The sequence below is a fragment of the Elephantulus edwardii genome, unplaced genomic scaffold (genome assembly GCF_000299155.1).
Source record: "Elephantulus edwardii isolate Elephantulus edwardi_28Jun2011 unplaced genomic scaffold, EleEdw1.0 scaffold00103, whole genome shotgun sequence".
NCBI classification, from domain to species: Eukaryota; Metazoa; Chordata; class Mammalia; order Macroscelidea; family Macroscelididae; genus Elephantulus; species Elephantulus edwardii.
The window spans coordinates 4588680-4651113 of record NW_006399853.1 but is presented as its reverse complement, the minus strand read 5'-3'; the positions used below and the strand labels follow the sequence as shown (position 1 = coordinate 4651113).

Sequence of the window (62434 nt, the reverse complement as noted above, 5' to 3'; positions counted from 1 at the left end):
AAGGATTCTGGGGCTTTGTCTGACATACTTTGGACATGTTGTAAGGAGGGACAGGTCCTTGGAGAGGGACATCATGCTTGGGAGTGTGGAGGGACAGCGCAGGAGGGGAAGACCCTCTATGAGGTGGATTGATTCCGTGACTGGGGTAATTGGGATGGGTGTGACAGAGGCAGTGAGACTGGCACAGGATAGAGCACGGTTTAGGGCTGTTGTACATAGGGTCGTTATGAGTCGCATAGCAATTCGACGGCACATAAGAACATAGCAACAACAAAATACACAGAAAGTAGAAAATTCATTACCAAACTTTTAAAGCACAACAACCAATTTAAACATTTGCGTTCCCTTTTGTTTCGTTGTTGTAATTATTGTGGTTGTTTGTTTTCATTCATTTTTAAAAAAAATTATTTTTCACTTACATTTTATTTTATAACATGAATTGTGTTATAACATCTCATTAAGTCCTCACTGTATCATGCCTTTGTCTTCACTCTACCCATCTATCTGCTAATCTCTACTCCCCTTTCTTTCCCCTCCCATTCTTGTCAGTCCTCCATGTTTTTATATATATGGTTAAATCATAATTATAGATTTATTAGAAAGTTACACCCCCAAAGGGACTGGCCTGCCTGCCTCCCTGGAAAGTGATTCAGAGGGAAGGCCTCCACGTTTATTTTTGTGTATAAATCTTTCCTTAGCTTTCCCCCCTTCCAGTCAAAGGTTGACTTGTGCTATTCCTGAACCTCTCTTGCTTGTGATAGCTTCCCTTTCAAGACTATTAGGGTAGCTCGGGTAGGATTCTTAGGGCTGATCTTAGTGCCTCTCAGGGAACCCCTGTAGAACAGGCATAGCAAATAATTAGTCAATATTTTAAAAACTTATTTTACTTATTAATTTATTTTACTTCAGTGAAAGTTTACAATTTGTATTGATTTTTTCATATAATCATTCACAGACTTTTTTTATAGCATTGATTATGTGGGTAAGGAGTTGCACTACCAACCCAAAAGCACATGGTTCAAATCCACCATCTGCTTCATGGAAGAAAGATGGGAAATCTTCTCCCATGTGATTTAGTGCCTCCGAAAATACACTAAGGGTCAGCTATGGGTTGGTTCTGACTTGCCAACAATTAACAACAGCAGTTACTAATGATCAAGTTAATTGATTAATTTCAATGTGAATTCACCCTTTATTGTATATTCCCTTCTCCCAACTTAACTATTTATTTTTAACCCCTTCTCCCTCTTTTCCCATCCTTGTTAAACCTCTGAAATTCATTCTATCTGCATGTAAACCATTTTAGTTTTTTAGGATAGTGGACTCATATTTTTTGTGACTATGTCACTCTGTATAATTTGTTCTATATTCATCCATGTTGCATAGTGTTTCATGAATTCTTGTTGGTTTTTAGTGGTGTATAATATTTTATTGTGTATATATCAGAATTTCTCTAGCCATTTGTCTCTTAATGGAGGTAGCCATTTGCTTCTTTCTTTTTTAGATTTTATTTTAATAATTTTAATGAACACTTACAGAGATTTTGGATTTCCATTCATTCATTGTTACACTTTTCTCCCTGCCCAGCCCTCCCCCCTGCCCCCTCTGCCCCAGTTCGCTCCTCTCTTTGAAAAGTAAAAGAAAAAATCTTTCTTTGATATACAACCCCCCCCGCACCCCTCCCACCGCCCCAAGTACACTCCACTATGCAACCATAATTGTGGACTCTTGTGATAACCATAATAACCTATCATACATCGCTTTTAAATTATTCTTTCCCTCATCAATTTCAATGCAGTATATGCAATTTATCCAGTTTTTCTCAGTCTTACCCCAACCCTGATATCAGTCCCATTTTACAGCAGTGGCACCATGCAGTATTAATCCTTTTGTGACTGAGATACTTCACTTAGCATAATGTCCTCCAGGGTCACCCATTTCGAATAATATTGGATGAGTTCCTTGTTTTTCAATGCAGCATAGTATTCCATTGTGTGAATATACCACAGATTCTCTATCCATTCGTTTGTTGATGGGCACTTAGGTTGTTTGCAACTCCTTGCTATTGTGAACAAAGCCGCAATAAACATGGGTGTGCATTTATCTGCTTGCATGTTACGGTCTCTTTGGGATATATTTTCAGTAGTGGAATTGCTGGGTCAAATGGTATCTCTATTTACAACTCTTTGAGAAAGGGCTATACTGCCTTCCATAGTGGTTGCACCATTTTATACTCCCACCACCAGTGAATAAGAGTTCCAGTTTCTCCACAACCTCTCCAGCATATGTTGCTGGTTGTTTTGTTAAATTTTGCTATTCTGACTGGGGTGAGATGATATTTCATAGTTGTTTTGATTTGCATCTCTCTTAGAGCTAGGGATTTTGGACATTTCTTCATGTGCTTGTTGGACATCTGAATATCTTCTTTGGTGAAGTGTCTGTTCATATCCTGTGCCCCTTTTTCAAATGGATTATTTACCTTTATCTTGTTGTGGTGCTCAAGTATTTTATAAATTCTAGATTTAAGTCTCTTATCTGACATATCATTCCCAATCCCTTTTTCCCAGTCTGTGGCTTCCCTTTTTACCCTGTTGGAGAAGTTTTTGGATGTGCATAGGGATTTGATTCTTAGAAGATCCCATTCATCTATTTTATCTTCTCCTGGTTGTAGAAGCCATTTGTTTCTTAATGGACAGTTTGTTGTTTCTGACTTTTTATAGTGTGGATAACATGGATGTTTGTTTGTATGTTTGTTTGTGTTGTAGACCTCATTTCTTTGAGATATATTTGAGAAGGCTTGCTGACAATTTATCAAATGCTATTTCCATTCCTAACTTTCTAACTGCTTTGCATAGTGATTGAACCCTTTTTCATTCCTATTAGATGTATACGAGATTTCTAGTTAGTCAATATTTTGATGATATAAACTGAAAAGTTTACAATTGTTGCTATACATTGTTTAATAGAAAGCTTAGAGTAGTTGTTATTGCTACCATGTAACTCTTGAATTTTTTCCTGGTAGGTGCAGGACTATTTCTTTGGAAACTGGTGCTCAGAATATTCAGATGTGTGTCTCCATGCTCCAGTTGTCTTTCAGGGATGAGCAACTGATGCAGATGTTTTACTTTCCATTGGCTTATGGACTCTTCCAGCTGGTTTATGGATTTCTCATCATTGCAGGTGGGTGGAGCCCCCATTCAGAAGACATGACTTAAAATGGTCAACCCAACTGACTGGCTCCTTTTTCCATTCAAACGTGTATGTGCTGCCAATGTAATCATTTTAGCTTGACATTTATGGGGAAAATAAGTACATAAACAGTATCTTTTGCCACAAGTAGAAGTTTGAAAGACAAATATAAAAAACCATCTGAACTGGAGCTCTGGTGGCCCAGTGGCAAGAAACTGTGCTGCAATCCTGAAGGTGTGTGGTTCTAATCCACCAGATGCTCCACTGGAAAAGGAGGGGCAATCTCTTCCTGTGCCAGTCAGATCTGATTTGATAGCACCCAACAATAACAACAAAAAAAAAGAGAGAGAGAAAGGCCAAGCCACAAAAGAACCCCAAAACCATCTGACCTTATAAAACAAATATAATTCACAAAAATCAGTGCATCATCAGAACTAGAACTTGGAAAAACAAAGTCTCCATGAATAACCACTGATCTAAAAAAAAAAGTAGCAAAATGGAGCACTTGCTATTTTGGAGTGTTTCATCAAGAACTAATTTTGTCCAAAGGCCAAATTCTTTCATAATTATTTCAAAAGCCAAACTATTTTCTCAAATGTGAATTACAAGTTGGATATGTGTTTTAGAGTTCAATATTGATGCGAATACATGAAGGCAAATTATTTCTCTGGAGCCAGTGCAAATTGTTATCTCAGAAAGGCTAGATGGCTACTGATAGAACAATTGATAAATGAGATGCTGCAGCATAATTAGTTCAGGGTCTTATTGTCCTACAACCTAAGAGAAATTCTTTCAGGGGAACTCATGGTCTTAGATTGCAGTTTTGAATTTTTCTCATGGTGAAACTGGGAAGGAAGGGACACTACACAGTAGCACTGGGGATACTCGAGCAGCAGACACTCTAAAAGCATTTGCTGATTGAGTGAACAAATAAATGAGCTGTCAGCAACCTGGTGAATGAGTCCCAATCGTGGGTGCTCCATTTCAGATAGAAAAAGCCATTCTGAAACACCAACTCATTTATGTCTTAGTTTTATATTCACCGCCCCTTTCTTGTCTGTGTGTTTTTATATATGTGCATTGCTTAAGCCCTGAATATGAACAACTACAAAATAAAATGATAGTCTTTGCTGTAGTGATTTTTAATACTTGTCTTTTTAATGTCTAGCATATCAGACATACAAAAGAAGACTGAAGAACAAGCACAGAAATGACCCTGACTGTGTGGCAGAAGCCTGCCTTGAGAGTAAAACCACTTTTTCCAAAGAGCGTGGAGCTTTCCTGGAGGTGAAGGAAGAAACCACTGCAGTCCTTGAGCCACAGTGCTCCGGAGTCGACTGTGACTAGCAGGGATTCACTAGCCTGATTGGTGCCCTGTCTTCTTTGGCGACCAGGGAAGATGGCAGAAAGCTGAAGCATGAATCGCATTACCAAGACTTGTGTGAATGTTTAAATGTCAGACACTAAGCCATTGCACTTTTGTTCTGATGTGAGTTGTGACAAGATCCCTTCTTGAAAATTTACCCAAGCCCTTTCCAGAGAAATTTATGGAGATGTTTGCACAAGAAATTCATGAGCTGTTGTGTATGTTCTTGTCTTTCTATGCAATAAAGCATGCCTGGCAATGTGTAATCCCCAGGATTGTGTAACGTCATCCTCATATTACTAGTTATTTTTTGACAAGACTTTCTGTGCAGAGGAGTGGCCTCTTGGTGAGGAGCTGCACTACCAGCCTGAAGACATGTGGTTCATATCTACCACCAGATGTTCCACAAAAGGAAGGTGGACAAACTCCTGTGCAATTTACTGCCTCCTAAAATCCTGTGGAGGGTCAGTTATGGATGGGTTTGGACTTGACGATATGTAACTGTTGCAGACCGAGGGTAAAGTATATTAATAAATATTAATAATGAGACAGAACACCAAGAATGTAGGAGAAAACAGGTAAAGCAGGAGGCGAACAGTTCTCAAACAACTGAAGTGAACAGAAGTATCCTAGCTTCCCTGTGTCTTTATTGAAAATTGCCAGGGAGCAAATCACCAAGAGAATTCAATGCAAATGAAGCTAAGCTCTTTCTATTGAAAACTTGCTTGATCCAGGAGGGAGGGGTTAGCAACTACAATGCAAGAATCCTGTAAACCCTTAAGGATTGCCTTCGTGTCTAACCCTATAAACATTTAAGGATTTCCTTAGTACTTTGGGATGAATTCCAGCTTGTATCAGCCTTCCTCATAACCTGATGTAGCATTTGGTTTATTACAAATATTTAGTATGAAATTTGGCTTCCTATATGTAGCAACAACAACAGCAAGTCAAGGACACAGTCTGGGTCTACATGATTGTTGGCCTCCACAGGTCCTTTGGAGCCCTGAGAAGGGAACACATGGCTTTGATCTTATATGGATATTTTTGCCTGAATAATTGTACATACACATGTATACACATAGTACAAGCACAATAGCACTTTTCCATATAATTTTGTAAAGTTTTGAAATTACCGTTGTCTGAAAACTGAGATTATTTCCTATATTTATTGTTTTTTTGTAAGTCACTTCATCACATGGCACATTTTTCCTTGTTGGTCTGCATTTACCTAAGTACATTCTCTGTCTCATGGCTATTATGTCAGAAGCAACTCATAGTTGACTCTACTGAGTTTCCAAGGCTTTGAATTGAACCAAAGGATGGGAAGAGATTGTTCATCTTTGTTTCATGGAGCCACTGGTGGAGCTGAATTACCAGTGAGGTGCCACTTTAGAGCTAAAAATGCAACTCCTACCAGAATTACCATATTTTCTTTTGTTAAAAAATTTTCTACTAGTTTATTTGTGGTTCCAGCAGCCAAGAAATTAAAAGACAAATTGCATTGGGAAAGCCGCTGTCAGAGACCTCTTCAAAGTACTAAAGAGCAACGATGTCAGTCTGGAGACTAAGGTGAACCTGATACATGACATGACCGTTGCAATTACTTGCTATGCATCAGAGAGCTAGCTGGACAATGACTAGGGATGATAGAAGGAGATTTGATGCCTTTGAGCTGTGGTGCTGGAGAAAAGTATTGAATATACCATGGACTGCCAGGAAAACAAGTTCATCCTGGAGAGGGTGAAGCCAGTCTGCTTCTTGGAGGCAAGGATTCTGAAGCTTTGTCTGACATACTTTAGACATGTTGCAAGGCGGGATCAGTCCTTGGAGAGGGACATCATGCTTGGGAGGGTGGAGGGACAGCACAAAAGAGGAAGACCTTTGATGAGAAGGATTGATTCAGTCACTGGGGTAATAGGGATAGGTGTGTCAAAGACAATAAGATTGGCAAGGATTAGAGCAGGGTTTAGGGCTGTTGTATGTAGGGTTGCTATGTGTCATAGGTGACTTGACAGCAAATAACAACAACAATAACAAGTTTATTTATAAAATTCGAATACATCACCCCTCCATCAAATTGTACAACTCTGTAATTAATCCTCCCTCTCCCTGAACATCCTCACCTTTCTGCTTCCACCCTCCCACCCCTCTTGGATTCTTATACTCATTCCACAATAATGGTTTTATATGATATTTATCCTTGTGGGACTGAGTTAGTTCACTCAACATAATGCTCTCCAGTCCCTCCCAAGTCAGATAATAATTTACAAAATCATTGCTTTTACATGCTCCATAGTATTCCATTGTGTACCATAATTTCTCAGTCCATTCGTTTGTGGTTGGACATTTGGGCTATTTCCATGTTTTTGTGATGGTCAATAATGCTTCTATGAACATTGGTGTACAAGTCTCCATTTGTGCCTCAGTTCACATTTTCTCAGGGTTTATTCCAAGTAGTGGAATGGCTGGGTCATATGGAATTTCTATGTGCAGCTTTTTGAGGAAGGGCCATACTTCCAGAATGCTTGAACCATTTTACAATCCCACCAACAATGTATAAGAGTTTCTTTCTTGCCACATCCTCTCCAACATTTATTACTTACTTGCTACCCTGTTAAACTTTGCCACTGTTACTGGAGTGAGATGGTACCTCATTGTGGTCTCAATTTGCATATCTCTTATTACTAGGATTTGGAGCATTTCTTCATGTGTCTGTTTGCCACTTGAATATCTTTCCCTGTGAAGATTCTTTCCATGTCTTTTGCCCACTTTGTAATTGAGTTACCAGTCTTTTTCTTGTGGAGGCCCAAGAATATTCTGTAAACTTTGTTATAAGACTCTTGTCTGAAATGGTATTACCAAATGTTTGAGTCAGTGGAAATGGTATCAGCTAAGCCTGGGAAACTTGGAAGAGAGCTAGATTTGTTCCCATTCCCAAGAAAGGTGAGTCGACAGAATATGGAACTTATAAACCAATATCATTAATATCACATTATGCAAAATATTGCTAAAGATCATTAAAAAAACAGCTAGACTAATACACTGACAGTGAACTGCCAGAAGTTCAAGCTGGGTTTAGAAGAGGCCATGGCATGAGGGATATCATTGCTGATGTTAGATGGCTCCTGGCTGAAAGAAGAGACTATCAGAAGAATGTCTATTTGTGTTTTATTGACTATGCAAGAGCATTTGACTGTGTGGATCATAACAAACTATGCTTCACTTTAAGAAGAATGAAATCTCAGAATATCTAATAAGGTTCATATGAAGCTATACCTAGACCAATAAGCTGTTGTGCAAACAGAGCAAGGGAACACTGCATGGCCTAAAATCAAGAAAGATGTGTGTCAGGGTTGTATCCTTTCTCCATATCTATTCAATCTGTATTCTGCACAAATCATCAACAAAGCTGGGTTCTATAGAGAAAAATGCACTATCAGGATTAGATGAAGACTCATCAACAACCACTGCAGATGACACGATCTTGCTGAAAGGTAAGAGGATTTGAAACACTTGATCAAGGACAATAGCTTTCAATATGGATTACATCTCAACATCAAGAAGACAAAAGTCCTCACCACTGGGCCGACAGGAAACATGATAGTTAAAAAGACTGCGATTGTTAACGATTTAATCTTGCTTGGGTCCACAATCAACACCCTTGGCACCAGCAGTCAAGAAATCAAAATATGTGATGTCTTGGCAAAGTCGGCTGTTAAGGACTTCTCCAAAGTACTGAGGAACAATGTTATAGGTTTGAAGACTACAGTGCATTGGATTCAAGCCATGGTCTTTCTAGTAATTTGCTATGCATTTGAGTTCTGGACAATCACTGAGGATGACAGAGGAAGAATCGATGCCTTTGAGTTTGCAGTGTTGTAGAGGAGTACTTAGTTGCTTATGAATTTCTATGTCTTTAGAAGGTGCAGCCAGGTGATCCTTGGAGACAAGGATGGCAAAGCTTCATCTCATACACTTTGGGCATGTGGTCAGGAAGGACTGTTTCTAGGAAAGGGACATCATATTTGGAAAGGTGAAGTGTCAACGAAAGAGAGGAAGATGACCAATGAGTTGATGGATTGATGCAGTGACTACAGCAATGGACTCAAGTATGTTAGCGATGATGAGGATGGTACAGGACGGAGTTCACATCTGTTCATAGGGTTGTTATGAGCAATAGTAGACTGGAAAGCACCTACCAGCAATAATATGAGTGGGAGCTAACTTGATGGTACCTAACAACACCAACATTATTTAGTTTATAAATAACTTTGGTGGGCAGTTTTGTTATAAGTTTAAAGATTATCTAAATGCAATTCCTTCCGGGGATTATTCAAACTCATTAACTTTAAAAAGTCATTCAACAAGCATGTGAGATCCTGTTCCACATTCTCCCCACTTTGATAAGATTCTTCTATAGAATCGTCAATCAAAACATTCAATAATGATGTCTGCGCTCTGTCCAATTTTAGCCTTATGGACTAGCAGGTAGTTCAAGAAGCCACTCTCCTCTATTGCTGCTCCAGGTGAACAGAAATCAGTTGAATCAGAAAGATCTTAAATGAATGAAACAGTGTTAGCTATTCAGGAGTAGTGAGTACTGAGGTAAAACCAGAACAACTCACAGATTGCTCACTGCTGCTCCACAGTCAGAGTACTGAACATACACTATGGACTGCTAAAAAACCCCAAACCAAACCGAACACAAAAACAAAAAAACTCAGCAAAAACCAAATAGGTCTTTTAAAAAAAAAAAAAAAAATTAAATTTCCGCCACCTCCCAGACCCCGCCGACCCCGGGTGGGTCCCTGGGCTCGGTGCTGCTGCCCGCCGCCGGCTTCTCCTGATGCCCGGGAGGCGGCCGCGGCGGCGGGGGTGCTCTACGGAGCGGACGATGCCCAGGGCATGATGGCGGCGATGCTGTCCCACGCCTACGGGCCCGGCGGCTGCGGGGCGGCGGCGGCCGCGCTCAACGGGGGGCAGGCGGCCCTGCTCCGGAGGAAGAGCGTCAACACCACCGAGTGCGTCCCGGTGCCCAGCTCCGAGCACGTCGCCGAGATCGTGGGGCGCCAGGGTGAGTGCGGGGAGGGGAGCCCGACGGGGCTGGGTCCGGGGCGTGGGTGGGGAGCCGGCGAGTGACCCCCAGAGTCCGCCGCCCGGGGATCGGGGAGGCGCCGAGGCGCGCGGATGGGTCACCTTGCGGAGCCCCTGCCGTCCACTCGGTTTGCATTGTCAGGGGTGTCCGGGGGCTGGAGCCACCCCATCCGACGGGGCTCTGGGCTCGGGCCCGTACTCGTGGAACCCGGGGATGGCGTGTCCACTCCACCCCCCAAAAAAATATAAAAAAAGCTCAGCGACGTGGTAAAAGGTCGGGTCGCAGCACTTGTGCGGTGAGCGCTGAGCTTCCAGGTGGCAAGTTGGTGGCTGGTTTGTAAAAAGCTGGGGGGGGTGGTGGAGGGGCGCTCGGCCCCCCACCCCGTGCCGGGAAGGGGTGAAGGCTGCGCACACAGGGGTGGAGGTGACCCCCAGCTGTCCCGAGACTTGGCTGGGCAGCTGCAGCCTCCCTCGCTGGCCTTGTGTCCCCTGCGGCGCTCGGACAGCGCCCGGGGAACACCGGGGTGCCCGGCGGGGGCCACTGGACGGACAGGCAGTGGAGTTGAGAAACTTTGTGCGTTTCCAGGGGTGAGTGCGTTGGGCTCGCCTCGCCAGCACACCCGCTCTGCAGACAGACTCCTCCCACCTCGTGCAGACAAAGGACCGATGTCTGCGATGCCTGGGGTAGCTTTGTGGAGGTGGGGGGAGGGGGCCTCTGCCGCTGACATTTTTAGGGAAGGTCCTGTGATGGGAAATGCCCCCCACCCCACCCCCATGAAAGAGCTGGGGTATCCCCTCCCGCCGCCGCGGAACAGCGGGGCACACGACGAGGTCGATGCTTCTGCAGCTTCTCTGTTAGATGGAGAGCATTGTGGGGGTCAAAAGAATGAGATGCTGCTGCTGCTGCTGCTGCTGCTGCTGCTTAAATGATCTCATCTTTCCCAAGTGGTCAGAAGTACACATAAATCAGAGAGCTGTCGAAGTGCTGGTTTCAGATATCAGCCTGGGCTCCGCTCTTAACTCTAGGATTTTTAATAATATCCGGGTAAAGGAAAGAGTTTCAGACCGGTTGGTGATTTGGCGCTTAAAGGCGTTGCCCAAAGATGGTGCCATTTGAGAGAAAAGATGATTTACCCCTTTCAGTTGGAGAAGTCAACTCTGCTCCGTGTGTGTTTCGTTTTGCGCGCCACATTTAGCATAAAGGGTCCCAGAGACAAAGGGTTAAGCCCCCAACTACTGGCTAAAAGGTTAGCTGAAAGGTTTCAGACCCACCCTGAAGGTCACTGCCTCATAAACCCTGGGGTGCAGTTCGGCTCCGCACACAGGGGTGGGGGGTCCCCATGAGTTGGAATGGACTCACACCTATGGAGAGTCACGGTGCCACCCACGCAGGGGAAGGTGACAGCACCTCAGTCTGCATTGCAAGGATGAGTTGGCCATTCCTTTTGAGACCATCAACAGATAACCAACTGTGTCAGACATGTATTTTGCAAAGTATTTGAGTTCTTGATGGTTGAGAACGGGAGGTTGATTCAAACTTCCTGCTTTTAACAAACTAACAGTCTAATAAGTGAGAGAAGGGCTCATAAATGGATAAACCTCATAAATGGCCCTGACCACGTAGAGATCAAAGTGAACACATTAGCTCGGGAGCCTTGGAGTAGGTAAGAGATGGGGAACCGTGAAAGGAAGGGTGTGGAGGGATAGTCCCCCGAGTGAACTGGGCTAGCAGTTTTGTTCATACCTCAGATCTGTAAAAGGAAGTGGTGAAAAGGGGTCAGTATTCAGGCCAGTCTGTGAAAGCCTGTGGGTGTGGGTTCTCCCTGGCACTGTTCCTCAGTTTCCTCCGTGTGCTTAGAGTGACAGGTGTAGGATAAAAAGGAAGAGAACCTGTGCATGCTAGTTATAATAAGGGACAAATAAACGATTGCATTTCATGTAAACTTTGGTCACTCAGTGTTTCTCATTTGAAGAACATAATTCTAGGTTTCTGTTTTGTACCGGCTTTCAAATAATAAATAGCAAAATGGATTAAGCCTTAGTGTGCTTTTTGGTTTGTTTTTATAGAATTGTGCTTACATTAGTTAAGAAAATGTGGACATATTTATGTCTTTAGACATGGAGACAAACTGCTGACAATTCCTCTTGCACTTAATCATTTCCCAGAGTTGACAGGATTGCTAAAAGTATGTCATCTCACTCTATCTTATCTTAAAAGCAGCAAGTCTTGCCCTTTTTCTTGTTTGGAACTATTCAAGTAGTGGATCATTGACCCCTTTGCCACCCCCATGCCCCAGCAGCCCAGTAATAAAAACTGCAAAGGCTTTTATTGCCTCACTTCTGAGGATAGCTAGAAGACTTCTAATGTGTGTTGCATCCTCTTAACAACAGTGTGATCATTTCTCATGGGAGAGGACCTATTTTTTCCCCCCTAAGTGTGTAGAATAGGGCAAATCATTTCATTTACTTGCTTGGTTTCAGTAAACTACAGGTTTATCTCTAAGAATTATTATCCACTCTTGTTATTTTATTCCTTACCTGAAGTCATAATTTTATATTTGACATCTCTTAATTGGTTCTGGAAATAATTATGTCACAGATGGAGATATTTATGACTTCAGCTCTGAAGCAAAGAGGAGGACAAATGGAATTCTGAGTCATATAGACTAACAGCTCATAAATGGCCTGTGCTTCCACTGTCTTCTACCAAGAAAAAGAAACAATACTTTTGATGGTGATGAAACTTTATGGTGTATTTGACCTCGTATTTACTCTCCCTAATGGTCATGTGTAGATGTTACATTGATAATTGCTTTTTTAAGTTTGCATATCATTTGGAACCAATAATGTTATATAAAGTTAGGAAGTGGAGACTTAAAAATGTATGCCTGCAAGACATAATCATCTGTGGTTAACATGAGGTTTAAGTCAGTGGATTTTGTCCCAATTTGTTCCATTGGTAGCCAGTTAATTTTAAAAATAAGTTAATGTAGAACACTGTAATTGTTCTTAACTACGTTTTAAATAAATATTGAATGTCATCAATTCAGTTGTTATAAGACTACTAAATAACTGAAGATTTTGTTATTGGTTAAAGTGAATGAGCATCTTTAAATATTGTCATTAGTTGCTTTGATTGGTGGTATGTGTACTCTCTGGCCTCATAAATGTACCAGGATATTATACACATTATATAATTATATACACATTATAAAACGTGAAAATTTTAAAGCAATGAGATAAAAATAGGAATGTTTTCCATTTTCCCCTACACTCCAGTGAATTGTCCGCCATGCACCATACTTTGGCTGTGTTTTTGCTTTTATTGAGCTCTATTATGTCCTCTGATCCTACTACTATGTGGTAGTATATAGTGTCACTTTTCCCCCCTTCAGTTAGTGCTTTATATATTCCAGTCTGCCTTAAAAAGTCTCCTTGGGACAGGTTTTCCCAGTTTCTGAAAGTGGGGCTGCCCTTCAAGCTCTAAAACAGCTGAAATGCAGTGTATGCACATGTTTGGGGGGGGGGGTGTTGGTGCAGGGACTGTGCTGTTGTAAGCTGTTGCCGACTATGCGCGCGTGCGAGTGTGTGTGTAAGGAAATTGTTGGCTTTCTCTGCCATGTACTGTAATAGTTACTGTCCTAGTGTCATTTAACCCTGCTAAGTGGTTGCCTCATGTAACAGATTTAAATACTTGACAGGTAACTTGAGTTTAGATCTGTTTGACATAAAAGATAAAGTTCTTTCTTCTGTTTGGACACTGCATATAAACTAAAGCTCACTACTGGGGAGCTGATTCCCACGCCCAGTGACAATCTTGGGGTTTCTGATCTGTAAATTGTAATAAGAGGAAGAGTGCCCATCTTTCTCCCAGGGCTCCCTATTCAACTTGTGGGGGGGGGTTAATATTTTGGATGTACATAGCAAAATCTAACACTATTGAGGTTCTAAAAGGTTGGTGCTACTCCTCATAAGGCCCAGTTAGCATTCTGATATAGTTTCAATGTATTTGGCTAAAAGTTCCCTATCAACTGTGGCTCAGAAAGCTAATTTGTGCGTATATGTACACAAACTTTAAAATTAAAATACTGTGACTTTTCCAGATTAATACAGCTACTAGTTTTGTAAATCGTGGAGATAGCCTCTGTCTTTTTCTTCCTTCCTTATTCTGCTAATGGACTATTCTGTTTCTTTCTGGGGGAAGTGAGAAACAAATGCATTGGTATTTCAAGATTCTTTCCTACCCTTGTTTATAATCAGCTTGGAAAGATGATCCAGGTGGTATTTGAGAATTGTTACTTTATTAGAATTTCTGCCTAGAAAATAAAGCGGCAATATGTTTTGAGTTGGGAATTCTAGGTATTCTATACTACTTGAGTTTCAGGGAAAAGTTGCATTGTCTTTAACAGACTGTTTCACTGTGGTACATTGAAAAGAGCCAACAAACAGAAATAGAAGTTCCTGAATTCTACTTGCTCTTAGCCACTTTGTGACTTTACACAAGCTCCTTGAACTCCCTAGGCTTCTCATTCTTCTTAGAGCAGCCAAGTGCAGTTATGTCTATAATACCTCTAAAGACTACAAATAATAAAAATAAGTTGACGTATTTCTTGTTGTGTTCCCTTGTGTTGGAGCCAACTCATAATTGACCCTCCAGCGGTTTTCAGAGGTATGAAGTCTCACAGGAGATTTACTTCACCTGAGGAGCTGCTGATGGCTTGAACTGGGCACCAGCTCCTTACTACTAAGCTACAAGAAACTGTAAAATGAGAAGTACGTTGTCAACTTTGTGAAATTAATGTGGAACCACTCTGTTCAATCTAGTTACCCTTTTAGTAATGTTAGTAGAACTGGAACTAGTTGATACATGAATGTGTCTTAGATAACAGTTTCATAGTCTTATTAGTCGCTATAAGCTTAATTCTTGATGCAGTAACAACAGCAAAACCACTAAAATTTCAGTGTTAACCCAAAGCACAGCTTATTTTAATCAGGAGCCCAGGCCAAAGGAGCAGCCACCATCTCAGCTAGCTTTCTCCTGTGCATGAAGGATGAGAGACCATGCTGAGGTGTTGAAAGTAATTACAGTACATGGAAGGAACACACTTGTGCTCGATAACATCCATTCATTCACACAGTGTCTGATTTCACATAAGTTAGTAGGCCCATAAAGTTCAAATCATGTGTCCTAGCTCACAGAATATATGTAGCCATTAAGTGAGACATGACTCTGTGTATTGCAGCCATCTAAGCAAGCCCTCTGGCTACCTCAGGTGGGTGAGGAAGTGCTTGCCAACAATGTGTACAGGAGAGCCCTGATAACTCCCACAGTATTGTTTCATAGTCCATCTGTTTGTTACAGGACCAATGAATGATTAAATCAGTAAATCCCCTCCCTAAAGAAACCAGAGCTGCAACTTGAATGCACATCCATGTTTATTTTATTTACAGTAGCATAGACATGGAAGCAGCCCAAGTGCCCATCATCAAACAAATGGACAGAGAAACTGTGGCATGTTAGGCGAGCTCTGGTGGCCTAGTGGCAAGAAGCTACACTGCAGTCCCAGAGGTGAGCAGTTCATGTCCATCAGATCCTCTGCTGGAGAAGAAGGGACAATCTCCTCCTGTACCAGTCAACTCCAGTTTGACGGTTGTTGTTGTTGTTATGTGCTGTCGAGTCGTTTGCGACTCATAGCGACCGAATGTACAACAGCCCTAAACCGTGCTCTGTCCTGTGCCAATTTCATTGTCTCTGACACTCCCATCTCGATTACCCCAGTCACTGAATCAATCCACCTCATAGAGGGTCTTCCCCTCCTGCGCTGTCCCTCTACTCTACCCAGCATGATGTCCCTCTCTAAAGACCTGTCTCTCCTTACAACATGTCCAAAGTATGTCAAGCGAAGCCCCAGAATCCTTGCCGCCAAGGAGCAGCCTGGTTTAACCCTCTCTAGGATGAATCTGTTTGTTTTCTTGGCAGTCCATGGTACGTACATTCAATACTCTTCTCCAGCACCACAGCTCAAAGGCGTCAATTCTCCTTCTATCCTCCCTAGTCATTGTCCAACTCGCTGATGCATAACAAGTGATTACAAAAACCATGGCCTGTATCAGGTGGACCTTAGTCTCCAGAGAGACACCGATGCTCTTGAGTACTTTAGAGAGGTCCCTAACAGCAGACTGTCCTATCTCAATACGTTTTTTGATTTCCTGGCTGCTGGTGCCAAGAGTGTTGACCGTGGAACCGAGCAAACTGAAGCTGTGAACAATCTCAATCTCTTCGCCATCCATCCTGATGCTACTGATTGATCCAGTGGTGAGAATTTTCGTCTTCTTAACATTGAGCCTCAGTCCATATTGAAGGCTGCAGTCCTTGACCCTCTGCAGTAAGTGCATGAGGTCCTCCTCAGTTTCAGCGAGCAGGGTTGTGTCATCTGCATGACACAGATTGTTGATAGATCTTCCACCGATCCTGATGCCACGCTTCTCCTCATAGAGCCCAGCCTCTCGGATGATCTGTTCTGCATATAGGTTGAAAAGGTATGGAGATAGGACACATGCCTGGCGTACACCCTTCCAGTTTTGAACCATGCAGTGTTGCCCTGACGGTACACACAAAAAAGTAATTAAAAAAACTAGGGGGAGCTCTGGTGGCCTAGTGGCAAGAAGCTGCACTGCAATCCCAGAGGAACACAGTTCGAATCCACCAGATGCTCTGCCGGAGAAGGAGGCGCAATATCCTCCTGTACCAGTCAGATCTGATTTGACGGTACATGCACACAAAATAATAATAAAGAAAAAAATTAAAATTAAAAAAATTGGTACATTAACACAATGGAATATTACCATTGACAAAGAACTCGTAAAATGCTACACTGCATGGGTCAACTTGGAAGACATTAGACTTAGTGAAACATTTCAGTCATAAAAGGACAAATACTGCATAGCACCCCTGTTACAAAATAGGACTGGCATGGGGTGCTGGGAAGAGAATTGAGAACAGATGAGGGGAAGAACTGTCTGAAAGGAATGTATGATTAGGCATATTTTTTAAATTTATATATACATATATATGACAGCAATCTGGAACAAGTGCACTGGAGCTAGGACTAAGGGAGGGAGGAAAATTGACAACAATTAATGCAACCCAACCTTTCTGTATTAAAATCACAATTAAAAAGAATTTTTTAAAAAAACGTAAATCCTGTAGTGACCCTGGAGGGGCATTATGCTGAGAGAGATATCTCAGTCACAAAAGGACAAATGCTGCATATTGCCACTGTTGTAAAACAAGACTGACATCGGGGTTAGGGGGGGACTGAAAAGGATGGGATAAACAATGTATACTTCATTGAAACAGATGAGGGAGAAAACTGTTTAAAAGGGATATGTGATTAGGTATTATTGTAATGACAGGAGTCTAGAGTGAAGGCTACATGGTGGAGTGGACCTCGGGGAGGGATTGTAAAACAATGAAAGAATTTTTCTTTTCAAAGAGAAGAGTGTACTGGGGGGGGGCGGGGAGAAAAGTGCAACAATGAATGAATGGAAATCCAAAGTCTCTGTAAATTTTCATTAACATTAATAATAATTTTAAAAAATATAAATCCTGTCATGTAGAAGTTGTAATTTACTGTTTTTGCTGCTATAGGAAGCAGTTAATTATGATCTCTTGATCTTCATGTGATTCTAAAGTCTTCTTGTCTTTGTTAATAAACTGTATCTTAGATTTGTATGTCATACATTATGGGTTTACTTTTTCATTTCCTTTTCCTTCTCCAACTACACACTATTAGGTACAGAGATTAAGCCTGATACTAGCTAAACCATTGAAACAGTTTTCTAATATTGGAATTATCAAACCCAAGTATACTAAATCTAGTGTAGCCATAACCTAATGCTGTGTAAATAATTCCAGTCCAGTGAAGGAGGGGAAGACCTCGGATGAGATGGATTGACACAGTAACTGGGATAATGGGGATAGGTGTGTTGAAGACGGTGAGACTGGCTCAGGGTAGAGCAGAGTTCAGAGCTCTTGTACATTAGGGGCATTAGGGGACTCAGTGGCACATAACAACAAAGTCCATAACTGATTTTGGAAATATTAAGTTACTCTGTGTAATTATGAAGCCCCCGCGCCTGCCTGTTTCTGAGATCTAGGTATAAATCTACATGCTTTGCCTTCATCTCATAAGTAAGGAACTGTGATGAATTACATGCAGGAGTGCCTGATTTGACCCAGAAGTAAAGGCATAGCATGAACTAATAAGACTAGGCTTAAAATAAAAATTAATGAGAACTGCAGATATAGATCAAGGTAAACATAAAGATAATCTAGAGCATGGGGGAGGAGGCGGAATGGATGGGAGTGATTCCAAACAACTAGGAAGAAAGTACTAGTGTAAAAACATTTGCATTTTGAGCTGACCTTTTTTTTTTTAGCTGATCTTTTTATTGCATCTTTTTCACTCATACTCACCTCTTGCTCCCAACTTAATATTCTCCTGCCTTTTTATCAGTATCAGCATACTGCAGTAAATGACATTGAACTTGGCATTAGAAAATTTACATTAAGAGTCTGGTTTCACCACTTGGCTGCAATCTCAGACAGATCAGATAACCTATGGGCCTGTGATCTTTCCAATCACATCCTATTCATCTGAGAGCTGAGTGATTAAGGATGATGGAAGAATTTATGCATTTGAACTGTGGTGTTAGAGAAGAGTGCTGAGCATCTCATGGACTGCCAAAGAACAAACAAGTATGTCTTGGAGAGGGTGCAGTCCATAGTGCTCTTCAGAGGCAAAGATAGTGAGGCTTTGCCTCATATAATTTGGACATATTGCTAGGAGGAGCTTTTCCTCTTAGAGAGGGACTTAATGCTCCGAAAGGAAGAGAGTTGATGAAGGAGAAGACCCCTCAGGTGAATTGACACAGTGACTGCCGCAGTGGCCTCTAATGTGTCAGAAAGTGTGAGGACGGCACAGGATAGGACAGGGTTCAGATCTGTTGTTCATATAGTTGCTGTGGGTCATACTGGACTTGAGAATACCTAACAACAACATTGGGCCTGTACAAACTATCAAGCTATTTTCCTAACTCCTCCTCCCCCCAGTTAAGAGGATAAAGCTTTAAAGAATGGCATTGGTACAAAATTCCATTGTACTGCTTGTGCCGTTATACAATTGAAAATATAGACATGAAAGAGTTTATGTGAGGTAAAGAGATGGATTGATTCAGTGACTGAGGTAATGGGGATAGGTATGTCAGAGACAATTAAGATTGGCACAGGAGAGAGCAGGCAGGGTACAAGGCTGTTGTACATAAGGTCGTGTTGTTATGAGTCGTAAGTGACTGGAAGGCACATAACAAGGTAAATTTTATTATTTTTAAATTTGTTTTCTAAGAAAATATTGGTTGAAACAAAAAAATTACTATTTCAGCAAATTTTTTTTTAATTATATAGCTATATTTTTATATTGGGGGAGTAGAAAAGAAATCAGCCCCTATACTGGGCCCTATTCGGTGGCAGCTTCTTGTTCCATAGGGTTAAGGAAGACTTTGAGGAAATAAAAGTTGTTTGGAAAAATCCAGATGTAGTTGCTTTGTATGTTGTGATGGACAAAAGGGATGAAGTGAAGTGTGAAGGCCCCTCACACCCTCCATCTTGCCTCAGACTATGTCCTGGAACCCTAGGACGGGGGAAAGCGCCACTCTCATTCTTGCTTCTTGGGATTGTTGACGGCCACGTAGTGGTAAAGAACGACAAGCAGAAAGAGCGACACACCCAGCATGTTGGCGAAGATGGCGAGCTGCACGTCCGTGGTCAGGATTCCTGACCCGCCAGGCTCACCTCTGATGCTCGCTTGTGAGCAAGTTCCAGAGCACATTTTTTTAGAGGATCTATACACCATTAACTAAAGGATCCAGATTTATGAACCTTTATAGTATGTCTTAAAATTGATTGAAAATTGACCAGGTTGGCCTGCGTGCAAATGTTCAGTTTTCATACTTCTAAAAGCCTGTAAATTTCTATTAAAACAAGTTTTAATAAAACAAAACTTTCATTCTCATAACTCTTGATTGAAGAACAACAACCTTGGATATAATAAAAATGTTTCCTGTGATTTAAAAAAAATGCCTTCATTCTGTCTTGTAGTTGTACTATCGTTAGCCCAGTTGAGATATATACTTACTAATATTTTTAAGGTTTCCGTTTTTTCATCTAATGTCAGTATTCAACAGATTTGACTTTTAGTCCCCGTTTTACCTTTCCTTTTACTGTGTGACTTGACATTTACAGTGCCTTAGTTCAGGTGCAGTACTTTTGGAGCGTGCTTTTGGCCAGAATGTTTTCACTATAGTTTCTAAAAATTTAGAACTTCAAGTCCTTTTCTTCTTGATCAGTTAAGAACAGTACCCACAAATTTTAATGTGAACAGTGTGACTTAGCAGGAGCATTCCTTTTCATGCGTTCACACTCAGCAGATGTTAGAAAAGGGCTGTAATCAGATTAATTTGATAAATACTTAGGTAACCCAAGTTAAGCAAATTTCTGTACTATAGGTTGATGGGGGGGGGTGGTATTGTTTTGTTGTTTGTTTTTTTTTAATAGGGCCTTTATCTCCGAAAGGAGGTGGGGAAAGATGATACATCCTTAATTCTGATGGGTAACAGGGAACCCTTTTTCTTCCATCATTGAGAAAACTACATACAGGAGCAGGCTATATACTGAAATTGGTAAAAGTCTGAAAACAAATCAAAAGAAACCTAAAGAAATGGGCTTAATATAGTTACTCGGTCAGTTTTCCAAAAGTGTCTATAGATTTAACACAATCAGAGTCTGAGGGGGATAACTTTTGGGTATAAGCAAACTGATTATAGATTTTATATGAAAAAGCCAAAGAACACACCATCCGAAACAACGATGTAAAACCAAAAGTAAAGCTGAAGGATTCAGAGTACTGATTTAAGATGTATTGTCTCTGTTGTCTCTAAGGAGAGCCTTGATTGTACTTTCTGCAAGACAGATTTGTTTATTCTTCCAGCAGTTCATGAGATATTCAGTACTCTTCTCCATGGCTTGGCTCAGGTGCACCTTAGTCTCGACTGCGACATCCTTGCTCTTGGGCCCTTTGGAGCTCGCTCCAGCACAATGCAAAGGCATCAGTTTTTCTTTTGTCTTCCTTATTGTCCAGGTCTCAGATTCATAGTAAGTGATTGAAAAGACCATAGCCTGAATCGGGCACACTTTAGTCTTCAAACTGACATCTTTGCTCATCAGTACTTTGGAGGAAGTCCCTGATAGCAGTTCCCCAATGCAGCACATCTCTTGATTTGTTACCCTGGGTAAAATTGTTGACACCTTCAGTCTTCTCTCACAGTGCTTATTGGAGTCATTGTGCTCCAAAGATTGAGGATATTTGTACACCTGCTGTTGGGATGTAATCCATATTGAAGGTTGTAGTATTTGATCTTCTGCAGCAACCAGGAGGATGGCACAGGATAAGGCAAGGTTCAGATCTGTTCATATGGGTCTACAAGTCATCATCTGCTCAAAGGCTCCTAACAACAACAACTTAAATATTTATCAGCATGCTTCACTGTCAGCATAAATCCCACCCGTCAAAAAAATTCTTAAGGGGAATTGGAAAATATTTTTAATCGAATAAAAATACAGCTTCTCAAACTTGGTGATCTACAGCTAACACAGTGTTGGAAGGAAATGTAAAGTCTCAAATCAGTAGTTTAAACTTAAAACTTAAGAAACTAGAAAAAGAGCACATTAGGAGAAAAGCAGTCAAAAGATTGGTGCAAAATCAATGAAATCAGAAAAAAAACCCAGTAATACTGAGTGAAAAGGAAAGCTGGTTCTATAAGGAAAAAAAGCATATAATTAATAAATCTCTCACCAAATTACCAATAAAAGGGAAAAGGAAATAGTTACCTACTTTAGGAATCAAAGAATGATAAGGGAATGATATAAACAATTTTGTATTAATAAGTTGAACCAGATCTAAAAATTCCAGATTAATAGTTCATCAGTCTGAACTCTGTTATCAAATCAAACTCTGGCTCGAAGAGAACCTAGAGGGGAGGGTGGAAGTGCCCATAAAGTTTCCAAGGGTGTGACCTTTATGAGAGGTGACTGACACGTCTTTTTTCTATTCAGTAGCTGGTAGATTCAAGCCTCTGACATTTTGTTGTGTTGACTCATAGCAGCCCTATGTGCTAGCGATCAAAACCTTGCCTGGATCCTGCACCTTCCTCACCATCTGACCTTTTGGTTAGTGGTTAGAGCTCAGTGTTTCACCTACAGTGGTTAAAACTCCTCTCCACCAAGACTCCTGTCATGAGCCTAGAAACGTAAAGTCCCAACAGAGAATATTAGTGAATTAAATCTAGCAATATGTAAAAGTAATTCCTTTGTAAGGAATGAAAGGCTAGTTCAGTGTTCAAATACCAATGTATGAACCATGTTACCAGGCTGAAGAAACATGATCACATAGTCATTTCAATAGAAGCCAGAAAATATACGACAAAATACATTTACGTATGATGACAACCCAGCAACTGGGAACAGAACAAAACTTCTTCAGCTTTATAAAGGACATGTACCCCATAAAACAAGTACGTTTTTTATGTTATACCAACAAGTACAAAAAGGCCCCCTCAAAAAAAAAAAAGATAGAGCTAGATGAGAGACTAAGAATTCAGATCAGAAAAGAAAATATACATTGTAGCAGTGTTATTTTTAAAAAATCCCAAGGCATATGCTCCAGAAGGTTATAGCTAGTGGTAAATTTAGCAAGGCCACAGGATACAAGGCCGATAGTGTATGTTCTTAGTGTTTGAAGATAGATGGCATCATTGCCTGGCTCTTGAAGAATAGCAGAAGAAATAAATTCCTTGGAGATAAGGAGGCGGGGTGGTAGTGAATGGTATTTTCTGGTGAACGCAGTTCTCGAAGTCAAGTCGAGTGCTTCATTCTGTTTTATGATCAGCATCATTTTACTTCTGTATCTTTTTCACTGTTTAGTCTGTAAAGAGTTGTTTATTGTTTCTGTTACCAATTACCCTTACCCTTTGTCTTTCCTTAACTTTTAGGGTAGGAATTAATATTTTGCATTGTAAGAACAAAACTTCTTGCTATCAAGTCTGAACCAACTCATGGTTTTGGGTTTTTTTTTTTATTATTAAATTTTATTAGTTTTAATGAACATTTACAGAGATTTTGGGTTTTCATTCATTCATTGTTGCATGCCAACTCATGTTTTGATTTGAGACTTCTGAATTTGTTACTGGGGTATGGAGGTGAGGAGTTAGGAAAAACAGTGGTAGAAATCTTGCATTCCAGAAAGCAGCAGAGCATTGACTTCTGAGGTTATCCGATGGGTGGAGAAGTAAAACCATTGTAAAGTGGTTCTTATAAAGAACCATGATAGCCATTTAAAGACTGGGGTGTACCTGATCCAAGACATTATCTTTTCCATTATTTTATGCATGTGAAAGGTAGACAGTGAATAAGAATGACAGAAGAATTGGTGACTTTAAATTACGGTGTTGGAAAAGAGTACTGAATATCCCACATCAACTGGGAAAGGTGGAGGGTCAGAGAAAGACAGATTTCCAACAAAATTAATTGACCCAGTGACTGTGAAAGTCAGCTTGAACATATCAGAGATTGTGAGGTTGGCACAGGATAGGGCAATGTGTTTGACAAGGTCAAACAAAGACTTTGACGAGGTCTCTGACAGCCGACTTTCCCATCGCTGTATGTATCCTAATCTCCTGACTGCTGGTTTCAAGAATGTTTACTATGATGAAACTAGTGGGCAGTTTCAGTCATTTCTCCATTTGTCATGATGTTAGCTGTCTTCGCAGTGATGGTCTACAGTTGTCAAGTCCGTCCCAACTCCTAGCAGTCCTATGGGACAAGAGTAGCAGTTCCCCAAAGGATTTCCAAGGCTGTGGTTCTTTGCCAGGTAGACTGCTAGATCTTTATTGAGCATAGCTGGTGGGTTTAAGCAAATGATCTTTCCGTTGGCAACTAAATGCTCTAACCCTGTGCCACCAAGGCTCCTAGAGCAGTGAGAGAAATAGGGTATTAAGACAACTACAGTTTAGGATCTGGCTATCCAGCACGGAGATCTTGAGCAGTTGAGTTAAGATGATTCTTGTCCTTCCTGAAGCATTCTGTTATGATAATGAAACAATAATGTATCTAAGAGAGCTTAAGAAACAGGACAGTACTCTTCCAATCTATTATTTCAGAGTTTAAGCCTAGTCGCAGATATTGACTTAGTGATTCCTGAAATAACTTCTTTCCCTGGAGTGTGAAAGAGTAGTGTAGTTTTCAGTGGGTTGCTTTGTTTACAAGGTACCTTTACAGAGCACTTAACTGAATACCAGGCATTGTAATCATTTTTAATAAATTATTTAAAAGCTTTCTAGTGAAGCAAGCTTTTGAGCACTTGACTGCTAACAGGAAGGTTGGTGGTTGGGACTCACTTGCATCTCTGTGGGAGATAAAGGTGCTCTGCTTCCGTAAAGATTGCTGGTGGTGGTGCTGTGTGCTGTCAAGTACAACTCCAAGCCCCAGCGATCTTGTGAACAACAGAACTGAACCTTGTCTTACCCTGTGCTGCCCTCATCGTCTCTCAGACACCTGAGCCCATTGCTGCAGTCAGCCTCTCAGTCCATCTCTTTGGAGAGTCTTCCTTTCTCACACTGACTTCATTTTGAAGCATGATGTCCCTTTCCAAGGAATAGCCTCTCCTGACAGTATGTTCAAAGTGGGAGAGACGAAGCTTTGCTATCTTTGCCTCCAAGGAACACTCTGGCTGCACCTTCTCCAAGATAAACCTTGGAGTTCTTTGATCTTTTGGTAATCCATGGGATATTCAGTGCTTATCTCCAGCATGACAGTTCAAAGGCATCAGTTCTTCTCTGTCATCCTTATTCATTATTGTTCAGCTCTGAGAGGCATAGCAAGTAACTGAAAAGATCTTGGCCTGAGTCAGTCAAGAAAGCCCTGTGAGGCAGTTCAGCCTGTCACATGGGGTCACTGTGGTTGGAAATCAATACCACATACAACAGTATTATTATTACTTAATCCTAGCAACAACCTAATGAGAGAAGAGTTGTAATCATAATCTTTGCTTAACAAAGGACAGGTTTAATGACCCCTAGGTGACAAAGGTGGTAGTTTGGGGACAGCTTTTCCAATATTTACCTTCAAAACCATAATCATTCCTTGAGTATAGATAGCTGTATGCAGTATGGTAATACCCAGCTCAGGAAGAAGAAAGAAGTACTTCTATGAGAAGAACTGGATCGAGAAATTGTAAGGATTGTAATATTGAATGACTTTACACTGTCCAACTTCAGTGCATTAGGACCCGTGCCTGCAGATAAACTAATTTTTGCACTTTATATTGTTTCCTTCAAGTCAGTTAGTATCCCATCAAATTATATAATACTTTGTGTTCTTGAACTGTCCTTGGAATACTTCTATTCAGCTCTTCTACTTTGGCATGTTTTCCCTTTGTTTTGGCTTCTGGGCACTCTACTGCAAGTTTTCGAGTCTCTTCTGACACCCATTTTGGTTTTTTCTTCTCTGTCTTGCTCTCTTCTTGGATGATACTCTTGATATCATCCCATAACTCATCTGGTCTTCAATCATTGGTGTTCAGTGCTTCTATTGTTAAAATGATTTTGAAATCCATGTGGAATAGATTCGAGATTATATCTTGGTTCCCATGGACTTATTTTAATTTAAAAAGCCAGATACGCTCACTGGTCTATGCGAAGAAACTTGGATGACCACTCTCTTATCAACAGATTGGAAGAGGTCCATATTTATTCCTATTCCCAAGAAAGGTGATCCTACAGAATGTGGAAACTATCGAATATTATTAACATATGCAAGCAAAAGACTACTGAAGATATTCAAAATGATGAGAAAAGTGCATAGATAGGGAATTACCAGAAGTTCAAGCAGAATTTAGAAGAGGCTGTGATACCAGGCATATCATTGCTGATCTCAGATGAAACCTGGCTGAAAGTAAAGAGAATACCAAATGAATTCAAAGGCATTTGACTGTGTTAACAAGTTATGGCTAAAATTGAGAAGAATAGAAATCCTAGAGCACTTAATTGTGCTCATGTGAAACTTATACCTGGACCAGGAAGCTGTTGTACAGACAGAGCAAGGGAACACTACATGGTTTAAAATTAAGAAAGAAGTGCATCAGGATTGTATTCTCTCTCCACACCTTTTCAGACTGTATGCTGAGCAAATCATTCAAGAAACTGGACTCTTTGAAGGGGGAGTGTGGCATCAGGATCGGAAGGAGAGACTCATCAATAACCTGCATTGTGCAGGTGACACAATCTTGCTTGCTGAAAGTGAGAAAGGCTTGAAGCCTTTGTTGCAGAAGATTAGAGAATAGAGCCTTCAATATGGTTGCATTCCAATGTCAAGAAAAAGTTTGGGTTTGGTTTTTTGTGTTGGTTTTTTTTTTTTTTATTTTAATGAACATTTACAGAGATTTTGGATTTCCATTCATTCATTGTTGCACTTTACTCCCTGTTCACTCCTACCTCCCAGTTTGCGCCTCTCTTTGAAAAGTAAAAGAAAAATTCTTTCATTGGTATACAATCCCCCCGCAACACCCCCCACCACCCTGAGTACACTCCACTATGCAACCTTATTTCTGGACTCGTGATAACCATAACACCCTATCATATATCGCCTTTAAACTGTTCTCTCCCTCATCTGTTTCAATGCCGTGTACATAATTTATCCAGTTTTTCTCAGTCTTACCTCAACCCTGATGTCAGTCCCATTCTACAACAGTGGCACCATGCAGTATTTGTCCTTTTGTGATTGAGATATTTCACTCAGCATTAATGTCCTCCAGGGTCACCCATTTTGAATAATATTGCATGAGTTCCTTGTTTTTCAATGCAGCATAGTACTCCGTTGTGTGAATATACCTCAGCTTCTCTATCCGTTTGTTGATGGACACTTAGGTTGTTTCCAGCTCCTTGCTATTGTGAACAAAGCCGTGATAAACACGGGTGTACATGAGGAAAAGATTCTTACCACTGGACCAGTAGGCAACATTGTGATAGAGAATAAACTGAAACTGTCAACAACTTCATCTTCCTTGGATCCACCATTAACACCACTGGTATCAGCAGGCAGGAAAGGAGAAGATGTATTGCACTGGAGAAGCCTGTAGTTAGGGAACTTTGCAAATTACTGAGGAATACTCCTTTAAGTTTGAGGGCTAAGATGCATCTGATTCAGGCCACGGCCTTTCTGATCACTTAGTATGCATCTGAGAGCTGGACAGTGACTAAGGATAACAGAAGAACTGCTGCCTTTTGACCTTTGGTGTTGGAGAACAGCACTGAACATTCATGGACTGCTGAAAGAACAAACATGTCTTGGAGAGAGTTCAGCCAGAGTTCTCTTTTGAGGCAAAGACAATGAGGCTTCACCTCATATATTTCAGGTATGTTGTTAGGAGGAGCTGTTCCTTTGAGAGGGACATGATGCTCTGAAGGGGGGAGAGTCAGCAAAGGGGAGAGGAAGACTCTCTACCTGGTGGATTGGCACGGTGAGTGCCGCAGTGGCCTCTAATATGTCAAGAAGTGTGAGGATGGCAGAGGATAGAACAGAGTTCTGATCTTTTGTTCATGGGGTCAGTATGGGTCATACTTTATTTAACGGCACCTAACAGCAACGATTGTTTCCTCTGAACTGGACCTTGAAAGATGAATATGTAGTAGTTGTAATATTATCGGCTCTACCTGTTTGTACATTATTCTTGAGTTCATAGAGCCTTTCATATGTACAATTTTATGTTTTCCCGATAGCTATATTTGTTAAATAGGCTAGATAGGGAGATAAGGAGAGATTTTGGGGTTAATCAGAGGTATATTTGACAAGAGATAAGAGCAAAGCATATTTAAGGGCTAACAAATTTTATAAGATACTAGAATAAACCAGTAAGGAGGAGGAGGAGGCAGATATGACCACTTAGGGTAAAAAACAAAAAGCTTTTAAATGTCAGGGCAAGTTTTCATTTTCTTAATGATAAAATAAAGTTATATACTGTCACTCCACTGTTGTATGTGTTCTTATTTCTAAAGAGGATATTTTCTTCCCCTTTAAAACAAAAGCATATAAGGGAATTTTGTGAGGAAGCTATAGAAGATCTCCCAAAGTGAAAATATGCACAAAGGGCAGTTGTGATGTTTGTGTTTGTTGAGGTTTGAGATGTCTTTATAACCCAAGTATTGTTGATTTATTCAATGAATGGGAAAAAGTTGATTTCATGTCTTACACTCTTGTCAAAAATCAGAACACTCCCATATTAAAAAAAAAAACAACAACACAGAAAAATATTTGAAATAAATACTCCGAGTAGAGAGCATATATTTCATTCTTGAAGTTTAAACTGCTGTTCCTGACATTGAAGATTTCCCCTCTGGTGGCATGGCTTTTACTTGCGTGTTTCCTAGGAAATCACTTTGATAATCGTCTCACCTAGATAAGGTCTTTGTTAACATTTATTTCTCTCCTTCTTATTTGATTTCCATCCCCATCCCTTCACCCTTCTCCCATGCCTGTGATACCCATCTTAAATCTATTGTTATTACTAGTCATTGGCTTCTTGTTCCTACTAGGGTTGCTATCTAGTAACTGACCACACATACAAAGCCTATAACACAGGCTTGTTGTCTCAGAGCTTCTGTTGACCAGAAGTCCAGGCACAGTATTATTAGATCCTTGACTGAGGTTCTCACCAGAGTAAAGTCAATCTATCAACTGCAGTTCTCATCCAAACTCCACTTGTTGACAGAAGTCATTTCCTTAGGATTTTAAGCCTCCATTTTCCCTCAAGCTGTCAGTGCTTATAGAACACCCAGCATTCTTGCCTCCAGGTCCCCACAGGCAGTTCACAGCATGAAGTATTTGCTTTCTTCCAGGACAGCCATAGCACATCTCTGTGACTTCCCTTTTTGAGACCAGCAAGAGGAAAAAGGGGGTGTGGGGGCTGGGGCGTGGAGGGATGGATAAAACAAAAAACAGCTATGCTTTTAATGTAGTCACGGTTAGGTCGGATTCATAATAGTTAGAGAACTGGTAAACATATTGGGGCAGGTAATAAATCCAGCTGGCTCTGAATGCTTAGGATTCACCTGTGGTATATGTTTAACTACCTAACTACAAGCATTCAGCTTATTGCCATCAGTTGAGTTTTATAGAGGAGAAAGAATATCATTAAAATGGTGAAAGAAGTAAAAGTCAAGTAATTTTGTCATATAGGTGTGAAAATTGAGGTTCTAGACTTAGCAGAAAGACCATAGATTTTAAATCCAACTGTGTTTGACTCTGCCGCTTTGTGCACTTGGACAGTGTGTGCAGCTTTTTTGGACTTTACGTTCCTTAGCAATAAAAGAATGATAATAATTTGATTCTAAGGTTACTGTGTAGATTAAATGAGGCTTCAGATACTGAATATGTTCATGTGTATGTTCTTTTTCTGTGCTCTCACATGCTGCAAGATTATATAAAGTAAAAGTGTTCAAAACATTAAAACCCCTCAAGGTATATATAACATGCTGCATAGTATATGCATGTTATTTGCATGTTAGTCATGTGCAATGACTATTAAAGTCCTTGAGGTGCGGGTGGTGTGCGCCTCCTAAGAGTTGGTGGTTTCTGCACCCTGTGAAAGAAAGGCCTGGCAATCTGCTACTGTAAAGACTGCAGTCAGGAAACAGGCAGAGCAGGCCTAGTGTGTGACGGGCCAATGGGTTATTTCATTTACTAGGACCTAACTTCTGAGCTATACTTGCAGTAGAGAATAACTTGGGGAGCCAAATGAAAAACCAGCTGCAAAATGAGCCTCAGGATCTCTGTGCATGAGTTGTAAAGAACAAATTGTTGGCTGTGGTCCTGTGTGGGAGACAAGGGCCGCCCCAAAGCATTTCTTAGGCCCTAATGTTTACGGGAGTAGATCAGCAGGTCTTATCTCTCAAGGAGTGGCTTGAACTGCTGACCTGTAGCTGTGTATTTAATTGTTGTGCCCCAGGGCACCTTAAAGAAGAACTCAGAAACTAAGGAAAAAAAGGGGTAATTACAACCAGATACAGCCTGAAAAGGGGGGTCTTTGGTGATTTGTCTTTGAAGTTGGTGTTGATTCTGCTTTCTTTTCACTCCAACAGGTTGTAAAATTAAAGCGCTGAGGGCCAAGACAAACACTTACATCAAGACCCCTGTTCGTGGTGAAGAGCCCATTTTTGTCGTCACAGGGCGGAAGGAAGACGTGGCCATGGCGAAAAGAGAAATCCTTTCAGCTGCGGAGCACTTCTCCATGATTCGTGCATCTCGAAACAAAAACGGCCCGGCCCTGGGAGGGTTGTCGTGTAGCCCCAATCTGCCCGGTCAGACCACTGTTCAAGTCAGGGTCCCCTATCGCGTGGTCGGCCTCGTGGTTGGACCCAAAGGAGCAACTATTAAAAGAATCCAGCAGCAGACCCACACGTACATCGTGACTCCAAGCAGAGATAAGGAGCCTGTCTTTGAAGTGACAGGGATGCCCGAAAACGTTGACAGAGCACGCGAGGAAATAGAAATGCATATTGCCATGCGTACAGGAAACTATATTGAACTCAATGAGGAGAATGATTTTCATTACAATGGTACCGACGTGAGCTTTGAAGGTAGCACTCTCGGCTCGGCGTGGCTCTCTTCCAATCCAGTTCCTCCAAGCCGTGCGAGAATGATCTCCAATTATCGAAATGATAGCTCCAGTTCCCTAGGAAGTGGTTCCACAGACTCCTACTTCGGAAGCAATAGGCTGGCTGACTTTAGTCCAACGAGCCCATTTAGCACCGGCAACTTCTGGTTTGGAGATACGCTTCCGTCAGTGGGCTCAGAAGATCTTGCTGTTGACTCTCCAGCCTTTGACTCTTTACCAACATCCGCTCAAACTATCTGGACTCCATTTGAACCAGTGAACACACTCTCGAGCTTTGGGAGTGATCCTTCTGGTAACATGAAGACTCAGCGCAGAGGAAGCCAGCCATCTACTCCTCGTCTGTCTCCTACGTTTCCCGAGAGCATGGAACACCCACTTGCTCGGAGGGTTAGGAGCGACCCACCTAGTACAGGCAACCATGTCGGCCTTCCAATATACATCCCTGCTTTTTCTAATGGTACCAATAGTTACTCCTCTTCCAATGGTGGTTCCACCTCCAGCTCACCTCCAGAATCAAGAAGAAAGCACGACTGTGTGATTTGCTTTGAGAATGAAGTCATTGCTGCCCTAGTTCCATGTGGCCACAACCTCTTCTGCATGGAATGTGCCAACAAGATCTGTGAAAAGAGAACGCCATCATGTCCAGTTTGCCAGACAGCTGTTACTCAGGCAATCCAAATTCACTCTTAACTATATATATATACATAAATACTATATCTCTATATGGACTCGTAAAGGCATGGGTATAATGGTACCCCCCAGTAAACTTCCTAATGAATTCTTATGACTGTTATCAGGCTTTATTGGGATTAGGCTAAAGTTGTTAGTAAACTTATAAAAGGCTGCTATGGTGACACTAAACCTAAGTGGTCTCTTGTCTATTGGTTTGGTTTGAATTCTTAATGCTACCCTGTAGACCTAGAGACATAGCTTGTATAAGATTTGCTAAAGCTGAAGTTCAGCTCGGCTGAGTGAAGAGAATTGTAGGTTATGTGAGCCTGTGAGAAAAGTATGTACTTTTTTAAGTTTTCAAAACGATGGGTCCCAAAGCCTAACCACATTAAAAGTTTATGGTGGGTACTTGGCATTACAGATGAATCAGACACTTCCAGTGCTGCCTTCTTTACACTGCCAGTTTTGACAAAACAGGTTTGTTTGTTTTTTTATTTTACAACAACTTATGCCTAATTCTGCAGGATTACAAGTGACTTTTTAATGCATTGTGATTACTTACTGGTAAGAAATAGGGCCGATGGCAGGTAACTAGATCACTGGTTAAAATTTGGGACAAAAACTGCTACATTGACCTTCATCTCGCCCAGAATGCTCAGAGCTGGTGTGATCAGTGAATCAGGAATGCACTTGTCTTGAAAGTGACTTCCACCCCATTGCCTCTCGCAAGGCATGTGGGAATGGCCCCCGGGTCTCCTCATTTCGCAGAGGCCTTGGGACGCACCTTGTGGCTAATAGTTGAGAATGCGAACATTCCATTCATTAGTCTGATCAAGCTATTAATTTTTAGACTAGATCAAAATGTGAAACATTTTCTGTTCAATCCATATTTGTCTTGCACATTATAAATATATTTTTCTTTTTTAATAGTTTTTTGGGGGGAGGTGGAGCTAGGGAAAGCAGTACCCTGAACATAAAGCAGCTGTGACAACCTCCAGTCAGTTTACTTCATTTCAGAATTATTTCCAGTGAAAGGAAAGACACTTTAAAATACACTTTTACATTTCACCTGTGGATGTCTAACTTCATCCTCAGTATGTTCCCAAATCTGCTGGCATTGAAAGGACAAAATGTTATACTGGTGGGTTTTTCTACTAATTATTTTTTGAAGCGTTATTTTCCCAAACACAAAAGAGCTTTTTTTCTCAGTATAATGAAAATTGAAATCCTATGTGTATTGAATAGTAAATAGACAAATTTTATTTTTTATTTCCACTTGAAGAGTTACATTTCGTATAAAAGTTTACAAATAACGGTTTTTATTTTGATTTTTCAGTATAAAAAAAGTTGCCTTGATGGCATATTATGATGTAATGCTAATTGCTTGTAGGATAGTTAAATGTCAGTATTGAAACCTAATCTTTAGCTGCCGTCGTGTAGATATGAATGAATGTTCACCAAGCATGTATTTTGTATTTTATTGCATTGTACACTGCAACTAATAAGCCAAGGAATCGACATTATATTAGGTGCGTGTACTGTTTCTAAAAACCACAAACTTAAGAATGATAAATTATCAATATAGTTTAGTATTTGCTAATTTTACTACACTCTTTTGTTATGTATATGTAGGGAAGTCATAGGGATTATAAATTCAATTTGAGTAGTTTAAAAACCATATATTTTATGATAAAGGGCCTTTAACTTAAGATGGCCAAAGCACTGATATTATATATTTGCTGTAAAGAGAATTATAAGAGTTTTATTTTTCTGATATTAAAAGTTACTTAATAAAGACTTGTTTCCATTAACTTGAATGTATTCTCCTTGGTGTTTTTAATCTTCTCAATATCCATGCAGGTGGGATGATAGCCATTTCCTAGAATTGAAAATGTTCTTTACATAATTTCCCCACTCCCTGAAGGGCTACTAGTGTTCTGTCTCGTGACATTGATACTGGGGACACTTAAGGAGCCTGCCCAATTGTAGCTTTTTCTTTAAAAAATGTTTTCAAAGTGAGGGGAGGGATTTAAGTTAGTTTTTGTTTTGTTTTTAATTTGGTTGTGTTTTTGTTTAGTGACCCATACAAAATTAATACTGACCTAATTGTGAATAAAATAGCAAATGGCCTTTTTGTGTAATAATGTTAACTAAAATTTTTAATCCAAATTAGTCAGACTTATGTTAAAATACAAAATTAAAGACATTTCTACAGTTCTTTTAAATAAATGAAAAGGCTTACATGTTGGGCATCTTTGACATTTTATTGTGTTTTAACTGAAAGCTTACATAGCAAATATGTTTTTTTACATTACATACACAAATGCCTCACTGACATTGATCACAATCTTCTCAGGCCATCCCCATTTTCCAGCCTGACTCCCCACCTCCATTGTCATTCCCTCCCCCTCTGCTTTCTCATCCTTGCTTTGGGGCAGTTACTGCTTCTTTGATCTAATTTATTTTATGGGCAAGTCTGGCTGAAAGGTCTCTGAGAACACCTTCCATTCCAATTAGATTATCTTAAGAGTTCTTCCAGCCTTGGTCAGGCAAGTACATCTGGTTTTTGTAATATCCATTTCATTTAACACTTTTAGCCTCCTCTTAAGTTGAACCTTCGGTTGTGTTCCTGGTCAGAAGAATTTGTTAGTGGTAGCCCAGCACCACATTGTACTTCTGGGCTCTGGTTCTCGGTGAGCCATTTGTCTTTTGAATTGTTTCCTTGAATCTTGTTTTCTTCATTCTCATTTATACCAAACGTAATGCAACAATAGTTGTATCTTAGATAACAGCTCACAAGTTGCTATGTTGTGAAATGTTTTGCAGATTCATCATGATTCTTTATTGCCACAGTCTTCCATTGTAAACACCACTATCCATTCATCCACTGATGGACACTTCTGTTGCTTCCATTTTTCTGCTATTATGTGTTTTGCTGTGGTAAACATGCATTTGCGGAAGTCTATTTGTGTCACAGCTCTGGAATATACAGTTGGGAGAAGTATGTCTAGATTATATGGATTTATATTTTCTTTTTTTTCATCTCTTTGAGAATGTACCATGTTGTTTTTCACTGGCCGTACCATTTTGCAATCCCACTAGTAATTGTGTGAGAGGACCAGTCTCCTATATCTTCACCAGCATCATTTGTTGATTTTTGGGTTTAAGGTACATTGGTTGGTTTGACTTTTTATCACTATTATTGCTGGGTGAGGCACTATCTCATTGTGATTTTGATTTGTATTTCTCATGTGGCTAATGATTACAGTCTTCTTTTCCTGTGATTATCATCTGCCTGCCTATCTTTGATCTGTTCATGTCCTGCCCACTTTTGTAGTTTTGTTTAGATATTGGCATTTTCTGTAGGCCTTGTCATTGCCAATACTTTTCCCACAGTAGATTTTCTTTTTCTTTTGATGACGTCTTTTAATGTACAAAAATATTTCATTTCTTAAGAATTCCCAGTAATCTGGTTTAGCTTGTGCATTATTAGTAATGTTTTATAGTCGATTTATACCATAAATTAGAACCTCTGGCTTTTTCGTTTGCTTTTGTTCATGAACTGTATAGTTGTGGTTTAACATTTCTATCTTAGGTCCATTTTGGGTCAGTTTTTTTACATAGTGTCTCAGATATCTAGTTTTGACAGCACTGTTTGTTAAAGAGACAGTCTCTCCACCATTTAATGGACTTGATCCCCTTATTGAAGATCACCAACTCAAAGCTGGATAGATTTCTTTCTAGAGGACTGGATTATTCAATGATGGGTGAAGATTGTTGCCCTAGAATTAGTTTTCCAGAATTAGCTTGCTAATTTTGGAGATAACCCCCATCCCCAGAAGTATGAAAGTTAAACTATTTGGGTGATTACAGTATTTATACAGTCCAACTTAGACTTATCAAAGAGCATGGGTTGCTTAAGTTTCACCTACAGTAAGGTCACAGTGCTTCAGGGGACCTTGAAAATGCCAGCTTTGGAGCCTTGTTTTCCTTGCCCCAGTGTAAGCTAAGACTGTTTGGAATTAGTATTGGCATAACTGATAAGCACTTAACCCAGTCCAAAGTCTGTATCTGCCTTTCTGTGCTCACCTGGCTGTGTTTTTGTTTTATTGCTTGCTTATTGAATGACAGGGGAGATGAGCTTCATGGGAACTCTGTGACATGGACTGGTGTCACCAGCGAATACTCATACTACACAGGGTAATCTGAATCCTACCCATTCCCCCCCAGTAATGAGGGTACATGTTAAATAGAAGACACTTGATTATTCCATTATTCTAATGACATGTGTAATTTTTTTAGTAGACTTTTATCAAAGTAATTCCTTTGCAAAGGAGATTTTTAGCAAAAGGGGGAAAGCCAGAATAAGCAGGTGTAGGTGACTGTTAATACACAGAGCCCTAAAAGCAGAGTGCTTTAACAGCTGTTCCCCAAAATGGAGTGATTTGAACCAGCTCATCACTCTGTTAATGGGAGCTGAGGACATTTGCAAAAAAAAGTGGTTTATCTGGTTGTATTGCTTGTCCTTTTTCACGAAATATACTGTGGACATGTTTTCCCTGTTGGTGTACTTATGCACGTAACGTGATGGTTGTCATAATACTCTCTTAGGACTAGTCCATAACATACCCATCCGCCATTGGTAATTAATGATTATGGCCGGTGGAGAAGTGTGTCAGTTATTCCTAATAATCCTCAGTTTATTATGTGAAATAATGGAAAAAGTTGAAAGAATGCAGAATTACATTGCCCCTGGGATTTTTCTCTACAGCCCCATGTTACTGTGTATATGCAGGGAGGATTAGCAGTAAGATATCTTAAATAGTAATTCGAGTTAATTGTACAGAGTTGTCCCCACCCACTCCCAGCCCCTCCTTAGTTCCCTGTCTCTAGCCTCCAGCTGGCAGCCCCAGGGTGGGGAGGGGTGGCAGAGAGAAAACACAACCAAGGAATTTATTTTATGGATTTCTGTAGCCTGATTCGTGTTGTTCCTGTTCAAGCAGTTCTTTCCTGTGTATGCAATAACAAGGTTTTAAAACAAACAAAAATAATAAAGAAAGAAGCGAGACTATTAGGGGAAAAAAATTGTACAGAGTTGTGAGTTAAAAGGCAAAAGAACAAAAATAGCTTGAAGAGAAGTCCCATAGTCCTAAGGCCTTAGGGTGGGTGAGTTAGACCTTTATCCACTAATCTCATGGGAGTTTCAGAAATGGACTTTTCCTGTCCTCTTTTGAGTGTTTGAAATATAAATCTTTAATCTTCATATGAACTCAAGTTCATTGCCTTTGACTTGGTGACCCTCCATTGGGTTTCTGCAGCTAGGAATCATTACAGGAGGCGATTGTTCATCTTTCTTCCACAAAGTGTTGCACACAATCCAATACATATATTAATGGTGAACAACAAGATGGGAGAAGCCAATCACAACATTGTAAAGGATGCGTAAAACCCCAGATGAAAGATTTGACCTATAACCTAAAGACAGTCAAATGGAGGTTCCATTACAATAATCTGGGGCAAGGCAACACATTACCCTGTATTCAAAATGAAAATGGGTGTTTCTTTCCTATGATCTCGGCATTAGAAGACTACAGTTAAAATGGGGAAAATTCATGGCAGGTTATTTCACCCCATTTTAAAACCCCAAGGTTAGTGTGTTTTCCATGACATTAGTCCAGTACCAGAAGCAAGCACAAAGTGGAAATTTTGACATCATCTGCATCTCACGGTTCAGGAGAATTACTAAGGCATCAGGGTTGTGGTTTTGAGTTCTTGAGTCATAGATGGGAAGTGTCCACAAGTGGAAACCAGCAGTTGTCCTTGAAGGATAAAAGTGGAGTGATAAGATTTCAGAAATGTTATCACTCTAGATCTAGCTAATGGCAAACTTTTTGTAAACTGCCTAGATTTAAAGTCTTTGGAGCACATTAAACAAAAGAATATAAAAAGAAAGCTTTGTACTCAATGTCTTGTGAAATAAAACTTTTCCCAAGTAAAACCACAGTGAGAGGCAGATTGGAGAGATTGATTGGACTTAGCCATTTTATCCTGCTGCTGTAATGTGAACCTGCTGGAAGGAGCTTTAAGAATCATGTAGATGTGTAAATAGTTGTACGATTGAAAGCTGCTCTTAGAACTCCTTTCTTAACAAAGCAGTCTGGATTTCTTTGGTGAAAGCTTTCGCATCTTGGCCATTGATAAAGCCTGGGTTGGCCTAGGAGTGGGCCCTCGTCCCTGAATTTAGTACGCAGCAAATTTCCTTCGCTGTGCTGTACATGGTTTTGTGTATTTTGGCAAGTGCATATTTACTGAGTCACCTGATAATTACCTAATTCTCGAAGATACAGCTATCATAGGACCTAGAGTGACACCCTGGCTTGTAACGGTGGACAAAAGTTACTCTATGTAGTCTGAGAGTCTTTTCATTGGAAGTAGAGAGTGGCTGCTTTTCCTGGCCTGGACCCAGTCGATGGCTTTTCTGTAACACCCGGGAAGCTGATGAGAAGATCATTTTCTCATCACTAGAAGCTTGTGGTAAGAACTCTTTTAAAGAGTCAGGGTCCTTTTTTGTTTTCTCTTTCCCAGCATGTGATTCCTACTGGTTTTTGTTTTGTTTTTTAAAAAAAAAAATATATATATAGATACCCTTATGTCATATACTATATTTGAGTTAAAGGATTACAGAAATGGTCTTTTTTATTTTCTATACTAGTAGACCCACCGTTCCTGATATTCTGTTTCCCGACCCTCTTGGAGGATGACAATTAAGATCTTGCCTGTATCTTTTTTAACTTCTCCAGGAATGACATATCATTCCTTCTTCTGTGACCATCATTTGCCCAACTTCAGGTAACTTAAAATCAGCTCAGCTCATTCATGTCTCTTCCTCTGAGCACTTTTGTGTCTCAGACTCCCCGATGGGAACTGAACACACCACTTGTACATCTGATTTTCTCACTCAGGTTCTCCTAATTCTAGCCCTAGAGCCTGGCAGCCTGCTCCTGCCCTACAGAGCTCCCCACAAACAGCAGTTAGCTTTATTTTGCCGCTTCCATTTCATTTCAACACCATATGGATTATTAATCTTTGCATCTCATTTTGTCTTTAAAATGGAAATAATCACCCCTGCAGATTGCATGAAACTTTTAAAACCCTACAATCTAGATCCCTTCCCAAGTGCCATTGCATAGGGTTCTGTTCATAGCACCCCTGGGTTGGGTTTCTCCATCTCTACGGAAGGAGATTGCCCATCTTTCTGGTGGAGGGGTTGGATTTGAGTTGCTGACCTTCAGGATAGCAGCCTAGCTCAACCTAACACACTGCCACAGGGCACTTTGTGACTCAGACACTGAGAAGTAACCCAGGTAGTTTTGCTTCAGTTGGTCTGATTCCTTCAAAAACCCAGCTTGCCCCTGGAAAAGATCGATAAGCCACTGAGAAGCAGTTTAAAGAGCTTTCGGATACTAGAATACAGCCCTTCGTTGTGTAACCCACTGTGTCAGCGTGAACTTGGGTACAGTCCCATAAAGTGTAGGAAGTATTGTCATCATTTTATAGAGAGGGAGAAGCCAAGACTTAAGTCCTAGGTAAACTGGCTTATGGTAAAATAAACAAAAAAACCCAGCCCAAATCCAAACACATTTTCTGAAATGGCTCCTTACATCTAAAGTATACTTGTAACTTGTTTGGTTGTTTCTGTTCTTCCTGGGCATGCCTATCAAAGGCTTTGGTTGCAATTTTTTAATATGGAAGGCATCCTACTGGTGATGTGGTGAAGGCATTGAACTGCTAACCAAAAGGTTGCTTTGAACCACCAGCCTTGGTACAGGCGAGAGATGAAGTAGTCTGCTTCCAGAACAATTTCAACCTGCAGGGCTGGTTGGTTCTTCTTGTTGACTTGCTATGAATCACAACTGACTTATGTTAGGTTTTAATATGGCAGGTTCATTTGTATCGTGACCATAAAGGGTTCGGGGCGAGCTGAAGCCTTCAGTTCTTGTTTCAAAATTAATTTGCAGATACACTTGACACTTGAATAGTAAACTATTCTGCTGAGCAAATGTCAGAGCAGTCAAAACTGCCCCCTAGACAGGATATTTTTTTCTTCTTTTTCATTCTGCCTTTGTGGTCATAACATGAGCAGACAGTGGTGCAGTCAGATGACTTTCTTTGAGGACTTTCTGAGGAATGAATTGTTTTGAGGAGCATGGAAACTACATCCCCCTTCCTTTGCCCTGATGTGTCGTTTGCCTTTTAGCAATCAAGAATTGCAGTTGAACTGACATTATCTATTTTACTACATGATGCCCCCCTCTCTTCTCTCTTCTGTCTCTTGGGGTAAGCTCTTAGCTGCCTGCATCTGCAGAGCTGTGATTTCTTCTTCACTCCACATCGGTTAATGTGTTAGGGACTGGAGTGTTAGGGATTGGACCGCCCTCTTCATGCTGCAGCTCCTAAAGTTCTAGAAGAAATCCTTCCCTCCTTGGTGGGGGTGCCTTTTGGCTATGCCCTTCAGGGATCACGTTTCAACCTCTGCTGCTCTGTTCAGACCCTCCCTTGCTGCTGTGCTTGCTCGTACAGATCACTGACATCTAACCTAACTGACATCAGCCACCTAACCTCTGAATCTTAATTCTGTATCCAGGGTCTCTAACTTAATAGCTAGTAATAGGCTCTTTATTGAAGCAGAATCCTTTCCCCAGGGTGGTTTGTAGGTTTTCTGTTGCCCCCAGACCCTAGAAAAGTAAGTCAGTCTCTCTGGGTCACCACCACCCCCAGTCTGGGTAGGCTAACCCCATCTTCTCCCTTTAGACCAGGTTTGTTCAGTCTTGGAACTGTTGATGCCTAGGCTGGCTAGTTTAGTGGTGGAGTCCAGCATGGGTGGAGTGCAGAGCTGGCCTGCCTGTAATCATCCCTGGCCTCCACTCTGGGTGTCAGTCACATAAACTCTCCAATTGTGACAATCAAAAATATCCTCTGAAATTGTCAAATGCACCCTGGGGAGGAAGATCCCCCTCAAATTAAGAACTACCTCTTTAGGTAAATATTAGCAAGCTAAGCTATCACCTAACTAGTCACCAAGTCCTAGGAAGTGAATGCACTATGAAAAGTGATAGAAACCTAGTGTTAAATGGTTCTAAAGGAGCTCAGGTGGTGTGATCCAGGATGCCTCGTGCTGCTCACCAGAGGAAGATGGACCGTCTCCTCCCGTTAAGGTTTATCCGATGGAGGTAACCCTATGGTTAGGAAACCCAAGGGAGGGTCCCTGAGTTAGGATCAACTCGGTGCCAGTGATTGGGGGTTTTGGAAAATGAAAATAACCAGCAGCTTTTTTGAATACTTGAGTCACGTTTAATGTTTTTACATACTCAGAACCTGTTTCACAATCTCAGTCTTTAAACTTTGTGAGGGAGGTAGTAGCCTCTTGGTGTGGATGAAGAACCCATCCCAGAATAATGAACTTTCCCCCTCTCTAGACCACTTTCTTGCCTTGAGCAGCTGACAGGAGATCCTACCTGTGATATTCCTGAGGTTTCAGGTCCTCCCACTGTTATGTGCCATCGAGTCGGAACCGACCCGTAGCTGACCCTCCCCCTCCTGCAGAGCAGATGGTGGATTCAAACTGCGTGCCTTTGGAATTGCAGTGCAGCTATTGCTTGAAAACCTGGAACGTCCAACCTCACTATCTTTCTGACTTAGTGTTGTCTTTTCCTGACTTTCCTACTTGACACTGGTTCTGGGGAAGGACTAGAGGTCTCAGAACCAGCACCTCCAAGCCTCAGGATGGGGAGTGGGTCATTGTCTTATGGCTTTGAGGACCTCCTTGGCTAAGAGTCATCATTTGACTAATTATCAAAAGATGGAAATCTTCCCATCACCTACCCTGAGTTCTGAGAGTCAGTGCACTCAAGCCAGTGTTGCTCATCCTGCTTGAACAGAGCTTCACCTTCAAACTCAACTCGTTGTCATCAGTTAGAACTGACTGTCCGCTGACCATCCAATGGGTTTTCGAGAGGCTATAGGGACCGGTTCTCGGAGAGGGACATCAAGCATGTTGGAGGGCAGGTGCAGGAGGGGAAGGCCCTCTATGAGGTGGATTGATTCAGTGACTGGGGTAATCGGGATGGGTGTGTCAGAGACAGTACGATTGGCACAGGACAGGGCAGAGTTTAGGGCTGTTGTCCATAGGGTCGCCTATGAGTCACAAACGACTCGACGGCACGTAACAACAACAACAACATAAATGACATGGGAGGAGAGTGCCCATCTTTCTCCTGCAGTACTGCTGGTGGACCAGAACTGCCAGAGAAGGGCCTTTGGGTTGGCAGTGCAGCTGTCCACAGACTATCCCACCAGAGTCCCCTGGCAGCCTCCTTGTTATGTGCTGTCAAGTTGGAACTGACTCAGCTGACCCTCCAGTGGGTTTTCAGAGACAATAAAACGAACAGGAGAAGGTTGCTTGTCTTTGCCCTGTGGAGAAGCTGGTGATTCAAACTACGTACCTTTGGATTGGCAGTGTAGCACCTTACCCTGCCCTGTTATGTGCCCCTGAGTCAGAACTAACTCATAGCTGACCCTCCAGCAGCTTTTCAGAGGCTCTAAATCACAGCCAGTCGCATAGGATTGTTCATGGCAACCATGTGAACAACAGATCTGAACCATGTCTTTCTTCTGATCCATCTTCATCTATAACAACTTGAACTTATAGCCACAGTTTTCCTCCTGACCCTCCACTTTTCTAAGCAGGATGTCCCTTTCCAAGAAGTAGTCTCTCCTAGCAACATGCCCAAAGTATTTAAGATGGCGTTTCACCATCTTTGCCTCCATGGAGCACTCTGGCTGCACCTTCTCCGAGACTTACCTGTTCGTTCTTTTGGAAGTTCACGGGATGTTCTCTGCTCTTTACAATGTGATTCTCCTTCTGTCAACCTTATTCATTGTCCCACTCTCACAACACAGCAGGTGATTGGCAAAATGCTTTGAGTCAAGGAGTTCTGAGGATGCAGTGAAGTGTTCAGCTACTCTGAGTGATTGTCAGTTCAAACTCACCAGTCTCCCCAAAGAAGAAAGATGCAGCAGTCTGTAGATACTACGTCCAGCCTCGGAGACCCTGGGGGGGGGCAGTTCTGCTCTGTCCATTAAGGTCTCTGTGAGTTGGAATTGAGGATGGGGTGTAGTGCTCCTAGCTTTAATGCCTCTTTTTCTTTTTCTTACCTAATTCCAGAAGGAGTTCACCTATATTTAACTCTTAAGCCAGTCCTGTTAGGATAACGTGGTTTGATCACCCTGTTTTTATAGAGAAAGAAGGGAAGACTCAGCGAAGTTGCCAAACAGGAACCCGGGGTGGCTGTGATGCCAGGACTGGGGGGCACACTGTGCCCAGTTTTGCTGGAACAAACTCCCACAGTACGAGATGAGAACCTGCCTTTATGAGAACATTTGCGCTGGAGTCAACTCCCTGAATCCAGTTTATACTTCCAGTAGTAATTCACAAAAGGTTTAAAATAGTTCATTCATTTGGAACTATTATCTATTCATGTTGTCCAAGTTGTTGCGTGCTTTTGAGTCAGAATCAACCCATAGCTGACTCTCCAGCATGTTTTTAGAGGCAGTAAATCTCACCACAAGAGCCGACTGCCCATTTTTGTGCCACGGGGCAGCTGGTGAATTCAAACCACATACCTTTGTATTAGCAGCAAAGTTCCTTACCACTTAGCCACCAGAGCTCCACATGGTTGCCCATTATAGCTCTAAACCTTCTAGCTCTAGGAAACCAAATTCTCCTTTTGTTCTAGACTCCTGAGAAGGTCCTAGACCTGCACTGGGCTTAGCACCCAAGGTCTCCTTCAATTCTCAAGACCACCCTTGCCCCCTTAACAGGTACGGACTGACCGCCTCCCCAGTGGGCTCAGTCCCACGCCGCACCTCCGTTCTACTGTCCCTGTGAGCCCTCTGGCACACAGGAGGTCTTCGGAGGGTCAGGGACCACTGAACAACGCCCAGGACCTTAAGAAGACACACCAGAGCGAGCGTAGGACCCGAGGTAATGGCACTCTTTGTAACTGGAAGGCAGGCTGCTATAGAGGCGACGGGGCATTTAACCACATGGATGTGGTCAGTTCGCTGTGAACTGACCACGGGGAGGTGTCAGCACCAAGGCCACCTAGACTGGGAGGCTCAGCCGGGGCAGGACGGGGTGGGTCTGTTGTATTAATTAATTCTGAGAGGGGCCGGGAAGATAACAATAAAGAAAGTGACCTTCAGCCCTGCCAGGCCAGATCATTAGCTAGACGGTCCAATTAAAAGAACAGCTTGGCCAGAGGTTTATAGCCAGGGTGGGGGTTCTGGTGAGGACAGGTGAGGTGATGTAGGCCTGGTCTGCAGACCTGATGGCTCCCAAGAGGGCCCTCAGTCTGTCTGGGGCAGGAAGTTTACAATCCTCCCACCGCAACAGTATGTAAGCAGAATCACATGTAGCGTTTAACACCTCACCACCCAAGGTGCCACAGAGCAGGCCCTCCAGAGAGAAGAGAAGGCTGGGTACAAAACGGGTCATGTTATTGCCCCCTGGGAGAGCCCCAGAGTATCAGAAGGCCACACCCACCACAGCCAGGGGGACCCCGCAAAGTCAGGGACTGTGGTGGAGGGATCCTCAGGAAGTTGCCTGCTGCCTCTGTACCTCCATGACTTCTCTCCTCTCACTCCCTGTCTTCTCAGTCTCCCCTCACCCCCTATCTTCTCAGCCTCCTCTCACTCCCTGTCTTCTCAGTCTCCCCTCACTCTCTGTCTTCTCAGTCTCCCCTCATCCCCTATCTTCTCAGCCTCTCCTCCCTCCCTGTCTCCTCCCCCAAACATGTGTTAGGGGGATCCTCCCACAAACGTTTGTTAGGGGGACACACAGGAAAAGGACTCTCCTCCCTTGGCTGGGTCCTCCCCTTCTGCTCCCAGCTCCCCTGGGGTATAGGAAGCAGGGCCTCCCTGCACTCTTCTGATGCTGATTGAATTCCTGCCTTCTGGACCTGTCTGTCTGCACTTGGCATGGAATGGGAAAAGGGGCAGGTAGGGTTTAAAAAAGCACCGCTGACCAACTTGCATCACCAGCACAGGATGCCTATTACAAACACATGGGGGTGGGGGCCAAGTGATGCAACTTGTTGCAACCCTCTTTGGCATCGACTTGGTGTATTCTCAGAGCACACGTGCCCTGTCAGTGGGATGGAAGTAAACCTGACCTAGTGGACTGCTACAGGGTGTGGTTGTAATTCCAGTTTGGTGTCTGGATAAAATGTGGGTGTCCCCCATTCCAGGCCTGGGGTTACTTGAGTGACTTGAGGGCATCTGGTCCTGTTGGAATCAGCAAGTTCTGGGAACAGGAACCTGAGACTGTCATAAAAGGAAGCCCCTTCAGTGTCAAGACATGCCAGCAGCTTCTAGAAAAGCCCCACAGGCCAGTCTCCTAATTGCATGTAAATACTTTCAAGTAAACCCATTTCCTCCCCTGTGATTTACAGCCTCTGAAAACTTGCTGGAGGGTCACTATGACTAACTTGACCCGAGGGCACACAACGGTGGAGGACAGACCAGTGTCACTGATGGGTGACCTCTCACAGACTTCCCAGCAGGCCTGCATCAAGAAAATAAAATATTTGTGTGCAAAAGAAGAGAGCCTTGGTGATGCAGTGTTTACCTGCTCAGCTAATCCTAAGGTTAGCTGTTAACCCATCAACCTCTCCACCTTGAAGATGTTACTGTCTGCTTCCAGCCTTGGAGACCTCAGGGAGCAGTTCTGCTCCGCCCTACAGGGCTGCTGTGGGTCAAAATACACTTGACAATGGGTTTAGTCTTTTGCATTGTACAGAGGAAGTCTTAAATCATTTTATCAGTTCTCCCACTGTCATCACATGCTAAGTGTTCCATATTGGGACAAGGCCATTGTTACAACAATAGGATGGATTAGATGGGTGGTGGGGGTGGGGAGCAGGACAAAAATGGGTAGATAGTGAACACTGCACTGGAATAGGTGGAGGGAAGGACATTCGGAAAGGAACAGACAGACATTCCTATGTATGAGAGTTAACAAATTGGAATAAGACAAGCATTACAGAGTGAGATGGAGGAGGAGAATAAGGAAAACGCGTATGAATGAATGAACAAAAATCAACTTCCACTAATTTGACAGTTAAAAAAAGTTGATGTGGCAAATGAACAATTAAAACAGACTTTCAGGGAGGTGGGGAAGAAGAACAAACTGGGGAGGAGGGTAGAGAAAATAGTGCAACAATGAATGGAAACCCAAAAATCTCTGTGTATGTTCATTAAAATTAATAAAATTTTTAAAAAAAGTTGAGTCAGACATAAAAGGCCAGTTATGATATATAAGACCGCTATTACAAGAAGCTAAGGAAAGGTTTACACATACAGTCCACCTTGGAAGGATGTGAAGGAGTGAGAAGTGAGTAAAATTAATAAATCTTTTTCCCTTGGGTGGAAAAAAAAAAGGTAGTACACCATAAAGGGTTGATTAGACATTTTAATTCATTAATTATTTTAATCTGTTGTAATGAGTTGACAACAAATGGCTATGAATAAATGCTTGTATGAACTGTGTCAATATGATGGTAAAGCTTCACTCAAATAAAAATTAAGTAAAATTTTCATAAAAAGAATGGTGGGCTATTTATGTGGTTCAGTCAATAGTGGATGGGACTAATAATACACCAGCACAGTGACACAGTCAGAGGCCTTCACAGTGGCTTAAGAATGACTGGCATGTCACTTGCACAGATGCCAGGGTCTATGATAGTCCTGCTAACATGCCAAGATTCTGAACTCCGGAAGATGAGCTTTAGTGCTGCCACACCATCAATTAACAATCTGGAACACTCTGCCCCCCTAATTTCAAAGGAAGAACTCCATCTCAGCAGGAAGCTCTCAAACTGGCTGATTCCTGCACCTCAGTGACACTTTCTAGGCCTTGAAGCACCCTCAGAGCTTCCTTCTTCCCACCAGAGGTCAGGAGGGCAGATCTCTGGTGGGTGAAGAAAGTGCCAGAAGGCGGACAACCTTTTGCTCCAGATCACGTAATTATTAGTTAGTTGACTCTGGAATTAGACACTAAGATTCTTAGCTTCTCCTGTTTCACATCATCTTCCTGCTCTGTTATTGGGCTCTGATTCCCCACCACCACACACACACACACACACACACACACACTCTCTCTCTCTCTCTCTCTCTCTCTCTCTCTCTCTCTCCCTTCCCTGGGTCTTCACCAAAATAACAAACAATCCTGGCTTCTAAAATTCCACTTTTATATCTTCGCCTCTTTTGTTCAAGACCTGAGAGTGAAAGAAAATGCAAACACTGTGGAAGGTTGGCATGCTGCGGCTGGGAAGGTCCAGCCAGTGAACGGTTGGGGTTTGAGGGCCATCTGGTCTCTCTCAACACACATCTCCTCAGCTCTGCCCTTTGTGGCGCAAAAGCTGTAAAGACTACATAAACAAACAAACTCGTCATTATTTATGGACACAGAAATTTTAATTTCATGGTTTTTTAAAAAACAATTACTCTCGAGTTTTCCCAACTATTTGAAAATGTGAACACTATTCTGGGCTCATGGGCCATAATGAAAATAAGCGTCTGGCCTTCTGGCTATAGTTTGCTGACCCTTGAGCTAAGGCATCCTGGTTTGGTGGCCAGGCAGAGTGAGGAAAAGATCAGAGTGAGGACGGAAAGGACTGGGAGAATTGAGGGCGCTGAAGCTGGCCAGAGCAGGCCCCAGCAGGGAGTGAGAGATGCAAGCAGGTTGTTTGCTGCAGGACCTTGGCCAATCCTACCACCACAAAGGACAGCTCACCTGCCTGCTGGCAGCAGCATGAGAGACTGAGGGACCTGGGACGGCAGCCAGTTGTTGCAGATAGAGGGTAAAGTGATAATGAGACAGACAATCAAGAATGAGATGAGTACAATCCCAGAGGTACGCAGTTCAAGTCCACCAGATGCTCTGCTGGAGAAGGAGGGGGCAATCTCCTCCCGTACCAGTCAGATCCGATTTAACGGTACACGTAAAAATAATACAATAAAAATTAAAAAAAAAAGAATGAGATGAGTAAAGATGGGGCGAGCTGTCCTAATGACTGAAGTGCCCAAGCCATGACTCCTTGTGTATTTACTGAGAATCATCAGGAAGGTAAACAAAGGATAATTACAGGAAAGTAGAAAACAAAAATAGAGGATCATGGGGAAGTCTTTTGCAGATAAGGGAAGTTCTCTATTGTTTACCTTATGCTAATCTCAGGAGGGAGGGATTCAGTAAATACAAACTAAGAAGATGTTGACTTTTTTTTTTTACTTTATTATTTTGTGTGTGTGTGCGCCGTCAAATTGGATCTGACTGGTGCAGAAGGAGATTGCCCCTCCTCCAGCAAAGCCTCTGGTGGATTCAAACCATGTGCCTTTGGGGTTGCAGTGCAGCTTCTTGCCACTAGGCCACCAGAGCTCCCTAAGGAATGTCTTCGTGCCTCAGGATGAACTCCAGCTTGTATTACGCCTCCATTATGTCCTGATATGTTGTTTTTGCTGTTATGTGCCATCGAGTCGTTTGCGACTCGTAACGACCCTATGTACTACAGCCGTAAACCGTGCTCTATCCTGTGCCAATCTCATTGCCTCTGGCACACCCATCCGCATTACCCCAGTCACTGAATCAATCCACCTCATAGAGGGTCTTCCCCTCCTGCGCTGTCCCTCTACTCTACCCAGCATGATGTCCCTCTCTAAAGACCTGTTTCTCCTTACAACATGTCCAAAGTATGTCAGACGAAGCCCCAGAATCCTTGCCTCCAAGGAGCAGCCTGGTTTAATCCTCTCTAGGATGAATCTGTTTGTTTTCTTGGCAGTCCATGGTACATTCAATACTCTTCTCCAGCACCACAGCTCAAAGGCGTCAATTCTCCTTCTATCCTGATATAGCATTTGGTTTATTAGTAATATTAAATTTTATATTCAGCTTTCCACAGCCAGTCCAGATCCCACAAGAGCCAGGGCTCTGCCACTGGTGTCCACAGACGGGCCAGCTGAGGTGGAAGCCGAGGTGCTCCACCTATGACATTTTCCTCCCTGTGGCTCTTCATACCTCCTTCTGTTAGGATTGCAACTAACGAAAGGAAGCTTAGTTGAGAAAGACCCCTTATCGACCTGAAACCCTTTTGTCCCCAGGGCAATTAAGAGGCCTCTTTCTCCTTAAGCCCTGCATTCTGTAGGTAAGGATTGCGCCCTTTCAGCCATGCCATGTGAATGGCATTAAGCTATCGCTGGAACATTAGCCAAGACTAAAACCTTGACAAGATCAGACCAGTTAGTTCAGGACCCAGACACCTGGATGAATGAAACTACTGGAGAAAGGTAAATTACATTCTGCATCTCCCCCAAATAAACCCTGGTAGTCTCCAGGACAGAGACAGATTTGGGAGGCTCACATCCCATTTCCTACAGGTTGTTGTTCTTAGATGTCTCCAAGCCAACCACAACTCAAAGCAACCCAGGAACAACAGCTCAGAACCGTGCCCTGTCCTGTGCCCACCCCATGAACTCTGACCTGCTCAAGCCCATTGCAGTCACCATGTTAATCCATCTCCTTGAGGGTCTTGCTCTCTGTTGACGACCCTCTACATTTCGCAGCAGGATGTCTCTTGCCAAGGACTAGCTCCTTCTGATAAGTTGCCCACCGTTGAAGAGACAAAGTTTTGCCATTTTTGTCTCTCAGGGTCATGCTCACACATAGACAGATTTGTTCTCTCGGACAGCAGTCCAAGGGATGCTCGACACTCTTCTCTAACCAAAAATCAAAGGCATCAATTCTCCTTCCGTCTTCCTTATTCATCGTACAACTTTCATTCAGGTGCATAGAAAGAGATTGAGAAGACAATGGATTGGATCAGGTACACCTTGGTCTGTAAACTGATAGCATTGCTCTTTAACACATTGTGGAGGTCCTTGGCTGCAGATATTCCCAGTGCAACACATTGTTTTGATTGATTGTTGTTACCGTGGGTGTTGATTGTGGATCCAAGTGAAATGAAATTGTTGACTGCTTCAGTCTTTTCTCCATCAAGATGTTGCCTGTTGGTCCAATGGTGAGGTTTTTTTGTGTCTCCTATAAGCAGGAGTGGCATCCACTTCCTAAATAACTTGCCTCCAAAAACTCTATGAACTTTGATAAATGTTGATAGTTGGAGGGGGGCTTCAGGCCTTTTGTTCATAGTGTCGCTATGAATCGTGCTCGACTTGAAGACAATCAACAACAACATATATCAGTATATAATAAACTTGTGGTTTTTCCCCCCCCCCACTCTTACCCATCTCCAAGACTGGTTTTTCCAACAGCAGGTTCGGCTTTGCAGTAACAGGATTTTTTGCCTCACCATCAGAAGATGAAAAGTGAGCTGTTTTCCCTGATGCTTTAGGGGTAACCTTTTTTTTAAGAACAGAATAGATCATTTGAGGAGATTGCTGTGCAGACTGGCACATTACCTGCTACACGGTAAACATAGGGTATAAGATGCTCTTGGAAGCCCTTCCTTATATTATTATCTCATATTATCTGATTGGAGTAAGATAGATGTATAGGTAGCCTAGTGGCAGGAAGCTGCGCTGCAATCCCGAAGGCACGCGGTTCAAATCTACCTACTGCTCTGCAGGGGAAGGATAAGCACTCGCCTTCCGTGCGATTAACTGCCTCTGAAAACCCGCCAGAGGGTCAGCTATGGGTCAGTTGCGACTCAGTGGTACACAACAACATAGATAGAGATATATGTTGTTGTTGTTGTTTACCATCGAGTCAGAACTGACCCATAGCTAATCCTCCAGCAGGTTTTCAGAGGCAGTTACTCACGCAGGAGGGGATTGCCCATCCTTCTCCCACGGAGCAGCTGGTGGCCTCAAACTGTGTGTCTTCAGGATTGCAGTGCAGCCTCCTGCCACTAGGCCACCTGTATTATCTATCTTACTCCAATCAGAAGAATTAAAAACAGCCTTCAGGGCATGAGGACAGCTCAGGGGCTATGTGTGAGAGTGTTCCAGGCAGCCTTCCTCAGCCCCTCCTGTTGCGAGGGGTGTTACCTGGTGTCCCACTGGGATTGATTAGAGTCTCAGTGTCTCCTCAGGCTGACAAGCCCCTCCGAGGTCCTTCTGCTGCTCTGCTTTGGCGTGGACAGGGACCCTCTGCAGTGCCCACCTCACAGCATCATCCCCAGGCGTTTCAGGAAAACCCAAGGCCCTCTGCCAGCACAGCTTCCCAGAGGCCTTTGCAGGCTTTTGTTAAGGTTTCTTCTTCCACGTGTATGTCTCCCGTCTGACAGCCAGTCACCGTGTAGATTTGTTACATGGCTGAATGAATGAGTCCATTACGCTCAGTTCCAGCAATGCTTGGATGCAGTTCCCTGAGTTTAGCTTTTAGTGCAACAAGCCACAAGAAACTTCTGGAATCTAGTCCAGTTGAAGCAGCACATTCTAAGAACTCCAGGGAAAATGAGTGGGCCTGGTGTGGTGCATATACCCATTCTATGACACTGGGCCCCATCCTCACCCACTGGACAGAGGAAGGAGCTGAGGCCCATGACATTGAGGGACTTGCCCAAAGTCACCAAGCCAGTCAGTCAGTGGTGGGTCCAAGATTTGAACCCACTCAAGCAGGCTCCGAGGCCTGTCTCTCCACACAGCTGTTGCCAACCCTCCACAATCACCAGGTCGTACAGGTAAAGGAAGCTCCGTAATTAACCTAGAGAGGCTGAGCGGATGGGGATAGGAGGGTGCCCTGTGCCGCCGTGCAGCCTCACACCAGGCCGGGCTGGTCAAGGAGGAACATTACACGGCTGGCTGTTCCCTCCCCATCAGCCCTCATGCCCGGGACTGGACTCGGGTTTCCTCAGTGGCAGCTGATGCAGCCACAGACCCTGACCTCACAGCTGGCCCCCTCAGAAGTCAGTGTCTTGAGAGGACGTGGGTGTGAACACCAGCGATACAAGGCACACGACTCCTACTGCCCAGCTGGTGCTGTCGTGAATGCTGGCACAGGAGCCGTAGTTATGGGTCAGTTACTGTTTCTATTGAAATAAAACAACCACCCAACACCAGTTGCCATCAAATGGATTCATGGCAACCCCATGTGTGAGGGTGGTTTTCAGTGGCTGATCTTCTGCAAGTGGGTCTCTGAGCTTTCCTCCTGCGGTGCCACTGTCTGAATATGCGTCTTCCCACTTCATTTTGCAATTTTACCTGTTGACCAGGTGCAAGAACTGTCTGCACCATGCAGGATCTTTCAAGGGTCCCCTGTATTAAGAATGCACGTGACACATGAAGAAATGCTCAAAGTCACTGGCAATAAGAGAGATGCAAATAAATCAAAACCACAATGAGATACCATCTCACCCCAGTAGCTGTGGCAAAGTTTTAACAGGACAGCAAGTAATAAATGTTGGAGAAGATGTGACGAGAAAGGAACTCTTATACATTGTTGGTGGGACTGTAAAATGGTACATTCTGGAAGGCACCTCTTCAAAAAGCTGAACTTAGAAATTCTGTATAACCCAGCTATTCCACTGCTTGGAATATACCCCACGAGAATGAGAACTGAGGCACAAACGGAGACTTGTATACCAATGTCCATAGTGGCATTATTCACCATTGTAAGAACATGGAAACAGTCCAAATGTCCACCCACAATTGAATGGATTGAGAAATTATGGTACATTCACACGATGGAATACTATGCAGCACTCAGGAGGAATGATTTTGTAAATTATTACCTACCTTGGACTGGAGAGCATTATGCTGAGTGAAGTGACTCAGTCCCATAAGGACAAATCCTGTATAAGACCATTAAAGTAAAAAAAAAGTAAAAAAAAAAAAAAAAGACCATTAAAGTAGAACACGTATGATGATCGGGACGGGGCTGGGGGGGGTGGGGTACAGAGGGGCAGGGATGGAGGGAGGGTAATCATAGGGTCACACAGTTTGATGGGGGGGAGTGAAGGAAATGGGAAGGATCTAGTGTAAAAACAATGTATTCGAACTTTGTAAATAAACTAGTATAAAGAATGCATATGAATGAAAGAAAGAAAAAAAATGGTTATGGGGACGTGGGTTGGGACAGAGAGCAGAGGAAGACAAGACGGATTCCTACTTGGTGTGGATCCTCTGCCATCACCTTAGCCTGGACCAGGCAGGCCTTTGTCCACATGGGGTCAGTCCCCCACCCCCATGGCCAGATGCCAGAGATACAGGTTGAGATTTGCAAGCAGTGCATGGCCCTCCCCAATGGTTCTGCTTTCTTCCAGAGTTTCCTCATTCTTATCACCTCAGGCCCTCCTCCCTGTGTCCTCAGACCCTCCAGTCTCCACCCCTACCTCTGATAACCGCTTCCTCTGCAGGGTCGCTACCTCCTCTGGCTCATATACCGTCAGCCTTCACGGAACCTGACCAACAACGACAGCGAGTGAGAAGTAGTAAAATGTCCCCATTTGCACATACATTATCTGAGTGGAGACTTGAGGTCAAAAGCTGTGAGTGGCTGTGTAAGAATTCCATTCGGCAGAGGGATTCCAAGCATTTCCAACCCTGAGCCTCTGGAGGTGTGGCCAGTAGATGGTCCACCGATCTCTACTCCTCCCCTACACTCCCTCCATTCAGTCAAAGCATTCATTAACACTGTTTATAGTTGCTGGTAGTACCATGGGTTAAGCGTTGGGCTACTAATCAAAAGATGAGCAGTTTAAACCCACCAGCCACTCTCTGGGAGAGAGGTGTGATCGTGTGCTTCTGGAAAGACCCATAGCCTTGGAAACTCGACAGGAGGATTCTTCTCAGTCCTGTAGGGTCATTATGAGTTGGTAGGCAGTGAGGTTTGAGGGCAATGGTTAAGTGCTTGGCTGGTAACTGATAGTGGTTCCTACCCACCAACAGCTCTGCCCATCTCGCCCTGTTTCAGTCAAGGAAACCCCATAGGGCGTTGCAACTTTCACTTTGGGCCAATAAGAGTTGGAATCACCAACAACAGAACTATTTGCAAATCTATATAGCTTCATCTTGGATCTACAATCAGTACACTTGATACCAGCAGTCAGGAGATGACGAGATGAATTGCATTGGGAAAGTCTGCAGTCAGGGGGACCTCTCCAAATTATTGAGAAGCAATGATGTCAGTTTGAGGGTTAAAGTGTGTCTGATTCAGGCCATGGTCTTTCCAGTCACTTGCTATGCATCTGAGAGCTGGACAATGAATAAAGATGACAGAAGAAGAATCGATACCTTTGAATTATGGTGTTGAATATCGCAAGGACTGCCAAAACAACAAATAGATATGTCTTGGAGAAAATGCAGCCAGAGTGCTCCTTGGAGGCAAAGATGATAAATCTTCATCTTACATACTTTGGGCATGAGAGACTATTCCTTGGAGGACAGCAAACTGGGAAAGGTGGAGGGAGAGCAAAGGAGAGAAAGACTCTCAACCGGGTGGATTGACACAGTGACTGTGACAATTGGCTTGAGTGTGTCAGAGATTGTAAGGATGGCACAGAACAGGACAGGGTTCAGATCTGCTGTTCCTAGCATTGCTAGGAGTTGTACTTGCCTCCATGGCACCTCACAGCAACGTTTCAGGTTAAGGAGTTTATCTCTGAGGGTAGATTGCAGCTGCTGGGACAGGGTGGCGGAGATGGCATCAGTCCTTAGGCAGACCTCTGTCTTCCCCAGGGAGGAAGGTTGACACTGGCAGAGATGGACCCCATACCGTCCATTTGCTTTCATTCCTGCTGTGGTAGTTCCTTCAGTCCAGCGGTGGTCTTACTAGCAGCAGTTAGCCTCACCTGGGAGCCTGTTAGAATTGCAAATTCTCAGACTCCATCCAAGACTCTGAATTAGAAAGCAGGGGTGGGGGCAGCACCCACACATCCACAGTTTTTAACAAGCCCTTCACGTGTGTTTCCCACACACAGTGTGAGAACCAGTGGCCTAGATCAGCAGTCTAGGAATGTTTCTATCACCCACCTTTATTGTTAAAAAAAAGTGTATGCATCCACAATTCTGATTGTGTCTGTTGTAAATTACATCCAGGTACAGGGATGTACAGGGAGCTCTGGTGGCTTTGCGAGTAAGGAATTGTGCTGTCAACCCAGAGGCAGGCAGTTGGAATCCACCCACTGCTCCATGGTAGAAAGATGGGCAGTTTCCTCTTGTGTGATTTACAGCCTCTGAAAACCCACTCGATCTGAGTCACTTCCAGTCAACTGCAATGATGAAAGAATCCGTTATGTACAATATAATGTGGGGAGAAAATTAACAAGCATGGGACAAAGATTCAGTATTTTTTTAATTTATTTTTTATTCATTTTAATGAAAGTTTACAGGGACTTAGGGTTTCCAGTCATTCATTGTTGCATTTTTCTTCCTGCCAACCCCCTGCCCCCAATTCACTCTTCTCCTTGAAAAGAAAAACTCTTTCATTGTTATGCAACCCCTCCCCCCAGTTCACTCCATTATGCAGCCTACACTCTGAACTTCTGTAATGACAAGACTACCCATTCATATATATCCCTTTTAAACAGTTCTCTCCCTCATCTGTTTCAATGCAGTATACATCATTCCTCCCTTCCTTTTCTGTCTTCCCTCAACCCTGATGTCAGTCCCATTTTACAACAGGGGCCCTATGCAATATTTGTCCTTTTGTGACTGAGATATTTCACTCAGAATTTTTAAGATTCAGTATTTTTAAGTGTGTAAAAACCATGCAGCTGGCATGGGAACAGCAGTATCTGACTTTTTCTAGCTCCACAAGGGGCAAGAATCCCAATCCACAATGTCAACAGTACAAAGCCAACTCCCATGAGGTCAGATATGGCCCCACATTCCCTGCACCGACTTCTGTCAATTCTAACACCAGCCGTCCCTCCCAGGGCATTTGCTGCTCCACTCTTGAGGATGTTTTTAGGTATCATCTCGCATATTTTAGGCTGCTCTACTACTGGGTATGAAATCCATTACAATGACCACACAGAACTCACAAATCATATTCATAATTCTGGAGTTTATTAGGGAAGCTAACAGGTTCAAGTCAGACAGGAAATAGGATCTCATTCTTCAGTCAGGGCAGCTTCCCAGGCATGCCCCCAGGCCCTCTGCACCTCAGCTTCATCGCTTTAGGCCAGTGCCACACAGCTCCCCCAGGCTCGTCAGTTACGGCTGTTCTGCTGCAAGTCGTCCAGTAAGGAGGGGCGAAGGTCTCCACCTCTGACTCTGTGGGGAAGTGGTTCCAATCCAGCTCTGCCTCCAGGGGCCTCTGGTTCATTGTGACTCACGCCACTGCTGCTGCTCTGCCCTCAGCCCTAGCCTGACTCCCGCAGGAACTCCTGTTCCAAATGGGCACGTGCCACATGCTCCTCTTCTTTCTTGCTGGTAATGAGATTCCCCCTTTTCTCAATCTACGCCTGGTGGTGTGGCAAGACTGACCCAATCCCCTCATAACAGTCCACTCACTTTATTTACCTCAGTCACCTCATTAACATAGTCCTCTAACGCAGCCGCGAGGGAGCTCTGGTGGCCTTGCGGCAAGAAGCTGTGCTGCAATCCCAAAGGCACACAGTTTGACAGTGTTCTACATCCTGCTTTGGTGAGTAGCAACTGGGGTCTTTGAGAATTTAGAATTTTTAAAAACTTAAAGTTTTTAATTTCTATCAGATGAATTGATGTGTTTGAGTTGTGTTTGTGGAGAAGAGTATTGAACATACCATGGACCACCAAGAGAACAAACAGGTCTGTCTTGGAGAGGGTGAAACCAGGTTTTCTCCTTGGAGGTAAAGATTTTGAAGCTCTGTCTCACATACTTTGGGCACATGGGTAGGAAGGACCAGTCCTTGGAAAAGGACATCCTGCTCAGAAGGGTGGATAGACAGTGCAGGAGAGGAAGACTCTAGATCAGATGGATTGACACAGTAACTGGGATAATTAGAGGTAGCTACGTTGGAAACAATGAGATTGGCTCAGAATAGTAAGATAAGGTTCAGAGCTATTGTGCATAGGGTCACCGTGAATCACAGTTGACCAGATGACACATAACAACAACATAAGGTGTAATTACTGGTCTGCCCCTACGTGGAACAAAGAAGAGTGAGACAGAACACAGAAATACTGTTAGACCAAAGAATCAATGGGCCTCTCAGGTCTGAGCCTCTATGACCCTGAGGACAGAAGAGCTAGAAGGTGCCCACTACCACTCTGAAAGGAACCACAATAGGAGATCCTGAGTGCAATGGGAGAAAAATGTGAAACAATTCAAAACGATAGAATTAATAATTACAATGATGATGAATCAGGCTTGCTGGTCTGATGTTCTTGCTGATTGCCTTCAAGTCAAGCACAACTCATAGTGACCCTATGAACAAAAGGCCTGAAGCCCCTCTACAACTATTGACGTTTACCAAAGTTCATAGAGTTTCCGGAGGCATGTTATTTAGGAAGTGGATGCCACTCCTGCTTCCAAACCTGTCATCGTATGTTATGTGCTATTCTGATAGAGACTGGTAATACCGCCAAGATAATGCCCTTACACACTTTTTGTTAAAAATAGTTTTTGTGGGGTAGAAGTAGTGATGTTTGATCTCCAATTAATAGCAGCAGTACCCCAAAGATTCCTAGAAGGTTAGACATAACCCTAAACTCCACACCCTAAACATTTTCTATCGACTCTGACACTGCCTCCTATGGTATTCATTACTTCTCTCCTGGGTTCCCTAACTCCTCACAAGGGCCACAGAGAACTCACAGACAATACTTAGGATTATGGGCTTTATTAGAGAAGTCAGAGATTCAGATTCAGGAACAACTCAGGAAACAGTTCATCCAGCAGGACAGTCTCTTCTCAGCTAAGCCCCAAAGCAAGGTTCTCTCTGACGTCTTCCCTTGAGTGCTGGCCTCTGTCCTGGGCAGCCAAGTGTTATAAAACTCTTCCACCTCTGTTGATGCCGGCTTCTCTCTGGCGCTTGGTCTCTGACCTGCTTGAGCAAGTGCTGCAAAGCCCTTCTATCTCTGCCAGCTATGTACCCAGTGACACCCCCTTCTCCATAAAGGCACCCCCTTCTCCTTAAAGGCATGTACCTCGTCTGCCTCAGTCAACAAAGCCAGCCCCACAACTTAGTGCCTGGAGGCAAACAAACCTAGCTCCACAAATTCACCCTGCTCCACCAGTAAGGCCTGGAGGCCCTCAGCACCCGAGCCCTGTTGGTTGGAAGCTCAAAGCTCTATTTCATGCCAGTCTCTTCATTGTGCTGTCACTTTCCCACCCGACCCCACCACCACTTCAGTGGTCCATTTCCCTGTCTCCCGGCTCAAGGATGTTTTAGGACAAAAACCTCGGGTCTAAAGGATGTGTGGCATTCTCCAGTTCATCTCTGATTCTAGTAAGATGTCCTTTCTCACGTCCAGCATGGCTCGATTTAAGCAGGGTGGGATGGTAGAATTGCCCGATCCTCACGTATCATTCTCCTTTAAAAGAGTCAATGCTGTTGAGTTGTACCTGGCTCATATCTGACCCTTTGTTGGGTTTCTGAGGCTGTAAGTTGCTTGGGAGATTGCTGGTCCTTCTCCCCTAGAGACAATTCGGCATGGAAACTGCCTTCGAGTTAACAGCACATACGACCACACCATGGTCCTACTCACAAGGTACCGTTTCCTTATTTACCTTAGCTAGTTGGTCAGTGGAGAGAGAGATCAGCTGACCCAGTGGACAGAAAGCAATGCTACCAAGCCAAAGGTGGGTGACTTTTAATCCGCAGCCCCCAGGCCTGTCTTTCATTGGTTTTGTTCAGACATTCCTCTAGGTTGTATAGCCCTGGTGTACAAGTTGCCATCCCGCGGTCACTTGTGGTTGCTGTGAGGCTGAACACTGTGACACTGATGTGTCAAAGGTGTTAATGGTTGGCTACCCAGTGCAGAGAGAGAGTGGAGCTCCCCAATTAAAATAAGCTTGGAAGGAGGAGTGGCATCCACTTCCATAATAGCTTGCCTCCGGAAACCCTGTGAACCTGGAGAGAGGATGAAAGGCACCCAAGTATTGAGGACTCTCCTTCATAGGGTCACTATGACTCGAGGGCACTTAACAACAACAACAGTTGGTCGGTGGACCACACCTCCCCTCCTATTTGCATAATCTTACCCAGCCCTAAGGGACTCTGGCAGCATATCCAGAGGCAACATCTCCAGGGGTTCAAATCCACCAGCAGCTCCAAGGGAGAAACATGGGCAATTTCCTGTCATTGGATTTACAGCCTTAGACACTCATGGGAGGGTCAGCTTTGAATCCATTCTGACTCTGCAGCTGAGACAGAAAGAGAACAAGCCATGTTGTAGGGCTTACAAAGATCAGGGCTAGAAAAAGCCACGTCAAGGAATTTACGGTCAACACTCTTGGCACCAGTAGCCAGGAAATTAAAAGGCGCATTGCCATGGGAAAGTCTGCTGTTAGGGACCTCTCCAAAGTACTGAAGAGCAGTGGTGTCTCTCTGGAGACTAAGGTGTGTCTGATACAGGCCATGGTCTTTGCAATCACTTGTTATGCATCAGAGAGTTGGACAATAACCAAAGAGGATAGAAGGAGAATTGACGCCTTTGAGCTGTGGTGCTGGAGAAGAGTATTGAGAATACCATGGACTGCTAGGAAAACAAACAGATTTGTCCTGGAAAGGGTTAAACCGGGTGGCTCCTTGGAGGCAAGGATTCTGAAGCTCTGTCTAACATACTTTGGACATGTTGTGAGGAGAGACCGGTCCTTGGAGAAGGACATCATTCTTGGGAAGGTGGAGGGACAGCGCAGGAGAGGAAGGCCCTCTATGAGGTGGATTGATTCAGTGACTGGGATAATTGGGATGGGAGTGTCAGAGACAGTGCGATTGCTACAGGACAGAGCAGAGTTTAGGGCTGTTGTACATAGGGTTGCTATGAGTTGCAAGCGACTCAATGGCACATAACAACAACAACAACATACCCTTCAAGCCTAGAACTGAATTCACCCCCATGGATCAGCTTCCAGCCAAATACCAGCCGCTGCTGGTAAGTGGATTCTAACTCCCAGCAATCCTGTCGGGCAGAACAGAAGAGCCTCCCACGGGCTCCAAGGCTGGAAATGTCGACAGAGCAAACTCACTCATTTGACTCCCAAACAGTGGTTGGTGGGCTGGAACTTCTGACCATTGACAGATGACTGCTTTCACGTCATACTACTGGGGCTCCCCAGCCAAACATCAGGTAGGTCTATAAGGTAAGAACTAAAACCAAGGAAGTATGCACTCTTTAGAACAATCAGCCATACCAGATCAAAAAGACAGCATTTGCCTCTCGATAAAGCTCAGAAGATAGAAAGGGTTAGAGAATACAGACAATGGAAATGGGAAACACGGGGGAGGGTGCAGTTACATTGTGGGGCTTTCTATCAAGGTCATGTAAAAAGGGTGTATGAATTGTTGCATGGAAAAAACTATTTGCTCTGTAAGCTTTCACCCAAAGCACAATAAAAAGTAAAAAAATAATTCCTAACATTTCATAGCGTTCTCTTTCATTTTTGAAGTAAAACATTAATCTAAGTGGATGGGTTATTATTCTTTCCTTGACTCGAAGGATCATTTTCCACTCCGAGGCCAGTGACCCCATTTTGGAAACACAGTGGCAGACTTCCGATTCCCTAAAAGTCCCACAGACCCCGTGAACCAGTTGGTACTGAGTCAGTCCTTACTCATGGTGACCTCGGTGTGTCAGACGAGAACTGGCCTCGGAGGGTTTGCAGTGGCCGGTTCCTCAGAAGTAATCCCAGGGTCCAGGCTCTGAGATGCCTGGAGGTAGACTCGAACTTCCAACCTTTCTGTTGCACCACTCTCAGGATCCCTGTGGAGGACACTAAAAGAAGATTTGCTATCAGCTGTGTGGGCTACACCAGGATGCCACATGTCCCCTCCTCTGTGTCCCCACAGTTTTTGTGCAGGAATGTAGGGTCCCGCCCGATGCCAGCCAGCTGGATTAGCTGGTGGGGAGCCCAGCCAGGTCGCCCCACAACCTGAGGCCATGCACCAACTGCGGCGGGGTGGCCATGCAGGCGCCTCCCAGGGCTAGGGCAGCTGTCCTCAAAACACAGGGGAAACACAGGCTGGAGGCTGCTCCACACCAGCTTCTTCGGGGCACTTCTGAAATCTCATTTCCTACCGCAATTCCGAAGCAGGTGTTTCTGTTTTTAAACAAGGCTCCAGTTGCTATTCTGGTCCTGGGAGTCTCCAGTCTTTTCCAAGGACAAAACTACTATTATCGTTTCCTCCAGGGAAGGCCCTGTTAGCAGTCACTCCCACCCCCAGCCTGGGAGGGATGTGGACCGAGCCTGGCCCACCACCCCCAGGCTGAGAGATGACACCCCAAGAACAGGGCGCAGGCCAGGTGCAGGTAACCAGTTTTCTGTGTTTGGGTTCTAGTAGCGTATGCCTGGCCCCACCCGGGAAAGAAGAAAAAACAACAAAACCAAGCCGCACTGAAGAGCCTTCTTGGGGAAGCTCAGCCCCGGGAGGGCCTGCAGAGTAGCTGAGGCCTATGCAGCCCAGAGCGAAGTGACAACAGAACCTCGAGAAACCAGAAGCTTCCAAACCAGGAATCTGCAAAGCAGGGTCTGGGAATCCCTCAGACAGCATTCCGATCCCTGAATCTAGGGAAACCTTGAAAACACTTCATGTCAACATTCACATCCGATGAAAAATCATCTCACAGATGTTTCTAAAGATTCCGAAGCCAGAAAACACTAATTTGATACTCCTTGAGTGCAAAACAACAAATAGAGCAGAAGATTTGATTTCCAAGGCATTCATTAATAGCAAAAATGCTGACGATTGTTCCAGAAGAATCAGGGCAGCGCCGCACCACCCCCACCCTGCCAGGCTGGGAGCACTGAGCTCTACCCCTGTGTTGGCCATGTTTGACTTCAGAAGAACGACATGGCGGGGATGGTAACCGTTCTGGGCTAACAGAGTTTTGCCAGGTTGGAAACCTTCTGTGTTTCATGTGTACATTGTTTTGGGGTTTAGAGGGATGGAAGGGCTATTAAGCCCTTGAAGTTGCTACTTAGGTAAGTAATAAAAGCAAACCAGAGACTTCACCCTCACTATTCTTTAAAGAAGTTGGAACATGACTCTGATTTTAAAATCTTCAGGACCTGGATAAGTTCTCTGCAGTTCCCTGCAATGAAAGTTTATGCTGGAAGAATTAACAACGGCTCTGCAGCGTCTGGGACCAGCCAGGAGGGGGTAGAGGGAGGGAGGCTATCATGAAGGTGGGTCCTCGGGCGGAGCACACATGAAAGAGGACAGACAGTGGTGGTAAGTCAAGACAAAAACTTGATTTTCAGAAATACACTGTTTGCTCAATGAACAAATGAGACTACTAGACAAGGAAGTTTAGGCAACCCAAATGACAGCGTATGTGTGTATGCACGTATCTGAGTCAACCTAAGATTAGATGGGAGAAAGACAGGCAATCTCCCATGAGATTTACTGCCTCTGAAAACCTGCTGAAGGGTCAGCTCTGGGTAAGTTCCAACTTGACGGCACATAACCACAAGAAGAAGACTACGTCAGAGATATAAGAGAGTACAGTGTATAATAAGTATCCATACGGAACTTTAGTGGTGTTACTTTGCTAACAAAAAAGGTCATTGGTTCGAATCCACCAGCTGCTCCAACAGAAGGAAATGACCAGTCTCCTCCTTTAAAGAGTTACTACCTCAGAAGTCCGCTGGAGGGTCCCTCAGAGATGGAATTGACTTGACAGGAGTTGATTTGGTTCATATGCTCCACAGAAGCAGGAAGAGGAGGAGATAAATGGAGTGGGAATACATATGTGCACTCACACACACACACCGCGTGTAATAACAGCTTTCAGTACCAATTGTGTCTGCAGTGTGCCATTTTCCACTAAAAGAAACCAGAGCTCCCGGGAGAAATGTCTGGGGCAGGAACTGCAGAAGCAGAGAGGCCCTGGGGGCAGCAGCAGCAGGTGAGGTCATTGCCCAAGGGGGTGGAGGGCAGCCCCTTAGGAGCTGCGGGGTGCGGAGGGGGGTGCCCTTTAGGGGAGAGACGCCTGTGATGCCCACTGGCCTCCCTCCCCATAGGTTAGAGTCACAGCTCTGTTTGGGTTGTCCCTTACTCACGTTTCCCAGGAGCCAGTGCGTCCAGAGGAACAAAATAAGAAGCCCGAGAGCCTAAGAGGCTTCAGTCAGTTTTGTTCCTTCAAAGCAGCCAACAAAGGGGAGCTCTGGTGG

The 62434-nt window shown here is 43.2% G+C and overlaps 2 protein-coding genes across 2 annotated transcripts; one reads left to right on the top strand and one right to left on the bottom strand.

Annotated features, from left to right (window-relative positions):
* The first annotated feature begins 9331 nt into the window (after window positions 1-9331).
* On the top strand, window positions 9332-31122 carry MEX3C (mex-3 RNA binding family member C). The gene is made up of 2 exons (XM_006891716.1): window positions 9332-9629; window positions 29897-31122. Exons 1-2 carry the CDS (start codon window positions 9461-9463, stop codon window positions 31120-31122), a joined length of 1395 nt encoding a protein of 464 aa, XP_006891778.1. The 5' UTR covers window positions 9332-9460.
* On the bottom strand, window positions 19366-24303 carry LOC102856206 (dolichyl-diphosphooligosaccharide--protein glycosyltransferase subunit 4-like). The gene is made up of 2 exons (XM_006891750.1): window positions 24288-24303; window positions 19366-19514 (listed from the first exon to the last, which is right to left on the bottom strand). Exons 1-2 carry the CDS (start codon window positions 24301-24303, stop codon window positions 19366-19368), a joined length of 165 nt encoding a protein of 54 aa, XP_006891812.1.
* Window positions 31123-62434: the final 31312 nt, after the last annotated feature.

What these genes read in the sequence shown, in the direction of transcription:
- MEX3C (XM_006891716.1), top strand. Translation starts at nt 9,461, where the DNA reads ATGATGGCGGCGATGCTGTCCCACGCCTACGGGCCCGGCGGCTGCGGG. An exon ending in CGAGATCGTGGGGCGCCAGG is followed by an intron (nt 9,630 to 29,896) that starts GTGAGTGCGGGG and finishes TCACTCCAACAG; the next exon opens with GTTGTAAAATTAAAGCGCTG.